Source organism: Nicotiana tomentosiformis, chromosome 7 (assembly GCF_000390325.3).
Source record: "Nicotiana tomentosiformis chromosome 7, ASM39032v3, whole genome shotgun sequence".
NCBI lineage: Eukaryota > Viridiplantae > Streptophyta > Magnoliopsida > Solanales > Solanaceae > Nicotiana > Nicotiana tomentosiformis.
Genome location: NC_090818.1, coordinates 24,934,713 through 25,006,801, shown reverse-complemented (window position 1 = coordinate 25,006,801; position 72,089 = coordinate 24,934,713). Strand labels below are relative to the sequence as shown.

Genomic DNA, 72,089 nt, shown 5'->3' with positions numbered 1-72,089 from the left:
GCATTATATTGTTGGTTGAGTTCATAGATTCTTCGAAGTAATCGAAAGAGGCTAGTTGAATCATTGATTAAATCTAGTTAGGAGAATAACCGAAAGCGATTTGAATACAATGTTTGACTGATAAAAACCATTGTCTGAAAGTATAAAACAATACAATAACTGAAGGAAAGAAAGACAAGGTCAGCGGATACCAGGCAGCTACCCTGATAGTCTCCAACTAGTAACACACTAAGGTCTAACAGCCGCTGTGTCCGGAAGCATCTGGATCTGCACACAAGGTGCATAATATAGTATGAATACAACTAACTCAATAAGTAACAAGACTAACCTCCGGGATGAAAGTAGTGACGAGCTCCGCAGGTATAGTCCAGTATAAATAATGATACAAAAATATAGGCATACTTTCAAGTTCAACAATTAAACTCAGTACATGTGAAATAGATCAATACTGCATGATATGAGGAATATGACATCCCAGTAGAAAGACCTCACGTAAATACTGGTCGCAAATTATTTGGTCACTCGATACAGTTTATGTCCAATCCAGCCCAGGAGTGTCCCAGCCTGTGTATATATATATATATATATATATATATATATATATATATATATACACACACACACACACACACACACACACACACGCACACACATCGATTGACAGTCAGTCACTCAACACCGTATAAGGACAATCCAGCCCTGGGTAATTTATTCCCAAATGTAAATGATACGGACAAGATCCATGTCCACGTAAATTCATAACAATATAAATAAGTAAGGCACCATCCCGAATATATATATATATATATAATCATCGTAAGTAAGGCAAGTCCATGCCCTGGGAAGTCCATCCCGAATATATATAATCATCTACACTCACTGGGGGTGTGTACAGACTCCGGAGGGGCTCCTTCAGTCCAAGCGTGATATAAAGCCTATAAGGCTTGCTGCAGGCGGGTATCCCCGATCCATAAAATAGTGAAGCATATAAGGCCTGTTGCAGGCGGGCAGCCCCGATCCAAATGATAGTAAAGTCTAAAGGCCTGCTATAGGCGGGTAGCCCCGATCCACAAAATAATAATGTATAAAGCCATTATGGCCTGTTGGAGGCGTGCAACCCCGATCCAAAACAATAACAATATATATAAAGCCAATATGGCCTTCTGCGGTACTCAGCTCGATCCTATAAATATCCTCACAATGGATGAATATGATTGAGTGTGAAATGTATATTTTTTTTAAAACAATTATTTTAACAGTAACACGATCCCATGGGTCCAAAAATATCGGCACATAGCCTAAACATGATCTTTAATAAGAGTCTCAGCTCAATTTCCTAACACGAGGAGAATATTGAGATAATAACATGATTCTTTATATTTTACAACTCCACAGAATTTATTAAGTCACAATTTTTATGGTGCATGCTCGTCACCTAGCATGTGTGTCACCTTCAACAATTGATATAACACCAAATTCGGGGATTCATACCCTCAGAACCAAGTTTAGAAGTGTTACTTACCTCAAATCGTGAAATTATTTACTCCGCTAGGCCCTTGCCTCGTCAATTGGTCTCCAAACGTCTCGAATCTAGCCAAAAATAATTCGATTTAATCAGTAAAAATTATAGGAATTAATTCCATAAGAAAATATAAATTTTCTATCAAAATCCAAAATTTCACACAAAAATCGTCCGTGGGGCCCACATCTCGGAACCTGAAAAAGTTATAAAATCCGACAACCGGTCCAATTACAAGTTCAACCATACTAATTTCACTCAATTCCGACTCCAAATCGATGGTCAAAACTCAAAAATTCGTTTTATGAACTTTAGGCCAACACCCCCAATTTCCTCTTTAAATTCATCAACCAATTGCTAAAAATGAAGATAGATTCATGAAATATAATCACAAGGTAGTCAAGAACACTTACCCCAAGTTGTGTGAAAAAATTTCTCTCCAAAGTCGCCCAAACCGAGCTCCAAAATGTCCAGAATGAGAAAAATCTCGGAAACCCTCGTTTTTTACACTGCCCAGGTATTTCCGCACCTGCGGTGCCTGGGCTCGCACCTATGCATCCGCTTTTGCGGAAAAATTGCGCGCCTGCGGACACAGCCAGCCTTTCAAATCCTCGCATCTGCGGCGCCCTTCTTGCATCTGCGGGTTCGCAGATGCGCATTACCCTTCGCACCTGTGTTCGCCCAAGCCAACCATAGTCCCGCATCTGCGCCAACCACGCCGCACCTGCGACCAAGACCCTCGCAGGTGCGATCACACCAGAGGTAGCAGTTTCAGCATTTTTCTTAAGTCCGAATTTGATTCGTTAACCATCCGAAACTCACCCAAGGCCCCCGGGACCTCAACCAAATGCACCAACAAGTCCCATAACATAACAAGGACCTACTCGCGGTCTCAAATCACATCAAACAATATCAAAACGACGAATCGCACCTCAGATCAAAATCTATGAACTTTGAAACTTCAACTTCCACAACCGATGTTGAAACATATCAAATCACATCCGATTGACCTCAAATTTTGCACACAAGTCACATTTCGCATTACGGGCCTATTCTAACTTTCAGAATCAGATTCCGACCCCGATATCAAAAAGTCATCCCCCCTCTCTCCGGGCAAACTTCCCAAAAATTTAACTTTCGTCATTTCAAGCCTAATTCCACTACGGACCTCCAAAATATTTTTTCGGACACGCTCCTAAGTCTAAAATCACCATACATAGTTATTGGAATCATCAAAATTAAATTCCGAGGTTGTTTATACATAAGTCAATATCCGGTCAACTTTTCCAACTTAAGATTTCAATTAAGAGGCTAAGTGTCTCATTTCACTCCGAAATCCTTTCGGACCCGAACCAACTAACTCGGTAAGTCATAAAATAACTGTAAGGCATAAATTGAGCAGTAAATGGGGGAAACGATGTTGTAATACTCAAAACGACCGGCCGGATCGTTACACATATCCTCTTCCACTGATAACCTTAATTGCTTATTCCTTGTTTCGATAGTCACTAGTCAATAGCTGTAGATTTTAGATTCTTAGTTAAATTTTATTATTAATCATATAAATCTCAACTGTTGATCCTCATGGATAGCAATCAAGCTAGAAACTACGAGAATACTATTTAAATCCAATCCATGTGGACATGATATTATACTATACTATCTTTAACTAGGAAGCACAATTTAAGTGTGTGTTTTGCGCTCGTCAAATTCTCCACGGTTTTGGGTGGAGAGATGCGATAGAGAATATGGATACAAATTAAAATTGATTTTTTGATAACTGGATGATTCAACGTATTTGATAACTTAAAACTGATACAAATTAAAATTGTTTTTTTGAGCAATAATACTTCAAAATTTTCATAACGAAGAATAATAAATCTGAACAAACGAAGTCAAGAGCTTCCATCGGAGCTTGAAATTGCAAACACTGAGGTTCACGAGGCAAAAGCGAATTGGCCAGGAGCTAAAGTAATTTGTTGGGTGAATAACGTGAATTGACCAGGAATGAATCTGCTATTCAAAACCTAGAAGTTTTCAATCTCTCTCATATTTGTATATACGGTTATTGTTTTTATGGTCAACATTTTACACTTACAGAAAGAGGAGACGAGAGAAAATAGAAAAAATGATATAATTAAATCCTTTAATTTAAAGTATTAATAATGGATTGTATATATTTTGTAAATAATTCTTATTTAGAACGGATAATATATAAAATTAGGATAATTTTGATAAATAAATTTCAAATATTGTATAGGAAAGAAAAAATCTCATTCATTTTTCTTGTTGTTTTCTTTTTTAAGTTAATTGAAGAAAGGATATTTAACTTCTCATGTAGGAGATTATTGTGTTGTGTTCATGTTGTTGGTAGATGCACTATCTGTTTGGCCATATAAGCAGAGGCAGATATAAAAATTTAAACTCTATGAATTAGTTTTTAAGTTTCTTATCATTAAATTTATTGTATTTTTAAAATTATGTGTTTATATTTACTATTTGTTATAATTTTAATAAATTTTTACATATAAAATTATGCTCTACGTCGAAAATTATAAATTCAGTTGAATACGATATCGAAAACTAGATCCGTCTCCGCATACAAGAAGCTCTTAACGAGGATGGCAAGGAGAAAGTGGGAGTTTGAGTAGAATAAGGAGTTAAAATGAAACTAACCAATCCAACACAAGATCACGAGCATGACAAAAAATCAAGAGTTATAGTGTGTAGTCACTTACGTTATTTTAAAATCGAGATAAGAGTAAAATACTATTGAATATCACTAGTCTAGAGCTCACTCTATATACAAGCAATTTGTCAGTATATAATTACACAAACACTATCTTAAGCAATTTCTTTCTATTCAGCAATGTCCAAGTCTGGCATCTTTGTCTCTTTCTTGTTTAGGGTCATCTAGAACCATAAAATAGTTCAAGTTGATTAGGTCCAGTAGTCACTAATATATAGATGTTCAAAGGTGACCAATCAGAAACAACATATTTAAAACAAAGGAAATATATAAATATAGACATACTTATAACAAAGGAAGACATATTTAAGTGAAATTTAACTCCCAAATACCTTTTTAACCTTCAACAAAACACTTTTTTTTTTCAACTTTCAACAGGGTATTAACTATTATTTCAGAACTAATTTCAAACATTTCTAATTATTTTCCACGATCACAGGTAGGAGTACCAACTTCTGAAAACCAATTCTTAAACCAAATCCGAGCCGAGCGACGGCGATGACGACGGCGCGAGGCTTTGCTTTCTTCTTAACTCTTTAAGAGCTACAAGAAGAGCAATTATATATATACCCACCAAAAATCTTTTCCTCTTCCAATATGGGATAATGTCTCATTGTCAAGAGGGGAAAACTTAAAATTTTACTCAAAAATTTCATTTTCCCTCTATTTCCCATTCACCCTTATTTTAAGACTATTTCATCTTAAAAACGAAAAACCTCAACAATGGATTCATACACAATTAGTAATCAGAAGCACATATTGCACGTTTTCACATTTCTGCCATTTCTTAGCATTTTTTTGAAAGAATCTCTTTTTAGTTATCTTTACTATCTTGAGTTTGATTGTTAAGTTCAACAATTTGATTATAAGGGTTTTAGTTCCCCCACCATATTCTAGTATGCAGATCCAAGTGGGTGAACCATTTTTCTATTGTTCCGGTAAGTGTCAAGCAAAATTCCTTTAAAACTTACGTATAAATGTATAAATTTGGATATCGAGCGGTTAGGATATCTAGCTTTCACCCAGGAGACCCCAAAACAAACGCACACGCAAGTATACGCGATTATCAAGTAATAAAATAATAAGAGAGTGTCAAACCCACGAGCACTTGTTATCAACTATTAACTAGATAAGACTATCATAATTATCTGAACAAAGATTAAACCCAAAAGTAGTGATGCTAAAATAATTAAACTAAAAAAAAAAATAATGAACTCTGAACAAAGGAAGAATAGATTTTTATGTATCAATGTAATGAAAACAATTAGGGTTACGGGCTATCTAACATTCCTATATATTGTATTCTTCAATTGAGTTGACTAACTAATTCATCTAGTTTATTGGTTGACAGAGTTAATATTGCTCGGAAGCATCCGTCGAGTTCTTACTCGCCTATTCAAGCTAACCTAACGCCTATATGTCTATGGAATTAGAACTAACAAGGACGCATTTATAATTCCTGTACATCAACCAAGCAAGACAATTAGGTATATGTCTATCTTAACCGCGAATATATTTTCTAATGCCCGGATTCAAGAACTTACTCTACTCAATCCTATATGCAACCTAGAATTTCCACTTCTGAGTTTAACTCTAGATTCTGTGATGACCCAAAAGGTCATCTTATGTTTTAGAACTCGAATATGCGCTCTTAAGCCTTAAAAATCTCGTTTTTACCCTATTTGCGTGCGCAGTTCGGGCATGTTTCCGGAAAGCTTTTATGTTGAAAATTGGTGAACATAAGAGTTTATGCCTTAAAAGTTGATTTTAGTTTACTTTGGTCAATATTTTTGGTAAACGGGCCCAGATCGGTATTTTGACGGTCCCGGTGAGTCTGTATCGAATTATGGGACCTGGGCGTATACCCAGAATCGAATTCGGAGGTCCCAGCTCGAGTTATGAATTTTTGATAAAAATTAAAAATCTAAAAATTAATTATTTTTAAGAATTGATTGATGTTGGAAATTGTTAGTACCGGGTTTGTATTTTGATTTCGGAGCCCGATACAGATTCATTATGATATTTAAGACTAGTCTGTGAAATTTGTTGAGAAACGAAGTTGATTAGACGTGATTCGGACGTCCAGTTGAGAAGATAGAAATTTTAAAGTGTTCTTGAGAATTTCATTTGATTTGGTGCTAAATTCGTAGTTCTAGGTGTTATTTTGACGATTTGATTGCGCGAGCAAGTTCGTATGATATTTTTAAACTTGTGTGCATGTTTGGTTTGGAGCCCCGAGGGCTCGGGTGAGTTTCGGATAGGCCACGGGATGTTTTGGACTTTGAAAAATATGGTTTTCTGCAGATTCTGGTGTTCTCGCATGTCCTTCTTCGCGTTCGCGAAGGTCCTCTCGTGAACGCGAAGAGTAAATTGGTGAGGCTGAAATCTCTTCTTCGCGAACGCGAAGTGATGGGGGATTTACCCTTCGCGAACGCGACCGGCTCATCGCGAACGCGAAGCACTTGGGGACCTGGGGGAGGGCTGGTCGTTCCTTCATCGCGAACGCGAGTAATGTCTCGCGAACGCGAAGGCCAGGGGGTAGCCTACGCGAACGCGAAGGCTTGGCAGCCAATACTCTTCGCGAACGCGATGCACACTGTCGCCTAGCACTTAAAACATAATCAAAACGGAATTTTCCATTTATTTTATTTTCTCAAAAACCAAACGGACTAAAGGCGATTTTCAAGAGTTGTTTTCTTCCCCAAAGTGTTGGTAAGTGATTCTAAACCATTTTCTTTCGATTACCCATTACATTTTATGAATTATCAACCTAAAATCTAGAGTTTTCATGGTAGAATTAGGGGTTTGGGTAGAAACTAGGGATTTCAGAAATTTGGGGATTTAGACCTCAATTTGAGGTCGGATTCCAAAACCAATTATATATCCGGGCTCGGGGGTGAATAGGTAAATGAATTTTGGTCCGAACCTCGGATTTTGATCAAGCGAGCCCGGGGTCGATTTTTTGACTTTTTGGAGGAAAATTTGGGAAATTTAATTTATTAAATATAATTGATTCCTTTAGCAATATTTGATATTATTGAGTCATTTTTGAATAGATACGAGTGGTTTGGAGGTGAATTCTAGAGGAAAAGCTGTGATTGAGAATTAAGTGACTTTCGGAGCGAGGTAAATATTGTGTCTAACCCTGACTTGAGGGAATTAGGAACCTCAGATTATTTGCTATGTGAAATTCATGTGAGCGGCATATATGTGAGGTGACGAGTATTTATGCGCCGTCAATTTACCTGTTTTTCCTGTTTTCTCCAGTTTTTCTTATATTGTCTCTTTCCTATGCCTAATTGCTACGTGTTTATACTAGTATTGTTAAATTAATCGTTCTTACCATGTTTACGGATTTTCTTATGATAATTGAGTATTTATTTCAAAGTTGAGATTGATATTGTGGAACCAAATGTTGAAGTAAGGTTTGTACTTGTTATTCTATCTCCCTGTTATTATTTATTCATTTCATTATGGTAAGGGAGAGTGTTAATGCACGAAGGGTGATGTCGTGCCATATTGTGAGTGCTAATACACGAAGGGTGATGTCGTGCCATATTGTAAGTGTAAAAGCACGAAAGGTGATGCCGTGCAATATTGTGAGTGTTAATGCACGAAGGATGATGCCGTGCCATAATATGAGAGTTAATGCACGAAGGGTGATGTTGTGCCATTTTTATTGATTTTATGGTGATATTGAGAGTAAAAGCACGATGGGTGACTCCGTGTATTTTTCCTTTGATGTATTCGCCGTTCTTGTTGATTCACAGTATATTGGTTGTTCCAGCTATCATTCTGTTGTAGTTTCTTTATCTCGTATTTTTCCCAGCATGTTTCCCCCTCCTGATAATTCTTGTCTAGCTCTTCATTACTGTTATTTGTATATACATTGTTAAATTGTACAGGTTGATTTGTAGGTGTCTTGCCTTAGCCTCGTCACCACTTCATCGAGGTTAGGCTCGACACTTACCAGTACATGGGGTCAGTTGTACTTGATACTGCACTCTGCACTTTCTGTGCAGATTTTGGTACTGACTCGGGTTGATCGAGATTTTGCTATTGGACCGCTATCCGGAGACTCGAGGTAGATTTGTCGGCATTCACAGACCTTGAAGTCCTCGTCTATCTTTTATGTTCTACTGTTTCTTTCATTCAGACAGTTATATTTCTTTCAGACTATTACTTATAGTGAATTTTAGAATGCTCGTGAATTTTGACCCCAGATCTGGGTAGCAGTAATTAATGCAGTCTTTATATTATTCACTCATTATATTTCACCTTAGCTAAATTGTTGTTATTTACTGAATGGAATAAGAATTGGTTTAATGATTCTCTAACATTGGCTTGCCTAGCAAGTGAAATGTTAGGCGCCATCACGATCCCGACGGTGGAAATTCCGGGTCATGACAGATTCGTAGATAGTATTTAATTGGATATCAAGCAATCAAATAATTAAGCGCAAGATTGAATAAATAAACCAATATGATAAATAAAAAATCAAAATCAATATTCAAATAACAACAGTCATGAAAGAACCACAACCCTAGAACGTGAAGTTTAGCTCCACCTAGACATGGTAGTCAAATAACAAATCATACAAAAAAACATAAAAATAACAAAGTTTGGTAAAAGAAAGATGAAATCCAACTTCCATAACAGCTCTGTGCTCTCCCTTTGTCAAAAAGTTCTATATAAATTGTGTTTAATAATTATTTATAAGTGTAAATAAAAGCCTAAACGAAATAAGTAAATCCAAGTAAAATATGGACAAATATCTTCGTCCAAGACTTGGGCGCGTTTTGGAGTGCCTAGCAACAATTAATGCGGCCAATTTAGTTCGCGCCACTGGCCCTTCCTTTCTACGTTGGGACTTGCTTTGGCTGCCTAACTTTGTTGCTTAATATCTCTCAGGTAAGCTTTCCTTCTTTCTCTTTTCTTGGTTTCTTTTATTAATTTAATCATCACCCATCATTATGTCTTCGTGAGCCTATTATTTTTGTATAAAATACACATAAAATTTTTACTATTCTTTTAATTTTATCTTCAAAATACTTACACATAAAATAAATTTTATTAAACATGAATATAATATAATTTAGCATTAAAATACCAAAATATAAAATAAACAATGCACTAAAAATATGAAATTATAACCAAATATCACTACCCCATACCTAAACGTTGCTCGTCCTCGAGTCAACCAACAGTTTACACTATCTTTGAGCACTTAACATATTTAACACTTTTGAAGCACACTATACCAATGACTATGGTTGATAGCAGTAATTAAACCTTAGCATATGTAATCACACACACTTCCTTTTACTCATGCCATAATTCAAAAATATTCAGAGCAAAGATAACATACTCACAACAATTCTAGTCTCAAAAACCAACTCAATGTCATAATGCACTCATGGCGTGAATACTCATAATAGAGAAGTATAATAACATTATCTATCCCTCGTGAAACCATGTGCCCTCACAACAACAATAAAAGAGTAAGTTGAATCCATGAATAAAATGCTCAAATATATTTTAAGAACTCACATCTATTAAAGAAAATCGCTCACTCTCACAAAAGAAGTCACATGCATGCAACTGGTACCATATGCTTGCCCTTAATGTAAATCTCTACTAATGTAGGCTAGCTCGATCTAAAATCAATTAGGACTTTAAGTTTTTGTGGTTATAATGTGGGCTAAGGGACGGGTAAGATATATTTAGGAATAGTGGTTCACCCTCCTAAGCACTTTAACATATCACAAAATCAACTTTAAACGCATATTTCCTCAATCCAACTTCAACTTCACAAACAATATCATCCCAAAAAATATTTTCTTTTTCTTTAAGCACTATCTTAATTTGTACTCCACTAGCAAAAATAAGATATTTATTCATCTATATTTTTTTTCTCTTTTTTTTTCCAGATTTTTCTTTTTTTTTTCTTTTTTAATTTCCGGTAGTGGTATATTATTTTACAAAACAACTGTGCTATTCTTTCTTTATTTGGTTCCACTCAAAAGCCACCACACGCTTAGTCCCTTTTTACTTTTTTTAGCGCTCATTACACAATTAAAGTGCTTTAACAGGTAAAAGGATCAAAACAATGTCAATTAAGAACAAAAGGGTATAGGCTCGTAATGTGGGTTCCAAATAAAAGTCTATAGGCTCAAAATGGGTAACTAGGGTTAAATTTTATTTATGGTAAGCAATAAGCTCAAAAAGATCAAAGAAAGCCTAAAATTATTTCTCAAACCGAACATCACTTAAAATTTCGCTTCAACTCACATACCAGATAAGTTCTAGACACAAATACATAGACTACACAAAAATCTTACCACACATGGAACATGACTCACTAAGGGACGGTCCCATTCCGACTCTCAACTAATACAAGTATTCACAAATCCACGAGATATTAAGCATTAAGTACAAAGTAAACATAAGTTAAGTAAACGAGACATAGGCGCTACAAAACATGTTATCCAATTAATAAATGCATCATGATCAAATTTAAAATATAGAGAAGGTACTACACATGCTAAAGGCTAATTATGCTACTATCAAATAAGTCAAGAGCGCGTGGGAATCTCATACTTCTTCCTCCATTTATTTCCTAAATTCTAATCTACTTTAAAAATTGAAAAACTACTACCCGGTTCAAACTACATCCCATGAAAAAGAACCGAGGTAGAAAGAAAACCACGGGGGATTATTACTACCTAAAAACAAAAAAACATACTTTTGTATTTTTTCTTTTTAATTTTTTTGCTAGACTTTAATCCCTCAAGAAAACTGTCTAGGAGATTCATCGTCAGGAAAAATCTAATTTTTTTTTTTTTAATTTTAAAATTAATCACCTAAAATACTACACTACTATAAAAAACAAAAAGACGAAACTGAAAAAAATAAGAAATTAACATACTAATATAATACTACTAATAATCTAAAGGAATTCTCTCACCCCACACTTAAAAGAGTGTAGTGTCCCCAATGCACAAATAAAGCAAAAAAAATAACGAGGGTGGACAAGAAACTCCCTGAAATGCCAAAGGCCGAAACACTAGCAGCTCACGGGGTACTCAGACTTCTCTCAAGGATGGTCCTTTGTGCGAGTACCTCACACTAATTCCAACCATCTGGCTCGCTTTTGCACACTTTCAGCGACTTTTCTTCCTATGCTCATAATCCTACAAAATAAAAATAAATACTACAAAAATAATATAATAAAAATAAAATCAACAAAAATAAAAGAAAGCAGTAAAGTTGCCTCCCAACAAGCGCTTAATTTAACGTCGCGGCACGACGTGACCACTTTTTCCTCCACCTTGAACTTATGAATTGTACCCCTAACATGGCATTCAGTATGCGGTTATGCTCCAGTGGCGGGGCTACAAAGATAACCATGTCAAGTAATAAATTTTTCATTCTGCACTTCTCGGCCTTTAGATGAAGAATATAATTTTTGCTTTTTGGCATGACAAATTCAAGAATATAGGCACTCTCATACTCACTCTTTGACTCCTGCATAGGTTCAGATGGCTCGATTACTATCTAAACACAATGTGACAAAATGATTGGAATGGGGTCTAATGCGCCTTAACTCATGAATTGTACTACTATGTACATCCCCGTATATACACACACTCAATTCTTCAAAAGTAATGTTATTTACTCTCTCATATGACTCTAGAGCACTCTTCTCAATATTGACATCATCAAGAAAAACATGGTCTAATGATTGATATTCTTGTATTAGCTCCTCAATTTGGTCTAGAAGATTTTTTTTTAAATTCACACAACTCATCATTATATTGTTGGGCGTTACACGCATCAACCCTTGCACTCAAATCTGCATCCAAGTTATGTACAACCAAGCCAAATTGTCAGTTTTATGTGCAAGCTCAACTCTATCCTTAGACCAATCATTCACCAATGTTGTTAGAAGACAACGTTATTTCGTATATTCCCTTAATCGATAATATTCGTCCCAATACCAACCCTTACTCCCTGATCACGCTCAACTATACCTTATAAAAAGGACTAAGCGATCGTTGCAAATATAATCCGGTTACAAGTTCGGAGTCGAATCCCACAGGGAATTAACGTATTAATCACAATTGCTAGTTTCACTAGAATTCAAGTAATCAACTTCCAAAAATATTGAATAATGAGTGGAATGTTTACCAACTAACAACAAGATAATTAAAAAGCTAAAATTTTATTACTAACAAAGTAAATGTTGTAGACAAGATTGGAAAGGCCTAGGGTTATGATTTCCCCTCTTATTGGAATCCTCTCTGCTACATCTCCTATAAATTCGCCTAAATACTCTGTACCGATCATGAACACTTTAGGTGTCGTAATTCTCTTCCGAGCAAATACAACAATTTACTACACGTATTCTTCCAAACTACGCTAGCTAGCACTAGTTTACCGCTTACTAAGATTGCACCAAGGTTATGTTATTCCTAATCCTACCTTTAAACCCTCCATATTAATTCCTCAAATACGTTAGGAGTGATGTTGTTCAACAACTACCTAAATATGTACCCTTTTCCAAGTAATACAGACTAAATAGTCATAACCGATTGAGGGCCCTTCAATCAGCTATAATATTCACGTAGTTGGACAAATAGATAAAATCCAATGGCAAATTTATATTAAACACAACAAAAATTCATCCTTCAAGAGGTTCCATCAAACCCTAGAATACGGAGTTTAGCTACTCATAATTGTTTTCACAACCACAATATAAGAATTCATCACCAATACTAGAAAAAAAGGGAAGAAGAAAGATAAAAAGTCGTTTCTGAATCTTCCGTCTTGCTCCTTGCCAGTTCTTGCCTTCAAAGTTCTTCTAAAAATCAAGATACCCTCTTTTTAGACGAGCTAGGCTTCATATAGGTCAAGGGAAGTCGCCTCCGGAATTACAATTTTAGCCCTAAAATATTTTTTCTCGGAAGGACGTGCGCGGTCGCACACCTGCGCAGGTGACTGCGCACTTTGGCCAGTTTCTGCTTGACTTGCGCGGTCAGTGCGCGGCCGCGCACCTGGGAAATTGTCTGCACTCTTCCTTGTTCTTCTTTTTAAGTGCGCTAACCTCCTTTGATCTTCGAACGAATTCCCAATTTATTCCATAAGCTTTTGCTTGGCCTTCAACGCTCCATATCAGCTCAAAAAAGGTCCTCAAGCTTATTGTAGCCCGAAATTGCTCCTGTTAAGCATAAAGTACTCAGTCAGAGCAATTTACTACCTTTTAACGCTCAAACATAAGTAAAGTGCAACAGTTTAGAGTGCAAATAGTGGCCAAAATACATAATTATAGCCTACCATCAATACCCATATTCAAATTAAAACCTCCCAGAGTTTAGGTCATGACAAGTCCAAAAAGACAGGCCATAAAAGTCTTCTGTCAACCAAACGTCTTCCCTTGACCTATATAAACCGCGGGTTAGCAATTTTGGAAAAGGGTGATCTTTTTCAAGCAATTTACACAGCGGGTTAGCAATTTTGGAAAACTCTTTTATAAACCGCCTGTAGAAACCGGCGTGGCCAAGGAAACTTCTTATTGCCTTGACAGAAGTGGGTGGTGTCAACTTTTCTATTATATCAACCTTTGCGCGATCCACTTCAATGCCCTTACTCGACACTAGGTTCCCCAAGACTATACCTTCTTGTACCATGAACTGGCATTTTTCCTAGTTTAATACCGGATTAGTATCCATACACCTCTTCAATACTCTTTTCAAGTTCATATGGCAATCATCGAAAGAGTTCCCCACCACTGAGAAATCATCCATGAAAACCTCTATTATTTCATCTACCATACCTGAAAAGATGGCCATCATGCACCTTTGTAATGTGGCGGGTGCATTGCATAGGCCAAACGGCATTCTCCGAATGGCATAGATGCCATATAGACAGGTGAACGACGTTTTCTCTCTATCTTCTGGGGCAATAGAGATCTGATTATACCCCGATTATACATCCAAAAAGCAAAAGTGGGACCTCCCTGCCAATCTATCTAGTATCTAATCAATGAACGGCAGTGGGAAATGGTCTTTCCGGGTGGCCTTGTTCAACCTTCTGTAATCTATGCAGATTCGCCATCCTGTGACTGTTCTTGTTGAGATCAACTCATTGTTATCATTTTGCACTACAGTCATTCCACCTTTCTTTGGCACACACTGAACTGGGCTAACCCAGTTACTGTCAGAGATGGGGAAGATGATTCTCACATCTAACCACTTGATCACTTCTTTATTCACCACTTCTTTCATGTTGGGGTACAGTCTTCTTTTATGTTCTCTAGACAGTTTGTGCCCATCTCCCAGTAGAATCTTATGCATACAAAATGCCGGGTTGATACCCTTAATATCTACAATGGTCCAACCAATTGCAGTCTTGCACTCCATCAACACCTGTAAAAGTTGTTTTACACGTACATCTACCAAACTAGATGAGATAATAACAGGTAAAGTTGAATTAGGTCCCAAGAAAGCATACCTGAGGTGAGACGGTAACGATTTTAGCTCCAACTGTGGTGGCTCTTCAATTGATGGCTTAGCTGGAGAGATCTTTCTTTCTTCTAAGTGTAAAGGCTCGAATTCGATCTCTCTTTTCCAGTACCCTTGACCTTCAAGAGCCAAAACCCACTCAGCCAAGTCCTCACCATCTACTTCTTCTAAGTTCATGAGGCAGGCTGCTAGAGGGTTTTTTGACGTTCAGAGCCTCATCTTCCTCCTCCAAAATCACATCAACAGATTCTATCAGAGAGCAGTTAGCAAACTCACTGGGTCGCCGCATAGACTTCTGCACATTGAACATTATCTCTTCATCGTTCAGTCTCATCTTTAGCTCCATGTTTCACAATCAATTAGAGCTCTCCCAGTAGCCAGGAATGGCCTTCCCAAAATTATGGGAATCTCCTCGTCAACTCGGCAGTCCAGAATGACAAAATCTGCCGGAAACACAAACTTTCCAACCTGCACCAATACATCATCAAGTATACCTGATGGCCTCTTCACCGTTCAGTCACCTAGATGTAGTAACATGGATGTGGGTCTTGCTCTTCCAATGCCTAACCTTTTATAGATAGACAAGGGCATCAAGTTTATGCTCGCCCCCAAATCACACAATGCTTTAGCAAAAGTATAGTTGCCTATTGTCCATGGGATTGTGAAACTTCCTGGGTCGGACAACTTCTTAGCTATGGGTCTCGTCACGACAGCACTACATGTCTGAGTTAGTGTAACAGTGGCCAAGTCTTGAAAGTCGAACTTACGAGACATCAAGTCCTTCATCATTTTTGCATAACCGGGTATCTCCTTCATCATTTGCTTCAACATCTCCATGAATTTCTTATACTACTCATCCTTCTGATATTTGGCCAATCTCTATTGGAAGGGTGCTGGAGGTCGCTTCTTTACTGTGATTTGAGTTTGATCCTGCTCGGGCACTGTTTCGAAAGCCTTCTCTTGCACTAACTGAGTCTCCTTCGCAAATTTTTTTTCTTTGCTTGTTTCCGCTGGTGCATGTTGTACCGTCACCTCTATTAACCCTGTTGAATCTTCTACCTCAATTGATACTAGCACAAGTATCTCAGTTGGTCGACTTTCGCGAGCAATTTCGTGCTCTAGATCAAGATCTTTACCATTTCTTAGACTCACCGCCATAAGTTGCTTCGGGCCTTGCTCTTTTGGATTGACATGCATGTCTGTAGGTAACGTCCCTTGGGGACGATTATTCAGAGCCATGGATAACTGCCCTAATTGAATCTCGGTGCCTTTTATCACTGAGTCATGTGCTTCGACTTTCTCTTGCACTTTTCCTTGGACCCAATCAGTTGTTGCAGCATTCCTTTAATTTCAGACAACCCATCATCTTGTCTCACTATCTGTTGTTGTTGAGGTTGTTGATAAGCTAGCTGCTGATTTTGCTGATTGTATCCATGTTACCTTGGTAAGGCATAACTTGACCCTGTTGTTGCATAGCTCCAGGATTGTTGCTATTATTGTACTGCTGTTGTGCTGGTCTATACTGTTGATTCTGCTGCCCCCAATTCTGACCACCTTGCCTCTATCCTCCATAGTTGCCCAAGTAGTTCATATTCTCTTGATAGTTCTGGTTGTCACTTTCGTCATTCCACGAGCATACATATGGTTAGTTAATACATGGTGTACATAAGCCTCCATTAGTCGTGTCAGCTATGTGTACCTGCTTCTGGCCTGATTCGTCAATATTCTTGGTGAGGATACTTATTTGCATCATCAGAGTGGCCATATTCTCGGCTATGGAATTGTTTGGGTCCAAAGCCACTGAGTGAACTACATGAGTGATTGTAGAGTCTCTTGTCATTCATCTTGAGTTTTGAGCCATTTTATCTAGCAGGACTTTACACTCTCTAAATGATTTTCTCAAAAATGCTCCACCTGCTGAAGTGTCAACGTTGGCCGTCAAGCTATCTACCAATCACATGTAAAATCTTTGTTCCAACATCTGATCTGGAATGCCACGATGTGGACACTTAACCAATATCCCTTTGAACCTCTTTCGCGTTTTTTGTAGTGTTTCAGCTGGTTTCTGCCTGAAGCTCAATATCTCATCAACTTGTTTGGCAGTCTTATTAGGTGGGTAGAACTTGTTCAAGAACTGCTTGACTAACTCCTCCCAAGTGGTGATGGAGTTTATGGGGAGCGAATTAAGCCAAGTTTGAGCTTCTCCAGTCACTGAGAATGGAAATAATAACAATCTAATTGCTTCTGGTGTCACATTTGGTTGCCTTTGCGTGACACAATTTGACAAAAAGTTTTTCAAATGCTGCTATGGATCTTCAATGTAAGACCCCGAGAACAGTCCCTTGTTCTGTAGCAGATGTAAAATGTTATTTGTGATTTGAAATGACTCCTATTGTATCTGAGGGACTGCAATTGCGGTTTTCATATTTTCAGCAGTCGGTTGTGCCCAATCATACAAGGCTGCTTCTGGCACAAGAGGTTCCACACCCCGATTGTTCGGGTCATTTCCATTGTTTCTGTTGTTTTGGTTGTCTATTATGTCACCCATGTCTAGTTCGATTCGTTCTATTGAGTTCTGTTGTCGTTTGTTCTTCTTGTTTGCACGATTTAATGCCTTGAAAACTTTCTCAGGATCTGACAATGCTTCAAACAATTTACCTGTTCTTGAGGAGTTTCTAGGCATGCACCTCTAACACCCAAGACTACAAACGTTAGAATTTCAATATAATGAATTTCAAGTCTAGAAAGCTGACTAAACTATGAATTCTAGTTGTAATTAATAACACCGTTAAATTCCCCGACAACGACGCCAAAATTTGATCCTCCAAGAGGTTCCATCAAACCCTATAATACAGAGTTTAGCTACTCATAATTGTTTTCACAACCATAATATAAGAATTCATCACCAATACTAGAAAAAAGGGAAGAAGAAAGATAAAAACTCGTTTTCGAATCTTCTGTCTTGCTCCTTGCCTGTTCTTACCTTCAAAGTTCTTCTAAAAACCAAGATACCCTCTTTTTGGACGAGCTGGGCTTCATATAGGTCAAGGGAAGTCACCTCCAGAATTACAATTTTAGCCCTGAAATATTTTTTCTCCGAAGGACGCCTGCGCATCTGGCCGCACACTTTGCTAGTTTCTACTTACCTTGCGCGGTCCAGTGCGCGGTCCAGTGCGCGGCCGCGCACCTGGGCAATTTTCTGCACTCTTCTTCATTCTGTTTTTAAGTGCACTAACCTCCTTTGATCCTCGAACGAATTTCCAATTTATTCCATATGATTTTACTTGGCCTTTAACGCTCCATATCAGCTCAAAAAATGGTCCCTAACCTCATTGTAGCCCGGAATTTCTCATGTTAAGAATAAAGTACTCAGTCAGAGCAATTTACTACCTTTTAACGGTCAAACATCAGTAAAGTATAATAAATTAGAGTGCAGATAGTGGTCAAAATACATAGTTATAGCCTACCATCACTCCCATATTCAAATTAAGACCTCCCAGGGTTTAGGTCATGACAAGTCCAAAAAGACAGGCCATAAAAGTCTTCTGTCAACCAAGCGTCTTCATCAATAACCTTACCTCCGGATATTTCATCCCTAGATATCATGTTGAGAGAACTAGAAACACACTAAGAGAAAGATCAAATTATTATAAAAAAAATATTTACAAAAAGGAAAAAAAACTTGTAAAGATAAAAGTAAAAGTCTAATCTAGAAAATAAGCTAATTCTAAGTCCTCGGGAACGGCGGCAAAAACTTGTTGCGGCCAAACGCACACGTAAGTATACGCGGTCGTCAAGTAATAAAGTGATAAGAGAGTGTCGAACCCACGAAGATTAACTAGATCAGACTATCCTAATTATCTGAACAAGGATTAAACCCAAAAGTAGTGATGCTAAAATAATTAAACTAAAAAGAAAATAAATAATGAACTCTGAATAAAGGAAAAATTGATTTTTATGTATTAATGTAATGAAAACGATCTAGGGTTATGGGCTATCTAACATTCCTATTGTATTTTTCAATTGAGTTGACTAACTAATTCATCGAGTTTATTGGTTGACAGGGTTAATATTGCTCGGAAGAATCTGTCGAGGTCTTACTCGATTATGCAAGCTAACCTAACGCCTATATGTCTATGAAATTAGAACTAACAAGAACGCATTTATAATTCTTGTACATCAACCAGGCAAGGCAATTAGGTATATGTCTATCATAACAACGAATCCGTTTCCTAATGCTCGGGCTGAAGAACTTACTATACTCAATCCTATATGCAACCTAGAATTCTCACTTTTGAGTTCAACTATAGATTCGTAGATAGTATTTAATTGAAGATCAGGCAATTAAAGAATTAAGCGCAAGATTAAATAAATAAATATTTATGATAAATAAGAAAACAAAATCAATATTCAAATAACAGCAGTCATGAAAGAACCACAACCCTAGAACGTGAAGTTTAGCTCCACATAGACATGGTAGTCAAACAACAAATCATACAAAGAAACATAAAAATGACAAAGTTTGGTAGAAGAAAGATGAAACTCGGCCTCCACATCATCTATGTGCTCTCCCTTTGTCAAAATATTCTATAAAAATTGTGTTTAATGACTATTTATAAGTGTAGGGAAAAACCTAATGAAATAACTAAGTCCAAGTAAAATATGGACAAAAATCTTCGTCCAAGACTTGTCATTGCGTCGCGGTTAGTAACGAAACTGACTTGGGCACGTTTTAGAGTGTATTTACCCTAAAAATTGAATAACAATTAAACTTATAATGTGGATTTAAGGATACATGATTTCATTTAATATCAATTGATAAATATGAAGATTAAATACATAATTGAACTATAAGGCAAATCAAACAAGTGTTTGAATAGAACTCAGCCCTTAAGTTGGAGTACCCTCGAACTGGTTGATGTAAGGACAATAAAAATACGATAAGATGAAGAACAAGAGCGTGAGCGAGAAAGAAAATTATATGTCTTTTTTATCATGCGTCCCTACAAATAGTTAGAACCCCCTTTTAAATAGTAGAGGAATTCTATATATGGTACAATTCTAATTACAGAAGGAAATCCCATGATTAACTAAACAATCATTCTTGATTCGATCCGTTTCGAAATTTTTGCCATGATCTTCGACCAGTCGCGAATATCTCGCTTTTCCATTATTACGCTCTCTTTGGTATTGCTCAATGCCTCTCTCGTTTGGTCTCGATTGTTGTCGGCCTCGATCTTGGCAGGTGCCTCGAATCTCAGTACCTTGTCTTCGTGCCTCGATCTGATCCACTTAGGAGTCATCCTTCGATGCAAACTCCTGATCTCGGTCAAACAGTAAAATCGGATTGGCCCGGTTTTAACCGTATACAGATAGTTCCCTCATTTGTTTTGGAGTGTAATGACAAGAAATGAATTGAGCCTTCGATTTTCTACCTAGACCTGTCATGACGTCATCCTTGTGACGTAAGCAACGGGAATGACTGAAATGTCCCGTCTGTACAAGTTCCTAGGCATTAAATGCGCGTCAATGGTCGGCCACTGCCAATATTGAACCGTCATTGTGAAATTTTTAAATAGCCCCTCTATCCACCATTTCAAACTTTTACTTTCAGATTCTTAATCTCCAAAGCTTTTTATATCTTCTAACTTCTTCATCTGCAAATTCACGATTTTCACTAATACCATCTTCTCAAAACACCAAATATTATCATCTTCATCTATTTTTAACTTCAAATCCATACAAAAATGGCAAAAACATCAAATACTGTTCCTCAAAAGGAAAACGCTTCTTCATCGCGGCCGGCCGGCGATGAAACATCGGTGGAGCCACGACCTGAAGAGTGTGTTCCCGGGGGGTGTGTTATCACTTCTGACTTCAAAACTGATAAAGCCTCGTCGATTCCTAGTCGATGCGAGCCAGTGTTGAGGTACATATGCTCGATAACTGAAAGGTACCTTAAGCAAGTAAGGAAAGACTGCAACTGGAAAGGAAAATAAGTGGTGATCCTAACCCCGAAAGAAGACATTACCACCCATGTGGAAGGGTTTTTAAGTGTTTACACTTACCCTTTCACGCTGGGTCCCCTCGACCCGTCGTCGTTGATTTTTGTCGTCAGTACCAAATAACACTAGGCCAAATCCATCCTTCTTTTTGGCGAATTGTTATTCTGCTCCGATTCTTCGTGAGCAAAGTCGAGGGGATGCCTTTCACCCTCGACCACCTCATCAGGTTATACAGCCCCCGCCTCTATCGAGGCGGGTTAATAAAACTCCAATGCCGGGCCACCAAAGTGTTGTTCTCGAGCATAGACGAGGACAAGGACCAAGGCTGGATGGGCTGGTTCGTTCGAGTGAGGACTTACGACCTAATCCCGGCCAAGAAGATGTAATTTCCTGAGAAATGGAATATGAAGCGTAAGTATAATCCCACTGTTAGTTCTTATTTATTTTTTTCCCCTTTGCTTCTTCTTATCGGTATCCTTTTCCGTGATGTAGCGATCTCTTGGATGCCCGGTGAAATTCCTAACCTCAAGAGCTGGGTTCTGGACCTGACCTCGACCTCTACGTACGTTGAGCGCTCATGGAGTGATTTATCAAAGGGTCGATGGGAGGCCAAAACTCATGGTAAGCCCATTTCCCATGTCTTTGATTATTCGATCAAAATGTCTTACTTATACTTAACCAATCTTCTTGTGTGTAGGCCTAGGCAAAGATGTGGTCATGAGGCCCCGTCTGGTGAGGAAGAGACTTCGGCCCCGGTTTCGAAACCGGCGAAGGACAACAAGAGAAAAAGGGCCTCGACTTCCAAGGACCTAGAACTTAAGACAAGGACAGCTCGTAAGCCGAGGAAGAACACCATCCCTCTAACCAAAGAATTTGTTCGGCGTCTAAGGGATGAAGACGAAGAAGAAGAAAACGACGGCTCCATATTGGTGGCCCGAGTGAAGAAAACCATCGATGCCCCAAAGACAACTGGATCGATGGTGGTTGATGAGGCTCCGCCTCGAATTGAGGGGGTATAGAAGAAGGACTCGAGCAAAGTCCCAGAGTTGCTGGAGATCAAGTATGCCTCCCACTGAAGTGAACAAACGGTGGGTATATCTGAAGGGACTGACCCAGAAGCTCTTCGAACTGAGGAGAACGCCCCAAGTGACTCACTTAGGGCGATAGTAATCGGAGACTCGCCCACTCTCCCTGCTTTTTCCGAAGGGGCGATTCAGGAAGCCCGAGCTTCGGAGACCCTCGAGGTAGATAGAGCTCATCATGGAGAGGACCCCTTCTGTGATTTGTTTACAGATATCGAGGATGCTGCCGACCCGAGTGATGCATCGGGTCTTTTCTTCGAGGGTCAACGAGCCCTGAATCGGGTAAGTCTCGATTCCCTTTGTTGATATCATATTCTTCTATTTTCTGCCTAACTTTTTCTCTTTTTCATATAGGCTTTAGCTCTTCATCAAGAGGCATTTTTCAAGTCTCGGGCAGAGCTAAGCCGATGTGAGGCTAACTTCCGAGGGCTTTCGGAGGAGAGAAATGCCCTCAAACTTCTTAGTGTGCAGAAAGAGGAAGAGATCAAAGATCTTCAAGCCGAGTTGGCCAAGGCGCACCAAGATCAGACAGACCTGATCGAGAAGGTAATGAAAATATTAAAAGCTCATGGGATCGATTCGGGAACGATGGCTAACATTTCAATCTCATAGTTGCAGCAGAAGATCGAGAGGATCGAGCAGTTCCGTAAGGAGGTCGACACGAAAAAAGCAGAGTCCTTGGGATGGAAAGAAGGTATGGACCGCTTTACTGCAGAAAAAGAGACTGTTCGAGCCCAATTATCATCGGTCGAAAGTCAACTTCAAGGCATGAAGGAGAAGAGTTCATCTCAAGCAAGGAAAATAGAGGAGCTCGAGGCTCGGTTGGCTTCTGAACTTGCCAAGGCCAAATCTGAAGCCGAAAATGCAAAGGCTGAGGCGGATGCGATCGTGGTCGTCTATTAGGCCGATGCTGAAGCCGCTCAAGTAGAAGTGAGAGAGGCAACCGAGACCGCTCAAACTCGAGCATATTGGATTGCTGAACTCGCCAAATGCCAATCTCGGAGGGAAACTGTCGAGGAGATTCACGCTCAAGGTTTCGATCTTACCAACGAGATAGCAAAGGCTAGAGAGCATGAAGCCGAAGCTGGAGCGTTGGCCACTTCCGATGATGATGATGATGGCAGCAAGAGCGGGTCCGAGAATGGGGAGGACCTCGATGTAGAAGAAGCCGCCCCCATATGAGATCAAGAACCTTAGGATTTTTCAATTTTGATCTTTTGTATAGGATCCTGATTGGACCTTGTAAATATTCATATATATAAAGATCTCTTTCCTTTCCGACTTGTCTTTATTTCTTTTACGCCTTGTGAAAGTTTTGTTCATAAGTTCGAGGCTTAGGCATTTTGATCGAAACCGAACTGGTGTAGTTTTTATAATCGAGTGAGTACTTGCTCGAACTCGGAATAGGGTGACCCTTAGGTTTTAATTGAGTGATGATGAATTCTTCGAACACAAAAATAAACTGGCCCTTTAGGCTCTTGAATTAGGCCGATATGGCCATGGCAAAAAGAATGGCTTTCTCCCTTTTTCGGCTTGAAAAGTTTATCGTTTAATCATATAAATTATGACGTGCCTTATGTCATGGGCGGCTTTCCAGCCATGCCCCATGATCCCTTGGACGCGCCCCGTGGCGTCCTGGCCAGCCTCCCAACGCCCGTCGCCACGGTCGGCCCCGTGGTCTCGGCAGCTCCAAGTGACAAGCGCGCATGTGCCTCTGTCGCCCCACCGATAGCCATCGCCAGCGCCCAGCCACAGGCAAAAGCCGACAGCGCCGCGCGCGCAGACAATGCCGCGCGCGCAGACCCTGATGCTAAAGACAAAGTTGCTGCCAACGGACTTGCTGCTGCTTTGTAGAAGACTAAGTCCTTTTCATTGTAAATATAGAGTAGTTTTGCTGCATTTTCTTTAAGTGTGATTTTCCAGCTTTCATAGGTCTAGTCATGTAACTTTGGTTTATTTTTTTTAAGCATTATTAAGGGGGACCAAGCAATCAAAACTTTCAAGCAAGCAAACAATTCTCTGTACTGGTGTCTCTCCCCCCCGACACCGTCTTGTTTTCTGTAATAGCTTTCATTCAATGCAATCAAGCTTTCTTTCATTCTCAATTCTCTTTTCTGCTCTCTTTCAATTGCTCATGACATTGGTTTTCCCGTACGGCACTGACAATCTAGTCTAGCGTACGGAGGGGACCTCAGTTGGCGGACAGCAACCGTACTGACATCGGTTGCCTAGCCTTACGTCGCCCTTCCAAGGAACTTCAGGAAGGCGCCGCGTAACAGTTGGTATCAGAGCCTAGGCTCGACATCGGACGAGGGATCACATTGCAATTACCACCATTTCTGACCATGGTGAATTATGGGGATCGCATCGCGACCCTTGAGGGAACGGTTGACGCATTACGGCCCATCGTGGAAATGGTGCCCGATCTAAAAACCAGCCTAGTGCAAAGGTTGGACGACCTGGACCGCAGACTCATCCAGGCCGAAGTTGACATAGAAAACATCAGCCGCGACTCTGAAGGAGACCGGCAAACAGCAGCCACAGAGGCAGCTGAAATTTTTGGTAAATTTGAGGTCCTCCAGCAGGAGCGTGCCGAGGATTTAGCCAACAGGGAACAAGAGGCAGACAGGGTGACTGCCATGCAACAAACCATTGACAACTTGACAGGCCAGCTCAATGTTGTCAATGCTGCTTTACAAGGCCTACTTCGAGGAGGCGGAAACCAATTTGGGGGTGGTGTGAACCTCGCCCCCATGGCACAAAAGCTGAAAATTCCTGAGCCAAAGCCATACAGTGGAGCTCGAAATGCCAAAGAAGTGGAAAATTTCATTTTCGACATCGAGCAATACTTCGATGCCGTGGGAAGCCTGGAAGAAGCTAAGAAGGTAGCAACTGCTGCCATGTATCTTCAGGGTGATGCCAAACTCTGGTGGCGGGTGAAGTACGAAGCCATCAAGGCAGGTGAAGATGCCCTCGACACATGGGCGGAACTGAAGGCAGCCATACGCCTACAGTTCTTCCCCGAAAATGTTGAGTACAATGCCAGGAGAAAGTTGCGGGAGCTCCGCCAGACCAAATCAGTGCGAGATTACGTGCGGGAATTCTCCGCGCTCATGCTGAACATCCGGGACATGGGGGACAAAGACAAACTCTTCACCTTCCTGGAAGGGTTGAAACCTTATGCCCGGATGGAGTTGCAGAGACAAAGGGTAGACACGTTGCCTAAGGCAATCCAAGCAGCAGAGTGCCTTGGGGATTACCAAGTGGAAGCCCGGAAGGATAGGCCTCAACAGCCTGTCCGAGGAGGATACAAAGGGGGCCAACCAAACACTAGTGGCCCTAGCAGAAGTGGAGGAGACCGGAGTGCACCCAAATCCAAGACTCCCTCTTCCGGCAGTACTAGTGCTGCATCTAACAACAATGATCGGGGGAGGAAGCCCCCCTCAGGATGTCGCCATTGCGGCGGACCACATTGGAATAATGAATGTCCACATGCACAGATGAATGCCCATCAAGCTTTTGAGGATGGGACGGATGACGACGCCGATGATGCGGACCAGACCGAGCCAGTAGGTGCATTCAATGCAATTGTTGGCTCCATTTCTGAGCCCTTAGCGGGTACCAGTGCCGGTATCCGCAAGAAGAAGGGCCCCTGTCCAATTGCCAGGAAAGGAAATAAGAAGGCGAATTTGAGGACTCCTCCTCATCAAGAGAGGACCCTAATGTTCGTTGACATGAAGGTAAATGGCAAGCCCATTCGGGCAATGATAGACACAGGTGCCACCCACAACTACTTAGCCTCGACTCAGGTGGAGCGTCTTGGACTAGTCGTAGGAAAGGGCAAAGGTCGTGTGAAGGCTATCAACTCACCACCTCAACCAGTGGGTGGAATAGCCAAAGAAGTACCAGTGAAGCTTGGCCCTTATGAAGGAAAGTTCAACCTGCGCGTAGTGATCATAGATGACTTTGAGTTAATCGTGGGGTTGGAATTCCTGAGACAGACCAATACCATGCCCGCACCGTATGCAGACATGCTGCTGATGATGGGGGCAAATGGGGCCAAGCCCTGCATTATTCCGTGCATTCCCATGAAGATGGCAGCCGAGAACATCTCGGCCTTGCAGTTGAAGAAGGGGGTAAAAAGACATGAACCCACGTTCCTGGCTACCCTCTGCATGGAAGATATAGAACGCTCCTCGGGTCCCATTCCTGCACCCGTGAAGGAGTTACTTCTGGAATTTGAAGACATCATGCCACAAGACATGCCAAAGCGTCTTCCGCCTAGGCGAACTGTGGACCATGAGATTGAGTTGGTGCCGGGTGCGAAGCCACCTGCCCGGGCGCCATACAGAATGTCACAACCCGAACTCGCCGAGCTTCGGAGACAATTGACGGAAATGCTAGACACAGGGATCATTGTGCCCTCTAAGTCCCCATACGGGTCCCCTGTGCTATTCCAAAAGAAACATGATGGTAGTTTGCGACTCTGCGTGGATTACCGGGCTCTAAACAAAATCACCGTGAAAAACAAGTACCCTATTCCGCTAATGGCAGACTTGTTTGATAGACTGGGTGGTGCGACGGTATTCACCAAAATAGACCTGAGGACAGGTTATTGGCAAGTTCGGATTGCCGATGGTGATGAGCACAAGACGACCTGTGTGACAAGATATGGGTCGTACGACTTCCTGGTTATGCCCTTTGGCCTGACTAACGCGCCAGCCACATTTTGCACCTTGATGAACCAAGTCTTCCGAGAATACATTGACGAATTCGTCGTGGTTTATTTGGATGACATTGTGGTATATAGCCAGACACTAGAAGAACACCTGGAGCATTTGCGGAAGGTCCTAGCCCGATTGCGGGAGCACGAACTATATGCGAAGCTATCCAAGTGCTCCTTTGCTCAGAAACAAATTGACTTCCTCGGACATGTCATCGAGGAAGGGAGGATCAAGATGGACCAGCAGAAGATTCAGGCCATTACAGAATGGCCGCCTCCTAAGGATATACATGCCTTGAGGTCGTTCCTTGGCCTATGCAACTTCTATCGGCGGTTTGTGAAAAGTTACTCCCTCATTGCAGTGCCGCTGACAGAACTTCTCAAGAAGGCCACCCCGTGGGATTGGGGCCCCAAGCGGGCAAAGGCCTTCGACGCATTGAAGATGGCTATGTCCAGTAGCCCAGTCTTGGCCCTCCCTGACTTGGCCAAGCCATTCGAAGTGCAAACGGATGCCTCCGACTATGCACTTGGTGGAGTATTGCTACAAGAAGGGCATCCCGTAGCGTACGAGAGCCGGAAACTGAAGGATGCAGAGCGACGCTATGCCGCCCATGAGAAAGAATTATTGGCTGTCGTTCATTGCTTACGCCTTTGGAGGCATTATCTACTGGGAGCCCCATTCGTGGTCAAGACAGACAATACAGCCGTTAGCCATTTCATGACCCAGCCAAAGCTGAATGGACGACAGGCTAGGTGGCAGGAACTCCTAGCGGAATTTCACTTCAACCTGGAGTACCGAAGTGGAAAGACCAATCATGTTGCTGATGCACTCAGTCGGAGAGCTGATCTAGCATCGATGTGTGTTCTCGCCGCCCTAAAGGGAAGCGAAGTAACCACCACCATAAAAGACCAGATACAGGATCTACTCATCAAGGATCCTGCTGCACAGTATTTGGTTGATTTGGTAGGACAGGGCAAGACTCGCCAGTTCTACACCGAAGATGGGTTCCTGAAGGTGAAAGGGAACCGACTTTATGTTCCTAAAGGAGGAGATCTGCGACGGACTCTTCTTGCAGAATGCCACGATACTTTGTGGGCCGGTCATCCCGGCGAGGAACGCACCATGGCATTACTTCGCCGTGCATATTATTGGCCTCAAATGGTCGATGACGTCGCTCAGTATGTGAAGACTTGTCTAGTATGCCAAAAAGATAAGTCAGACCGCTTGACGCAGGCAGGGCTCTTGGAACCACTAGCTGTACCAAAAAGACCTTGGGAAAGCGTTTCCCTGGACTTCATCACCGGATTGCCCAAGGTCGGAGATCTCACAACTATCTTGGTTGTGGTGGATCGGTTTTCCAAGTATGCTACCTTTATAGCAGCCCCACAATATATATCAGCAGAAGATACAGCTCGACTATTCTTCTCTCATGTCGTCAAGTATTGGGGCTTACCTAAAGACATTGTTAGTGATCGCGACTCACGCTTCACTAGCAATTTTTGGACCCAACTCTTTAAGTGCCTCGGGTCAAAATTGAGTCATAGCTCAAGTTTTCATCCGCAATCTGATGGCCAGACGGAGCGATTCAATGGCATGCTAGAGGAATATCTCCGGCACTTTGTGACCGGATCGCAGAAGAATTGGGTGAAGCTTCTGGATGCTGCTCAACTGTGTTTCAATTCACAAAAGAGCTCAAGTACCAACAAAAGCGCTTTTGAAATTGTTACCGGACAGCAACCGCTACTCCCACACACAGTGAACGCACCAAACATGTCAAAATCTCCTCGGGCTGCCAGCTTCTCAAAAGAATGGAAGCAAAATTTGGAGATAGTGCGGAGCTATCTTGTCAAAGCCCAAAAGCGGATGAAGAGGCATGCTGATCAGAATCGCCGCTTTGTGGAATACCAGGTGGGAGACAAAGTGATGGTCAAAATCCCAAAGCGGTACTTGTTTGCAGGGGTCCATGACCCTCGCCTATTGCAAAAATATATTGGACCCTTGTCCATTGAAAGGCGCATTGGGAAAGTTGCATACCGGGTGGATACCCCAGCTTGGTGGAAAATCCATCCTGTTTTCCATGTCAGTCTCCTGAAACCTTTTCGGGAAGATGTGGAGGATCCTTCACGAAGCCAACTCACAATACCAAGTATTCGAGGCCCCAATTCAACCGGAAAAAGGCGTGCTGAAGCTATTCTTGATGATCGAGTGATTCACGCCTCAAGAAAAGATCACCAGGAGTTCTTGGTGAAATGGCAGGGATGTGATGCAGAGGAGAATACTTGGGAGAGGGGAACAAACCTCAAAGCCTACAAGAGCCTGATTGATGATTACCTTGCAAGGAAGGCGCCGAGGACGTCGCCAACTCAGGTGGGGGAGAATGTCATGGGCGGCTTTCCAGCCATGCCCCATGATCCCTTGGACGCGCCCCGTGGCGTCCTGGCCAGCCTCCCAACGCCCGTCGCCACGGTCGGCCCCGTGGTCTCGGCAGCTCCAAGTGACAAGCGCGCATGTGCCTCTGTCGCCCCACCGATAGCCATCGCCAGCGCCCAGCCACAGGCAAAAGCCGACAGCGCCGCGCGCGCAGACAATGCCGCGCGCGCAGACCCTGATGCTAAAGACAAAGTTGCTGCCAACGGACTTGCTGCTGCTTTGTAGAAGACTAAGTCCTTTTCATTGTAAATATAGAGTAGTTTTGCTGCATTTTCTTTAAGTGTGATTTTCCAGCTTTCATAGGTCTAGTCATGTAACTTTGGTTTATTTTTTTTAAGCATTATTAAGGGGGACCAAGCAATCAAAACTTTCAAGCAAGCAAACAATTCTCTGTACTGGTGTCTCTCCCCCCCGACACCGTCTTGTTTTCTGTAATAGCTTTCATTCAATGCAATCAAGCTTTCTTTCATTCTCAATTCTCTTTTCTGCTCTCTTTCAATTGCTCATGACATTGGTTTTCCCGTACGGCACTGACAATCTAGTCTAGCGTACGGAGGGGACCTCAGTTGGCGGACAGCAACCGTACTGACATCGGTTGCCTAGCCTTACGTCGCCCTTCCAAGGAACTTCAGGAAGGCGCCGCGTAACACTTAACACGAAATAAAGGATTTGCTCGAGAATTCGAACGGTTCCGTACCCTTTAGGATTTTCAAGAGTTGATATTATCGAGACCCTTTATTTCGTAATGCCTTAGCATAAAATAAAAGATTTGTTCGAGAGTTCGAACGCCTTTGTATCCATTAAGGTTTTCGAGGGTCAATATTATCGATACCCTTAGAAATTTAGCCGAGGATTGCCTTTTTAACCGGTTTGTGAAAATATTTGAAGGACTGTTTAATAACGAAAATCGGACGTCTCTGAACCGTGTTGATTCGGCCTTAGCCTTTAACTTGGGATTCACCTTATGGACTTATTCCCCTGTTATACTTCAAACTTGTTAGAAGTATCAGTCCCCAAGTGGGGTGGCCGTGGCCTATAAAATTGAGGATTGCCTTTTTAAGGTCTTACGATCTTGTGGTTTAGGGAATTGATCGTGTTAATTTTTTGGGCGACAGTCCCCGAGTATCGGGTAAATTGTTTGAACTTCAGTTGTGATCGGCCCTTGAGCCAGTTTCCACCATAGATCATGTATGAAATTGTAAAGTATAAAGTTTTCTAAAGCATGGAGCATCTAGTAAGAAAAAAATACTTCTTCCAATAGATTATACATGCGTACATGTTTTGCCATTAAGGGCTCGAGTAATCTATATGGACACGGTTCATTTGACCGTTTGGTCCTCTACAAAATTTACATATCGAGACCCTATCGACACGAAATATTTTCCTTGTAACTATCCGAGGGTGATGCCCCCCAGTATTCGAGGTTGATTGTAAAGGAGCCTCGGATACTGTTGAATTGCTCTAAGTTAGCACAAACAATGGTTGCCTTGTTAAAAACGTTACCGGAAAAACCCATTTGGGACAAAAACCGATCGAAGGGAAAAAGAGTCCAACGTATGCTTTCAGACCTAAGGGCTTCATGTTGAAGGATGCTCCGATGTCTCTGATAGAACGCCTGTAATTGGTTAGCATAAAATTTTAATGAAAATAGAGAATGTCATAATAATATCGTTTGAGGAGTGACACGTTCCAATTATTTGATAATTGTTCGTCATTCATCGTGCCGAGTTAGTAAGATCCTTTTTCGAAGATATCGAGGATCTGATACGGTCCCTCCCAATTTGGGTCGAGTTTTCCTTCGTTTGGGTCTTGAGTATTGAGGGTGACTTTTCTCAGTACTAAGTCCCCGGTTCTAAAATGTCAAAAATTGGCTCTTCGGTTGTAGTACCTTTTGATCCATTGCTTCTGTGCCGCTATTCGAACGAGGGCGGTTTCCCGTTTTTCATCTAGCAATTCGAGACTTGTATTCATAGCCTAGTGATTCGACTCTTCCGTTGCATATCGAAACCTAATGCTAGATTCCTTAACTTCGACCGAGATTAGAGCTTCGACGCCATGTACTAAAGAGAACGGTGTTGACCCCGTACCGGATTTTGATGTTGTTCGATACGCCCAAAGAACCTCGGGCAACATTTCTCTCCATTTCCCTTAGCGTCGTTCAACTTTTCTTTAGATTTTGAATGATGGTTTTGTTCGTTGATTCTCCCTGTCCGTTTCTACTGGGGCGATATGGCGTTGACAAGATCTTTTTGATTTTGTGGTCTTCAAGAAACTTTGTTACTTTGTTGCCGATGAATTGCTTTCCATTGTCGTATACGATCTCGGTAGGCATTCCGAATCGACATATAATGTGGTCCCAGATGAAGTCGATAACTTCTTTTTCCCTGACTTTTTCGAAGGCCTATGCTTTAACCCATTTAGAGAAATAGTCAGTCATAAATAAAATAAATTTAGCTTTACCTGGGGCCGATGGTAGAAGGCCGACGATATCCATTCCCCATTTCATGAACAACCATGTGGATAGGACCGAATGGAGTTGCTCCCCGGGTTGGTGAATCATCAGCGCATATCTTTGACACTTGTCGCACTATCGAACGAATTCTTTAGTATCTTTTTTCATATTGGCCCAGTAGTATCCTGCTCTGATAACTTTGTGAACCAATGATTCGGCACCGGAATGATTTCGGTAAGTTTCCTCGTGAATTTCCCATAGGACGTAGTCGATATCTCCGGGACCCAAACATATTGCCAATGGTCCATTGAACATCCTTCTATATAGTGTTCCACCTTCGGCAAATGTGAATCATGCGACCTTCATATGTAGAGTCCTCGATTCCTTAGGATCCGACGGAAGCTTTCCGTTCTTTAGGTGCTCGATATATTTATTCCTCCAATCCCAGGTCAGACTTGTGGATTTTATTTCGGCATGGCCTTCTTCGATCACTGACCTCGATAGTTGCACGATAGTCCCCGTGCTAATTTCGTCGTCTTCGACCGACAACCCCAAATTTACAAGGGCATCGGCTTCGCTGTTTTGCTCTCGAGGTACATGCCGTAAGGTTCATTCTTAAAACCAATGTAGTGTCGCCTGTAATTTATCCAAGTATCTCTGCATTCGATCATCTTGAACCTCGAAGGTTCCGTTGACTTGGTTTACCACAAGTAAGGAGTTACATTTGGCTTCGATGACCTCTGCTCCCAAACTCTTAGCTAGCTCGAGACCTACAATCATGGCCTCATAATCGGCCTCATTGTTAGTTAACTTGGAAGTTTTGATAGACTGGCTAATTGTATTACCTGTGGGTGACTTCAAAACGATGCCTAGCTCGGACCCCTTCACGTTCGAAGCACCGTCTGTGAATAGGGTCCACACCCCCGATGTTGTACCCGATTTTAATAATAGTTCTTTTTCGACCTCAGGTACGAGGGCTGGCGTAAAGTCGGCCACGAAGTCTGCTAAGATTTGAGACTTGATGGTCGTTCGGGGTTGATACTCAATATCGTACCCGCTGATTTCGACGGCCCATTTGTCCAATCGGCCCGAGAGTTCGGGCTTATGCAAAATATTGCGAAGAGGATAAATGGTCACCACACAAATTGAGTGACATTGAAAATATGGTTTTAATTTCCTAGAGGCGCTTATTAGGGCAAGCGCCAATTTTTCTAAGTGTGGGTAACGGGTCTCGGCCTTGCCTAGAGTTCGACTAACATAGTAAACAGGAAATTGCGTACCTTGTTTTTCTCAAACTAGGACTCCACTTACCGCGATTTCCGAGACTGCTAAGTACAAGTAAAGTTGCTCGTCTGCTTTCGGAGTATGAAGCAGTGGCGGGCTCGAGAGGTACCACTTTAACTCTTCCAATGCCCGTTGTCATTCCGGGGTCCATGCAAAAATGTTCTTTTTTTTTAGCAGCGAGAAGAACTTGTGACTTCTATCTGAAGACTTTGAGATGAATCGGCCTACGGCGGTTATGCGCCCTGTTAATCTTTGTACGGCCTTAACATAATCCATGAATGTGATGTCTTCGATCGCCTTGATCTTATCGGGGTTGATTTTGATACCCCGATTTGATACCATAAAGCCGAGGAACTTGCCCGAGCCGACCCCGAATGCACACTTCTCCGGATTGAGTTTCATGTTGTATTTCCTTAGTATATCGAAGGTCTCCTGCAAATGTGTCAAATGGTCATCTACTCGCAGGGACTTAACTAGCATATCATCAATATAAACTTCCATTGACTTACCTATTTATTTTTCGAACATTCAATTTACTAAGCGTTGATAAGTGGCACCAGCATTTTTTAGTCCAAACGACATTACATTATAATAATAGGTGTCGTACTTAGTAATGAACGAAGTATTTTCCTGATCCTCCGGGTTCATTTGTATTTGATTGTACTTAGAGTAGGCATCGAGAAAACTAAGGATCTCGTGGCCGGCCATGGCATCGATCATGCGATCGATATTCGGCAGAGGAAAAGAGTCTTTAAGACATGCTTTGTTTAAATCTTTATAATCTACACACATCCTAAGTTTATTTCCCTTTTTAGGGACTATGACTACGTTTGCTAACCATTCGGGATATTTTACCTCCTGAATGGATCCTATTTTGAGAAGTTTGGTTACCACGTCCTTGATGAATGCATGTTTTACCTCGGATTGGGGTCCTCTCTTTTGTTTTACCGGGCGGAACTTCTTCCAAGCTCAGTCAATGTGTAGCGATTTCCAGCGAGATCCTTGTCATATCTAAATGGGACCGAGCAAAACAATCCATATTATTGATAAGAAATTTAATGAGTTTTTCCCTGAGCTCGGGGTTTAACCCCGTTCCCATGTATACCTTTCAATCGAGTAGATGCCCAATTAGTACGACCTCCTCTAGCTCCTCACCGTCGATTTGGTGGCGTCGGAATCCTCGGGGAATATGAAGGATCGAGGAATCCAATAGTCATCGTCCTTGTCCGTTCCCTGCTTCTCCGATTGAGTCGAGGTTGGCAGTTGTGGTTGCTATTTAGCTTCCTATTTTCCTTTGGACTCCGATCCTTTTGTTGATGACAGTTCCGATATCGGTATCACTTCGTCGACCGCGAACATCTCTTTGACAGCGTGTTGTTCCCCATACACTATTTTTACTCCATCCGGTGTTGAGAACTTCAGCATTTGGTGAAGTGTTGAAGGGACTTCCCTCATATTGTGAATCCAGGGTCTTCCGAACATGGCATTGTATCTCATATCGCCTTCGATCATATGGAACTTGGTTTCTTGAATAGTCCCAGCTATATTTACTGGTAAAATGATTTATCCTTTAGTCGTTTCACTTGCCATGTTGAAACCATTGAGAACTCGAGCTGCGGGCACGATCTGATCTTGTAGGCCGAGCTGCTCCACAACCCTCGATCGAATAATATTGGCCGAGCTTCCTGGATCAATTAAAACACGTTTAACCTGAATTTTATTCACAAGGATAAAGATTACCAATTCATCATTGTGGGGTTGTGAGATCCCTTCTACTTCCTCATCGTTGAATGATAAAGTGCCTTCTGGTACATAGTCTCGAGTTTGTTTTTCCCTGTGATCAATACCTTAGTGCATTTGAAAATGGGCCCTTGTGTAATATCGATCCCACCAACGATCATGTGAATCACGTGTTGTGGTTCTTCCTACTCATTTTTCCTATTTGCATCATTGTCTCTAAAATGATTTTTAGCTCGGTCGCTCAAGAACTCTCGAAGGTGACCCTCGTTGAATAGACGGACCACTTCCTCCCTTAGTTGTCTACAGTCTTCGGTTCTGTGACCATGCGTACCATGGTATTTACATATTTGATTGGGGTTCCTTTGGGATGGATCGGTCTGTATGGGGCTGGGCCATCTAGTATCTTTGATTCTCCCAATGGCTGACAAAATACCTGATGCGTCGATGCTGAAGTTGTATTCTGATAATCATGGTGCCTCTGTGGGATTGGCACATTTATCGAAACCATTTTTTTCTCATGAGCCCTCGAGAGCTTTGTCCTCGATCGTTCCTTCGATCATTTCGGATGGGATTGCGTCCTGGGCCACTGTTTCTACGATCTGCATTGTATGGTTGATATCGGTCTCTGTTCGATCGAGGTTTTCTGTTGATATCTCTCTGAGTTCTTCCAACGGGCCTGATCGGAAGCGGAACCGGAAGGGGTCCCTAATTGATCATCCTCGACCCTGATCTTCGACTGGTATCGATTATGTACATCGACCCAGGTTACCACTGGATATTCAATTAAATTCTGCTTTAGCTGTCGTGAGGCCACCGAACTCCGATCGTTCAAACCTTGAGTAAAAGCTTGAACAACCCAATCACCTGTGACTGGTGGTAGTTCCATGCATTCTATCTGGAACCGAGATACGAACTCCCTCAACATTTTGTTATCTTTCTGTTTTACCTTGAAGAGGTCTGAATTCCTAGTCGTAACCTTTATTGCTCCGGCGTGTGCCTTTACGAAAGAGTCTGCAAGAATGGCGAAGGAATCGATGGAATTAGGTGGCATATTGTGATACCATATCATTACCCCATTAGATAGAGTTTCTCCAAATTTCTTTAGTAGAACCGATTCGATCTCATCATCTTCTAAATCATTTCCTTTTATCACACATGTATAGGAGGTGACATGCTCATTTGGATTCGGTGGTCCCATTGTACTTGGGGATTTCCGGCATGCGAAATTTCTTCGGAATGGGCTTCGGAGCCGCACTTGGGGGGGAACGACTTCTGCACAAACTTCTTCGAGTCCATACCTTTTAAAATTGGTGGTGCCCCCGGTATTTGGTCAACCTGGGAGTTATATGTCTCTACTTTCTTGTCATTTGCCTCGATTTTCTTTTCTCCCGTTTCAATTCGTTTAGTGAGCTCCTCGAGCATTTTCATAATGACGGGGTCAGTCCCCAATTCATTGGCATTCGACCTTTCCGGCACTGGCTCTGTCCTGTAGACGACTTCTGGTTATACCCCACTCGGTTCTCGATGTTGATTTTGTAGTTACGCTATAGCGGCTTGGTGAGCCTGTAACATTTCAAATATCAATTGGAGGCTGACTCCGCCATCTCCTCCGCCCTGCGTACCTCGACCACCAGATCGACCTTCCCTGCGTACGCTACCTTCGGGATCAGCGCCCAAATTTGTATTTAGGGTGATATGTGAACTGATGTCGATGGGGTTTGCAATTGGTACTCCCTCGAGATCAGCTGAGGCACCTCGATTCCTGGTGCGGCTATATTGTTGTTCTCCCCGTGAAATTCGAAACCGTTGTCACCATGTGCGGGTGTTGTTTGTGAGTTTGACATATTTTTTCCTGAAAACAAAAATACTTACAAGAACAAACGTAAAGTAGTGTGTGTTATCGGAATCAGTATTAAGCAATCACTATTATCCTTAGCCCCATGGTGGGCGTCAAACTATTTACCCTCAAAATTGGATAACAATTAAATTTATAATGTGGATTTAAGGATACGTGATTTTACTTAATACCAATTGATAAATATGAAGATTAAAGACATAATTGAACTATAAGGCAAATCAAACCAGTATTTGAATAGAACTCAGCCCTTGAGTTGGAGTACCCTCGAACTGGTTGATACATTGACAATAAAAATACGATAAGTTGAAGAACAAGAGCGGGAGCGATAAAGAAAATTATATGTCTTTTTTATCAGTCATCCCTACAAATGGTTAGAACCCCCTTTATATAGTAGAGAAATTCTATATATGGTACAATTCTAATTACAGAAGGAAATCTCATGATTAACTAAGCAACCGTTCTTGATTCGATTCGTTTCGAGATTTTTGCCATGATTTTCGACCAGTCGCGGATATCTCGCTTTTCCGTTATTACGTTATCTTCGGTATTGCTCGATGCCTTTCTCGTTTGGTCTCGATTGCTGTCGGCCTCGATCTTGGCAGGTGTCTCGAATCTCGATCTCGGTACCTTGTCTTCGTGCCTCGATCCGATCCACTTCGGAGTCGTCCTTCGATGCAAACTCCTGATCTCGGTCAAACAATAAAATAGGATTTTAACCTTATACATTGTGCCACGCGACAATTAACGCGGCCAATTTAGTTCTGTCGCTGTCCTTTCCTTTCTACGTTGGGACTTGCTTTGGCTGCCTAACTTTGTTGCTTCATATCTCTCAGGTAAGCTTTCCTTCTTTCTCTTTTCTTGGTTTCTTTTCTTAATTTAATCATCACACATCATTATGTCTTCATGAGCCTATCATTTTAACGTATAAAATACACATAAAATCTTTACTTTTCTCTTAATTTCATTTTTAAATTACTTACACATAAAATAAACTCCATTAAACACAAATAGAGTACAATTTAGTATTAAAGCACTAAAATATAAAATAAACAATACGCTAAAAATATAAAATTATAACCAAACACCAATAACTTATAGTAATTCATAGTTGGCGTTTTAGGTGAATGTACCTCTGATTAATAGATTTTATTTTCTGGTTCAATAGGTAAAAATGAGAAAGATAAGAGTACTTCTGATTTTCTGAAATCTTGTATAACGGTTGATCGCTTATTAGTTATTACCAAGATCATTTTTATAAAGTGAGAGATGCTATTGAAATCATAGATCATTTATATGTTATCTAGAAATTACTCCTATGTTATTTATCATTGCTTAAGTGATCTACGGTTGTAATACAGGCGCTCAAATATTCATTAATACGAGTAATTTTATTACTTTATTTTAGTTTAATAAATATTTATTTATTTCATATACATAACTTAATTATAAAATGTTAAAACAGCAAAATAATTATTCATAATATTTTATATTACAAGAATTGGATGAACTCGATAGACATTCCAAATACTAGTAACTATGGGTGATTTCATATATATTTAGGCGATTTCAAACATAACACTTGCAATCTTGAAATTTTAACTTGGGTTGATCAATGTCCTCGTCGGCTCCGTCCTCAACTCTTCAAAGTTTCTATATGTTTACTATTTTTTTTTCTTCACCAGAAGGCCTTAACATCGGGAAAAAAAATTAAAATACCTAAAAGAAAATATAAAATCTCTTCAATAAAAGAATAAAATAATGCAATAACTGATATTATTGGAGCTAAAACAAAATAAAAAAATTAAAACTCATTATAAGAAACCCACTCACCTTAATTTCATTGTTATTATCCGTCATTAGTATATCTTCGGTTTTTCGACGCTGCAAAAATCTTCATAAACGATGTTGGATTACTTCTTTGGGTTCCGTCATTTCAACAAAGAATAAAGAGGAAAAATCCTTTCAATATACTGTCTAACCCTCTCTGTAACAACTTTTGTTCTAATACTTTTTGATTTTAACAGTGAATGACTACTATATACTTATAACAACATTTGAGGTTTAAATATTTTTTGTCTGTTATAGATATAAAAAAAATTAATATTACATATAAAAGATAAAAATATTATTCAAATTTAAAATCTCAAAAGATATGCATATTCCACTAGTTAAATATTGAAGAAAGATGATACATTATTAATAAATTCATAACTAAACGTATAAAGATTTAAACTCTAAGACAAACATTTTAAAGCTACCTAGACAAATAATTTCTTATTGTAGTTTATTTTGTAGATTTCTTTCTCTGACTAGCGATATAACGCTTGAATTGGCGAAGATTCGTATCCAAATTTTCTGCAAAAAGGTCTCCAATAGCTTTTCCTTGAAGACAATCTAAGAACTTAACAATTAAATTTTCTATCTAAATATTTTTTTTGAATTTATCCATTGGAAAAGATATCATGTGCAAATCTTCAAATCTTATATCTTATGCAAGATAGAAACTTTGTTTAATGGAAAAGGTTGCGTGCATATTTTTTAAATTATTATTAGTAATCTTAGTGATTCTATATGGTTGTTATAGAGGGGTAATTTTACAAAAATATTCTGTTATAAATATGGATGTTGTTGTTATAGGTAAAAAACTGTTATAAAGAGGTAAAATATAACTTAAAAAATTAGTTCTCAAGAAAACTTGGCTTTTGTAGTAAATGTCTGTTATATATAGGGATGTTGTTATAAAGATGTATGCTTGTTGTTTACCCGTAAAACGGTACAGTTGAATTTGTTTGTGATTTTTAGACAAGTGAATTAATTTGATCAAAAAAGTAACGAAATAACTGATGAAATATAAAATACTTAGCCTTAGAATGTAGATGGAACGACAAAGCTGATGATTTCGGGAACAGGATTTCCGGGCACAACAATGATGAGATCAAAAGCGAAAAAATAAAATTGTATTAAAATGCTGTATAGAATGTAGTGTAAGTTAGCCAGAAAATTCGTGTCATTTTTATAGCTATATCTAGGGAAGGAAGTCTTAGGATCATGCCCTTCTTTAATGTCAAATATGAGGATCATTGATGAAGATGTAACATTAGACATAAATGCCAAATTCCTTGTAACGGGCCATCATCCTTAAGGCTGCAAAATATTCTGTATTCAATGTTACCGAACGCAAAATATTTAATACTCCTTTTATGATTGTTTTTTCTTCCGGTGACAAGCGTAATAGCTATGTTCGGTGGCCATTCTCATCTTATGTTTCACATTTCCTTCCTTTAAGCGGCCACATGTCATGTCGTATTTTTCCTATATAACTGTATCATTTAAAAAGGCAATTATCAAATTATAACTTAGGTGATCACCAAATGTACATGGATGATTACCCAAATGTATCATAGGCAATTTTATTAAAAATCAGAATTCTAAATTGTAACCAACCATATTATGAGAAAACAAAATAATCGAAAACATCAAGAGAAGAAGAGGGATAAAATGGTGAGTTTGTGCGTAGGACTGGTTTTTTACAGTGTAACATATTTTTTTTTTTAAAAGTATGGTATGAAGATGATTAGCCATTTGAATTTCTTATTAGCCATGCCCAACTATAGGAGGAACTTTGTGATACTATATGCAATCTGACAGCAGTTAACACATTCACATGGCACATGTAATATAACTTCCTTTATTCACGTAGAGGTTTGCTAGTATTGAATTGATTTCATAAAATAGGAACATATTTTTTTTGTAATAGATTAAGTATTCTTCAAATTGGAGGAATCACAATTGCAAAAAATAAGTACCAAAAGAAAATCTTAAACTTTTGATCATAGTTAAAAATGAGTGAAGAAAAAGAAGACTTATGAAGTTCTTACCCAAAAAGACAAAATAACACATGCTAGTCAGTTTTCGCACTAGTAATTTAAAAATAGTTAGCGTTTGCAAAGTCATTGAAAAATAGTCACCATTTTTCTGCAACACGGACTGGTCCAGCATAATATACTGGAAATTGGCGCACATGTGTATGAACTTCCAGCATATTATGCTGGAACTCCAACACGCAGAAAGTTCCAGCATAATATACTGGAGATTGGAGCACCTGTGTATGAACTTCCAGCATATTATTCTTGACCGGTATATTATACTGGAACTCCAGTATATTATGCTGGAGTTCCAGTATATTACCGGTATATTATACTGGAATTCTAGCATATTATGCTGGAGTTCCAGTACAATATGCTGGAATTCCAGTATAATATGCTGGAGTTCCAGTATAATATATTGGAATATAGTGGAGTTCCAGTATATTATACTGGAACTCCAGTATATTATGCTGGAATATTTTTCGGATTTTGAATAGTTTTTTCGTTCAAATTTATCTTTACATGAAAAGTTGCTATATTTCGATTACTTTTGAAACATTGACTATTTTTCAATTACCACTTATAAATCTGGCTATTTTTAAATTTCTCCCCAAAAAGACTGAGCAATCAATTGCAGAATATTGCTACAGAATGAAGAAGATAAAAAGAAAAATGAAAGAGCGTGATATTAGTATGGGACAAAAGGCATTTCATTTGGGCGAAATATATTTTAATTTTAAGTGTTTTTTTTTTAATTATTTGTAATATAGTCCATAACTATTGTCAACTAAGATAAGTTAATATTGTCACTAAGGCTGGCAAGTGGGCCGGTTCAGGCCCGGGACTGCGGGCCAAACGGGCCAAACGGTCCGGGACCGGCCCGGTCCCTTAGCGGGCCTAGCGGGCCCAACGGTTATTTTTTTTATTTATTATTATTTATATATATATATATAAAATAGCCGTTGGGCTGTCAAAAATAGCCGTTGGCTATTTATGAAATAGCCATTTAATCCCCCAACTTTGTTTTAATCCCAAACTTTTTATAATTACACTTTTTCCCTATTTTCAACTATAAATACCCCATCATTATTTCATTTTTTCTTACAAAATCATCAATCTATCACAATCTCTCTCTAATTTACTTCTATAATTGCTACTATTGCTTACTTTATTATTACAATTTGTGAAACAATTGTGAAGTTGGTGAATTGAAATCTTCAACGATGATCAATTTCCAACAAGTTATTCGTCAATTCGGTAAACTCGTTCCAACTCTTAAGTTTTAATATTATAATTTTGTTTGTTTTATTTACTTTGCTTGATTAATTAAGATGGCTTATTCCTTAAAAAATATGTTTAGTAAAAATAAGGGAAAATCGAAGAGTGGTAAATCTAGTGGCCAATATATTCCTCATCCACTTCCCCCGGCTCCCCGACCCAAACATGTTACCCGTCCTACACTCTTATAGTTTTCCTTCTAACCCCCACTTTGTGCATTATATTAGAAAAATTTATAATCCTACTTATAAAGGTTTTCCTCGCACAACCGTAAAGAGTGATATTTATAAATATAAACATGAATATGAACAATATTTGCGCTATTTATTTACTCATATAAATTGTCGTCTTGCTATTACAACTGATATTGGTAGAAGTGGTAATGACTGTGATTACCTTACTGTTACCAGTCATTGGATTGATGAGCATTGGATAATGCAAAAGCGCATTATTGCTTATAGAATAATTAATTCACGTCACACAGGGCAGTTTATTTCTAGCACGATTGTGGATATTTGTAGATATTTTTGCATTAGTGATAAAATAATGTCAGTTTCAATGGATAATGCTACTAGTAACACAAATGCTGTAGCCTTGCTTACTTCTATACTAAGTCCTGTATCTAGTAACATTTTTCATGTTAGATGTATTTGTCATATTTACCATTTAATTGTGGGTGATGGTATGCGAATTTTAAATGTTGAAATTGAAAAGGTTAAAATGGCTCTTAATTGGCTTTTTTATTCAAATCGTAGAAGTAGACTTAGAGAATATTTTAAAAGATGCGATGAATTTGCGGAGGATGATGCTTCGCCTGGAAGCGGTGATGACCAAGCTTCATTTTCGCCACCACTAACAAAAATTCCTCCGGACCTTGAAGGATTTATGAAATTTGTAAGAGATACCATGTAAATTAATATGTAACTTGTATTTTGGCACATCTTGATTAGTTTCTTTTTCTTCTCAATGGTGGTATTAGCACCTTGTTATGCTCATTCCATAGAGGGGAGGAAGACTAAGAAAGATATTGCCATGATTTTTAATGCTATAATAAAAATATAACGCATTGATTTGAATATCTCCTTACAATATTTTTGTCTTTTTATATATCTTAAGCTATACATATAGTATAATACAGTATAGTATAGTATATATATATATAGTATATAATATACTATATATACAACTTAAGATATATAAGCTATATTCGATATACATATACATATATATATATAAGCTTATATTTATACTATACTATAGTCTATACTATATATACATCTCATAAGATATATAAGCTATATTCGATATACATATATATATATAAGCCTATATATATACTATCGAATACGGCTTATATACTATAGTATAGTATAGTATAGTATATATATACTATATATACAACTTAAGATATATAAACTATATTCGATATACTATATACATCTTAAGATATACCATATATACTATACTATATATACATCTTAAGATATACTATATATACTATACTATATACATCTTAAGATATACTATATATACATCTTAAGATATACTATATATACATGTATATCTACTATATATATATCTAGTATATCTAGATATATCTTAAGATGTATATATAGTATATAAATCGAATATAGCTTATATATAGTAAGAGGTATAATATATTATATTATAGTATAGTATATATATAAGCTTATAGTATAGTATATATATAAGCTTATATATATATATATATATATATATATATGTATATCGAATATATCGAATATAGCTTATATATCTTAAGTTGTATATATAGTATATACTATACTATACTATAATATATATACATCTTACTATATATATTATATATATCTTAAGATGTATACTATCGAATATGACTTATATACTATGTATATATAGTATAGTGTGTGTATATATAAGATGTATATATAGTATAGTGTGTGTGTATATATATATATATATATCTTAAGATGTATATATAATATATCTTAAGATGTATACTATCGAATATGACTTATATACTATGTATATATATTATAGTGTGTGTGTGTGTGTATATATATATATATATATCTTAAGATGTATATATAGTATATAAATCGAATATAGCTTATATATCTTAAGATGTATATATAGTATAGTATAGTATATATATATAAGCTTATATATATGTATATCGAGTATATCGAATATACTATGTATATATAGTATAGTGTGTGTGTGTGTATATATATATATATATCTTAAGATGTATATATATACTATAATATATTATATATATACTATAATATATATACATAGTTTATAAGTCATATTCGATAGTATACATCTTAAGATATACTATATATACATCTTACTATATATATATATATAGCTTATATATCTTAAGATGTATATATATCTTAAGATCTACTATACTATACTATATATATATAGTATATCTTAAGATGTATATATAATATATTTTAAGATGCATACTATGTATATATAATATAGTATATATATATATATATATATATATATATATATATATATATATATTTTAAGATGTATATATAGTATATAAATCGAATATAGCTTATATATCTTTATTACTATTTTTTTCTCTAACTTCTATAAAAAAAAAAATTAAAAATACAAAGTTTCTGTTGGGCCCATTTAGGCCCGTTTGAGCCCGGGACCGGCACACTTAACCCGAGACCGTTAGTTCGTGGTCCCGGTCCCGAGCCGGTTCCATCAATAAGCCCGCGAAATCCGGGACCGTTTAGGACCGGACCGCATAGGACCGGCCCATTTAGGATCGGGCCCGGCCCACTTGACACACCTAATTGTCACTCGTACCAACTAAGAAAATATAGAAAAAATTAATTCAAAAAGAATAGGACGTCATGGATTTTTATTTGTTCTGTACAAATCCTCTACTATTAATAATAGTCACGTGGCAACAAAATTCAATATCTATTTTCGCGCCCGTTTCCTACTAGTGTCAATTATTCATTTTCCGACGACACTACAGAGTACAGAGTCGAGTGCGATCGAACCAGAAGAGGATGGCAGTCATTTCCAAAAACCCAAACAACACAACTAGTTCCTCCTCCTCCGTCGACGACTATCTATTGCCTTGGCTCCGGTACCTTTTTCCCCGAAATATGCATCTGTAACTCACATCACATGTTCAAATTGTTTATTCTATGCCCTAATTTGTAGGTCAATTGAGAAAGCTTTGAAAGAGCGAACTTTGACTGACTCGAACGATGGTAGAGATCTGCACGAGCTTTGCTCGAACTGCATCAGTACTTTCAAGGACAACCCTCGGTACCAAAACGACGTCAGATTTCTCAAGATTTGGTTTCTATATGTAATAAACCATCATTCCCTTTTTGTTCTTCCTGTTTGATATCTACTAGTTTATTATATATAAATGATACGAAATGTTTGGGCAAAGGAGGATTTGGGATTTTAAGTGAATAGGTGTAGCGACGGAGCCATGAATTCAAACAAGGGAATTCATTCAATAACTTATTTATAAGAAAAAAGAAAAAAAAAATTATTTTTGCCCTATTTACATTGTATAATTTCCCAATTACGGGGATTCAATTGAACCCCCTTGCGCCTCCTTGATTCCGCCCCTTAATAGGTGCAAGGTATACACTACTTTGTTATAATGGATGCACTTAGTATACACACACACACACATATAATGTGTGCGCCTGCATTTGCTGCCAAAAAGCATAGGCGGATCAATGATTTAAAGTTTATGGGTTCCTACGATTACCTCATGTTAATATACAATAATGACTGGTTCACAGTCAAGTATTTATAGATATTTAGTAGACTTCTTAATACATGTATAGGGTCTGGACAAAAGCTATTAGGTTCACGTGAACCCATATGTTACAAGCTAGCTCCACCATGTTGAAGAGGTTGATCTACTCCTGTGTGTGGGCGTTATTGCATTATCTGATATATCGGTTGCTTGTATTTCAGATGGATAGCAGTTTGGACCACGAAAGTGTATATAGAGAAATTGAGCAGAATAAGATTTGCTTGTTCAATTCTATGCTCTACGAGACATATGCGTTGTTCCTAGAGGCGAAAGGGATGTTAACAGATGCATTTCGCATTTACCATTTGGGAATTTCAAGGTTGCTCTCTTTCTCAGAGGACAGATGCTATTTTATAGGCTCATAGTTCTTTAAGCACATGCTTCCAGTTGTATTTTATGACATTATGTTCATGAACTTAGGACTATGTTTTCAGGAATGCTGAGCCACTTGGTAGGTTGAAGAAGGCGCAAGTGTTGTTTCTCGAGAGAATGTCTGAGAAAGTAACAGCTGGTTCATTACAGAAGGTATTTTTGGTTCTGCTTTCATAATCTGCACCAACTGGGGCAAGTATAACGATGTTATTAGCATAGCGTCAGGTCTTTGGAAGTAGCAATGCTGGATTCAATAAGTAAACTTTGACCAGCAGGGAACTGCTAAACTTTAATGAGATGAAATGGTATATATCTGGATAAAACAGAAAAGGCTACACGGTCTACACATCTGTCATCCATCTTGACCAACAAATGACTTTCTAGCTTCATGCTTGAACTTCATTGTTGTGTGGATTAAGGGACAAATCTCTGACATCTACTTGCTGATCAGCATTTTTCTGCTTTTAAAGTTCTTGTTCAATCCATACTGTACATATGGAACTTAGGGAGTGACGTGAATCTCATGTTTTTCTTTCTGCTAAAAATGATGATAAATCTGAATATTTCTGGCAAGTAGATCTGGCTGGTCATGGCGTGTTCCATTTACTTGATAGATCAACTGATCTATGAATGCGATACAAGTAACATGTCATAGCTTTGAGCTAGAATAACATAGGGTATGACTTTCTTTGTTGACCTATCAATATCATGTAGTCTCAATAAAGTGCATCAGCACTAAGCCATCTGATTAAGAAGGTAGCTTCTGGACCATTTGATAAATTGAAAACTCAGCATCTAGAAATTTAGAAAGTTTTAAGGCTTATGATTGTGTGATTGGACACCCTAAAGTTATTTTCAAAGAATTTAGATATAAGGTCATCTTGTTGGAATCTTACTGGTAAAGATAAATTGAGTTATTTGTTCGGAATAAATTTGATAGTTAAAGTCTGTTTATTATTAACCATGTAATGTGATTTCTGATTACTTTATGTATGTGCTTACTTTCTCATCTGCAATGTTAACATATGTTAGAATAAGATCATTACTACAGAGGCAACAAGTGCTGGTGAAGCAAGTCAAGCATGTCGAGTTTTGAGGCGAGGAACATTTAGCATCCATTTTATGATTCTTGTTCTCTTAAATGATAAGTTTATTTGACAAAGCATTTCTATACATGCTATCAGACAACCTATTACAGTCATACTACACATCCTAATTTCAGTGCCAGAGCATATGCTATTAGTCGTGTTTAGTCTATTTTTTACCAAAAGTTAAACCCTCTTTAGACCTGTCAAGTTTGTAACATCCAAGATAAGCTGTCTTGAAACCCTCAAATTGAATTTTAAGTGGTAAGCTTGTAGAATAGTCACTATGCTTCATTCCTCAGGTAAGCCTTCATGTTCATTTGTCCAGTTTGTTGATTCTATAATCCTGCACAACTAATTTCCATCTTGCCTCTAGGCTACTTTGTTGCTTATCTCACTCTTTCTTTAAAACAGTGAAAATCTGGATCTATCATACTTTCTATGATCCCTTCCGATTTCTCTTGTTTTTGAATATTTATGGAGCTAGTGTTTGTGTTGTCTATCATGTTCTTTCTTACTTTTTTATCCACGTGTTTAGCTGTTAGTGAGGATTATATTATTGATTTCCTTTCACACCATCATGTAGATGGACATTGTGTCAGAGAATGGTGGAGCTTGTATCAATCCATGGTTGGTCTCGACGATTAAAAATCTGTTGCAGAAGAAGAATCCTGAGATATTAAAATATGATGTGAGATAGATCAGAAGCATTTTTTATGAAACTGGTTTTACATGTTAGCAGCAATTCATGACACTACACATGTACTTTCATCAGGGATACCACCCAAGCAAAAAGGCTTATCCAGGAAAGGTGTCATTGTCAACTTTGCAGAAATCTGCCAGGAATAAAACTATTGACATAGGTAACTTATTGTCTTTTTATCTATAATAGCTGCAGAGTATTGGATCTTCATTGACCATTGAAAAGATTCAGACCAAGGTAAAGTTGACACTCAAATTGGACTCGCCTTGTGGTGAGGCAGCTGCTAAACGTCCTGAAGTGACAATGGGGGGCTAATGTCTCATGGGACTAATACCTAGATACGTGGGGCTTTCATCCCATGCACACACTAGTGTTTTATGCCTTGGTTTGTCTTCCCATACGCCCTAATAACAGCTTGTTCACATTCTGCATTGGATTGTTTTCCTTACATGCTCCAGGATATTTCAAACTTTCAAACATCGCCACCTAAATCAGACAAATCATAACTTTGTACTGGATGTGCTGGACATTTCTCCATATTTTTCTTCTGTTGTTTTTTCCTTCACAAATTTTGGTGTGAGTAAGGGTATGACCATTATTATGCTCTTTTAAGTGAGATGCTTTCCAGTATCTCCTAGTAAATAAAAAGAGAGCTGGAGGAGTGTTGTTGTCTCCTAGGAAAGACAAACTTATCACAAAAGGTAGCTCATTCATTCGTTAGGCTTACAAATCTGCTGTGGTTTGGTAGATGATGCAATTCTAGTTGTGGGAGGTGGCAGAGGCCTAAATCCCAACAATGGACTTAGGAATTTCCTGCAAATGCATTTCGTCTTCTCATACCTTATCTTGGGTGATTCTAATTGCACTTTCTACCATAAATCTTAGAAATGAATATTCTCATAGAGAAAATACTTAGGAACTCGTGTCCAGGTGCATGAACTTGTTGTGCTCTCATCGGAATGTTTGTTGATCATGGAATCATGATTATACAGGTGGATACAGCTATCAGATCAAGGGCTGTGCAGGTAAGGGAGGATTTGCTCAGGTATTCAAAGCGTGTCTCGATGGTAATCCGGATGAGGTTGTCGCACTTAAGGTGAAATAGTAGTTTATCCTTCCTTCCCTTCTTGATAAAACCTGACACTGGAAGTCTGCTCACTGTTTTTTTTTTCATGTTATTGATATCTGCAGATTCAAAAGCCAGCTTTCCCGTGGGAATTCTATGTTTACCGTCAACTGGACACGCGGATTCCAGAAAGAGAAGTATGCAGTATGGAGATTAAGTCATTACACTATTTGTTGAACTTTATAAAGTCATAAAACTATCTTTTGACATATTAAAGTAACTAAAATTTGTCTACTCTAATAACAGTAAAGGCACAAAACTATTTTTTGTCTGATTACCAAATTTAACAGTAAAGTCACTGAACTTTACCGATTTTCACGACAAAACCTACCCATCAAAGTAACTTTACTGTTATGGCGGATAACGTTCAATTGCCTTATTGTGACAACAGATAGTTTTTGACTTTACTGTTATGGTGGGTAGATAATTTTGTGACTTTATTGTTATAGTGGGTAAATGTTTAATTACTCAAATGTGACAAAAGCAGTTTTGTCACTTCGTGATTTTAATGAGAAATTCAGTGATCAGATGTGAAATTAACCCACTACATATTGGTGTTTGCTGGCTTAGAAAATGGTGCTGATTTAGTTCATTCTTATTCACCAGAGATTGAGCTTTGGCTATGCCCACAGGTTACATCTTTATTCTGACTACAGCATACTCGTTTCTGACTTCCTAGCTAATGGCACACTTCAGGTAGGTGCCTGTTGATTTTTCAACTGCTATTTCTTTGTTTCCAAAATTTGAATGATATGATGAATGTTTATGCTTTCTAGCAACTTGAGTAACTTGCAGGATGCAATTAACTCCAATGCTGTGATTGGTGGGTCCATGGAAGAAGTATTGTGTATTTATTACACCATTGAGATGCTCTGCATTTTACAAACGTTGCATCATGCCCAAATTATTCATGGCGACTTCAAACCCGATAATCTTCTGATTCGTTATGCGAGGTATCTAAAGCCTTTATCTCACTTAATACAAACTTGAAATGCATCTACTTCTAAGCTGAGGTCTTACATGTTGATCAAAAGGGTACAGTTGGCCAGAGAGTGTCTGCATTGTACAACTTCTACGGTTTTGTGTCTCTTTTTGGTTCTCTTTAGCTTTTAATAAAGGTAATTGGCAAAGACTAGTACTTTTCGAATTTCATTTGGACATGACAACTTGAGGTTGCAGAATCTGTACTTGTAGGTTGCTTTAAAATTTCTTTCTAATATTTTAGCCTTATATACGAGGTTCCTTTTCTCAAAGGAAGAAAAATAAATCCAGTGTGGTTTGTCTTTGAAGTTACCCTCCAATTTCAGTTTTTCTCTTGGTTTCATGTTATGAAATTTATGAATGAGTTGTGGCTATGAGTCGGTGCTTTTAATTCGACAAATGCTTTCTTCCACATGAGTTCTTACCTTTTCTTTATAATTTTGTAAACACCAGGTTAAAGCATTGTCTGAATATAATTCCCTCTGTCCTAATTAAGGTTGACTTAATTGGACCTATGCAGTAATCAAGAATAAAATATTTGAAATTAAATTTTACTTTTGTAGAACATCCTAGTAATATTATTTTATATATCTTTCACAGAGCTCAGAAAATAAAATTTATTTAACTATTCAAATTTGAATTTTTTTGACATGATATTGTTTTATAAAACTAACATTTCAATAATTATTGCAAGTGCTCTCTAACTACTAAAATTACATAGAAAATGTCAAATTAACATCTAAAACTCTATATTCAGTTAAACAATATCGCATAAGATGGGCCAAAAGGTGTATCAGTTCATGTTAGTTTCAATTATTGAACAAGGATTATGTATTTAAGGAAACAAGTTTGTTTTTGGGCTGTACCATACTATGTTGCTTGGATCCTCCAGAGATCCGTCACACCTGTGTCAGATCATAATTTTTTGAGAATCATACATGGTGGCTTATTTGGAGAATTTGAGCAGCATAGGTATAAAAAAGGAAAGCATGTAAATTATATTGTGACAGGGGAACTATTCTTGCATCTTAAGGTTAAATGGGGAAAATTCTTGACATATTACCAATGAGCTCCCTGGAAACTTTCTGTGGACCTCAGATGAAAATTTCACCCGACCCAATTTAAGAGTCCTAATTTGGAATGAATTTAAGGTGAGATTGAAATTTATTGTATTTAAATAGTGCAGAAGATATTGAATATATATACATTAGACTTCCAATTATTTAGGATAAAGGCATAGTAGCACATTGTTAAATACGGAAATATATACTTTCCGTTAGGAAATTGGACCCAATTTTAGGACAAAAAAGTAAAATTTGGACTGTTAGACTGAAAAAAGAGTATCTATGGGTATCTCTCTAGTGAAGGATTTTGCTGGTGTGACTTTTCAGGGACGATCTGACAGATGATGTAGAAACTTTTCGTCAGCGTACTGGTCAATGGAGGGATCAGGTAATTTCTTGGCCTTCTGTATTTGTAATGTTTATGAACATTAGCAAACTATCACGGTTTTATCTTCCAGGGAGTTTGCCTTGTCGACTGGGGAAGGGGCATAGACCTGAGCCTCTTCCCTGAGCAGACGGAGTTTATAGGAGACAGTAGAACTTCTGGCTTCCGCTGCATCGAAATGCAAGAAAAAAAGCCATGGAAGTTTCAGGCAAGAGCCTTCCAAAGTTTAAGAACTTAATAATTCAGATAATTAGACTGGTGTTGAGTGGAAACTAAATTTTGACATCTAAATGGATACCAGGTGGATGCATATGGCCTCTGCGTTATTGTACACATGATGCTTTTCAATTCATATATGGAAATTGAGAGAAGACCTTCTCCCGGTGGTGGCTATAGTTATCAACCCAAGTTGCCTTTTAAGCGGTATGCCTTTGCTCCTCGTCTTATTTGCTGGCATATTTTGTGTCCGTATTCTCTTTAAAATGCAAATGATCTTATTAACACTTGCATCTTTTTTAAGTTTGAATCTTTCCAATGGTTTAGCATATAGTATGAAGTCGTTATGGTCTGTAACAAACGGCAGAGTTCCAGTTGTTTATTATTGGTATGTGATATGTTCCTCAATCTCCACTCTGCTTGGTTATCTTTCAGGTACTGGAAAGTTGAACTTTGGAGGAACCTATTCACCAAGTTACTAAACATAGACCGTGCTGAAGATCACAAGAACATGTTGAAGAGCCTGAGGGAGTCATTCCAGGATTATTTGTGCTCAAATCCTCAGCTCATCAAAAAGCTTAGGCAGTTGCTGATAAAGCAGAAAGCTTCCTTATGTTCTTCATAGGGACGGTGTATAGAAGAATGAGTCCGAAAGCAGTTCAATGTATCAAATCCTCTTTGATGTACGAAACTATATACATTCATGTTCATATATCAAGAAAGTATGGGAATTGCCCTATAGAGCATAATGACATGCATGTATCTGTAGAACTGTAGGTGCTGCTGCTTTTTTCTTCACTCTTTGGTGTCCTTTCCTAAATTATTTGTCAGGAAAGATAGGCTTGTATGTGTAATTCGTATCCAAAAACAGCATATAGTCGGTGTTCTGAACATTTGAATTCCTTTGCCACTTTGCACTTCTCTCAAATATTTGAGTGGGAAACAACTTATACAGATCAAGTATTGTAACTATATTCGTCGCAATGTCAAATATTGTGACATTTGTTATTATGTTTTCTACTTCGTTGTTCTATCACGACTATGGAGTAGTATTCTTTATCAAATACCAATACTCACAGAAGTACTTTCTCCAATTCAATTTATAAAACGTTTTCTCTTTTGGGGATGTATATGGTATAAAATTAATCTTTTAACTAGTACTAGTATGCTAATATCTTCTTCCACTATCATTAATATAATATATAAATCTAATTACTACTAACATTTTTAATTGTGTGTCTAGAAGGATAGTCTTGCGTAACAGTTAAAGTTGCTGTCGTGTGACTAAGAGATTACGGGTTTGAGTTGTAGAAACAACCTCTTGCAAAAATACAGGGTAAGGCTGCGTACAATAGACCCTTGCGGTCCGGCCCTTTTCTGGACTCTGCACATAGCGGGAGTTTAGTGCACTGGGCTGTGTCTAGTAGCATTAACAGTAGCATTAATAGTCAGATATGGTTATATAAAATAGGAAAATAATAGCAGCATTAATAGTTATCCCTTTTCCATTTTGTGGAAATAGACTGGGCTCCCTACTTTTTAATTTTATAGCCCATATTTCAATTTACAACCAACTAGCCCAAAAATAATAGGCTAAGATTCAACATTCAACTCAATAGGTTCTCGAAATTACTATTTAATTTTTAAAAAAGATTGCTCAACCTTTTAAGTTAATTTTCAAATTAGTAATTGTGACTCAAATATTGTTCAACAAACCAAATCCATTTGGGTGGTGAAAATTAGATTTTTAACAAGCTTAAATATATGGGTTTAAATTTCAAATTTGATTTTGTGAGAAATTTGGAGTGAGTGTTATTTAAACTTGTTAAAAATAGTATAAGGAGATTGTATATACAATTTGAAGTCATTTAATGGAGATTTGGACTGGTTTTGAACAAGAATTACAACTAAAAAATGTGGAAGAAGTTCGTCTACAGACGCTTGTATAAAGGTATATAAAAGTGTATAATAGGCTAAGATTCAACATTCAACTCCAATAGGTTCTCGAAATTACTATTTAATTTTTAAAAAAGATTGCTCAAGCTTTTAAGTTAATTTTCAAATTAGTAATTGTGACTCAAATATTAGTTCAACAAACCAAATCCATTTGGGTGGTAAAAATTAGATTTTTAACAAGTTTAAATATGTGGGTTTAAATTTCGAATTTGATTTTGTGAGAAATTTGAAGTGGGTGTTATTTAGACTTGTTAAAAATAGTATAAGGAGATTGTATATAAAATTTGAAGTCATTTAATGGAGATTTGGACTGATTTTGAACAAGAATTGCAACTAAAAATCGTGGAAGAAGTTCGTCTACAGACGCTTGTATAAAGGTATATACAACAACAACAACAACAATAATAACAACAACTCAGTATAATCCCATTAGTGGGGTCTGGGGAGTGTAGTGTGTACACAGACCTTACCCCTACTATGAGGTAGAGAGGCCGTTTCCAATAGACCCTCGGCATCCTTCCCTCCAAGAACTCCCCACCTTACTCTTGGGGTGACTCGAACTCACAACCTCTTGGTTGGAAGTGGAGGTTGTTTACCATAAGAGCAACCCCTCTTGTCTTGTATAAAGGTATATAAAAGTGTATAGTAGTGTATAAGATGTGTTTATACGCTCTTATACACTATTATACAAGATTATACATAATTATACAAAAAACTAACTTGTCTTCTTCCTTGTGTTTTTTCTGAAATTTAACTCAAATCTTGCTCAAATCTACTCCAAATTTAAATTTTGAACTACCTTTTGATATTTTCAATCAATTGGAACAACACTCAATCCAAACAACTAACAAACTCAAAAAATCATATTTTCGAAAGCAAAGCTTTGAATGGCCTTCAATTGTGGATTTCTACTCTTCAATTTTCTTACATTGCAACTAGGCGATACACAGAGGCGGATCCATGATTTAAATTTTATGGGTTCAATTTTTAAGATTTCTAACATTGAACCCGTTATATATTTAAAGTTATGAGTTCAAATCTATTATTTTTGCAATTTTAATAAATTTTTACACATAAATTTCTACTCCTCGTCGAAAGTTATGTGTTCAATTGAATCCGTAACTCTCACACTAGATCCGCCTCTGACGATACATGGGGGAGAAGCAGCTATGGCGAACGGCCCCTTAAAGTATATGTAGAAGATGTCAGAAGAAGAGAGAGTGAAAGCAATGGTTGTGAGAACACATATTTAAAGAACACAAATTTTGAATTTGCTAGTGCTTTCAAAATATGTACAATATGGAATAAGTCTGGTAAAACTTAAAAATATGGTCCATTTTTTGTTTCTTCTAATTCTTTCAAAAAACAAAGACCATATGGGACTAAAGAGTCACGGAGGACTGTTGGATGAAGCGCGAAAATGGCAGTGAGGATAATTTTGGCGGAAAAATAGGGTCAGATGAGTCAATAATTGTAAAACCCTAGTCTTCCGTAGCTTCTAGAAACTCGAAGCTCCCGATTTGCTAAGACGCTCTGCTTCTTTGAAAAATATTACTTTGTGCCTTCCTCAGAGGTGGGAACGAGACTTGTCGACCATCTCAGGGTATGTGTTTTCACTCTCTCTTCACGTAGAAACGCCCATACTGTGTGTAATATTGCTATATGGACTGTTATCACTTGTTTATTTTTAGTTAGGGATAATTTTGTTTACTTGTCAGCTTCATTTCATATTCATCGGATCATAAGATCACTGATTGTGAAGTTCATCTTACCTAATAATTGTGTTATAAAACGTTTATTTGAGCTTTAGTTTCATTTTCATATTGATATACTCCATGTGTTACTGGTTGTGTTGTATAATTGGTTACTTATTACACTGAATAATAGTTTGGTCGAGAATAGTTGAGATCATTGCTTATTTCCTTTTTCTGTGCCTAGTTTTGATGTTTTATACTTCTGATTTGAGTTTGAACTTTGAAAAATATTACTCTCTTTTGATAATATTGATAAATATATTAGTAATTATATATAATTTACATGTTTAGCGTCTACTTGTCTTGGAATAGTGCTTTACTTTTCTGATCCAAAACATTTTTCTTTCATTGCCTAATTTATTTGTTGTTTCCTGTCAATAAAGAGTAATTGTCAAATAGTTATTTCTAACTTTGCTCGTATTGAATTGTTTGGTGAGTATTCTATTATGTTTGCTTAGATTTCCTACTTTATCTCATGTTCGTGCGGATGTGCTTTTATTGGTAGGGTTTGACTGCTTAGTCATTAAATTTCTGTGTTCCAATTTTTGAACTATTTTCGCTCTTGAACTGAAATTTAGACATTGTTGCTTAATTATTGTGCTTGATCCTTGTTGGAAGCTTCCGTTCTCCACTTGCTTGTACTTTAGGGAAATGCTTCAGTTATTATTGCTTTCTGTGCAGGTCATAGTATTGACTTACAAACATGGGGGACGGGTCACCGCGCCCATCTGTAATTCAGAAAATACATGGGCATTCACACCTCTTCTCTCTAATATCTCCCCACACACATTCCAAGCATGCTGGTTCATACAACATGGCTGGTGGGTATGTCAATGAAGTTCTACGGGGTGCTTTCATGACGAGTTGCCATGCCAATATCCTGGAAATCCAGTCATTGCGCAATCCTATTCTCATACAGGCCCCATCTGAAGAGAAGAAGGCTAACAGTTTTATAGTGGATTTTCTCATGGGAGGGGTTTCTGCTGCAGTGTCTAAAACAGCTGCAGCTCCGATAGAGAGAGTCAAGCTTTTGATTCAGAACCAGGATGAGATGATAAAAGCTGGTAGACTTTCTGAACCTTACAAAGGCATTACGGACTGCTTTGGCAGAACTATTAAAGATGAAGGCGTCATTGCTCTTTGGAGAGGCAATACTGCAAATGTCATCAGATACTTCCCGACTCAGGTTGGCAGTTCTAACTTTCTGTTGGTTGATCCCTATTCGTTCTGTCTACAATTTCAATAGCTACTTAAACTTTTTCATTACACTTAGCTGAGGCACTCTTCTGCTTTTTGATCGCTTTTTAGTCCAAAGATTGTTGTTACTTACCTACGAGACAGTTACAAAGGTATACTACAGCAGAATATAGAACATATGAATTAGTTTTGCCGTCATTACTTTGAAGTTTTTACTGTTATTGTTGTGTTGACTTTGAGACATCATGATCTCTCTAAGGATGTGCGTTATCTCGGCCGTAGTGTCTGTACATTTGTGTATCTTAACTATTTTTGTGGTCGCTGGTACATCATTATGTGTCCTCCCGGATAAGTCCTGGATTTGAATACATTTGCCATCATTATTAAAATGCATTGATTTTTTTATTATAATGATTGTGAAACTTTATGAATCTTTTTACTGTTATAAAATTGTCAAAAAAGCTAAGAAGAGGAGGACTTGAGAGTATCATTGGTACATTTGAGTTGTTTAAACAATTTCGTGGCCATCACTACATCAGTTTGTGTTCTTAGGATCACTAATTCCTGAATTTTTTGAATAGGTACATTTTGCTTTATTGTAATACTGTAAAAATTCATAAATCTCTCCAGTGAAGTGCATTACCAAATAAGGAAAAAAGAAGAGGACTTGAAAGAGGCATAGGTACATTTAAGTAGTAAATTTGTGGCCACTACTGCAGCACCTTTTGTCCTTCAGAATTATTAATTCCTAATTTTGTCTTTTGCAGGCCTTGAATTTTGCTTTTAAAGATTACTTTAAGAGACTGTTTAATTTCAAAAAAGACAGGGATGGCTATTGGAAGTGGTTTGCGGGAAACTTGGCATCTGGTGGTGCTGCTGGTGCCTCATCCCTTTTGTTTGTGTATTCCTTGGATTATGCGAGAACACGCCTTGCTAATGATAATAAGGCTGCGAAAAAGGGTGGTGAGAGGCAGTTTAATGGTCTGGTTGATGTTTATAGGAAAACTCTCAAATCAGATGGTATTGGGGGGCTTTATCGTGGATTCACCATCTCATGTGTGGGAATCATTGTTTACCGTGGTCTGTACTTTGGGATGTATGATTCACTTAAACCAGTTGTTCTAGTTGGTGACTTGCAGGTATCAGAAATCTGAATTCTGGTTCAGCGTCCCCTTTATTTTATAAAGTCATCTTTTAAGCACTCTTATCCATATGCTGGATTCTTTTGTCCTTTTGATGCACTCGCTGGTTCTTCTCCTCACCCCCCCCCCCCCCCCCACACACACACACACACAGCACTCCATTTTGTCAATGATTTATTATCCATATGCAAAAGTTATCGTTTGAGTTATGGTTACATATCTGTCAAATTTTGGAGATTGGACTCGGGTTATGCATGAATTAACCATTTGACTTGCATGTGTATGAATTATGTGATATCAGTCCTCCTCTGTTGGGTCACACCATCAACATTTAGAACTGAAGGATGGATTTGCCATCTCATTGCTATTACCTTTAGTTTCTGTTTCCACAAAGTGGCCGGTATTAACACTACATTTTTTCGTGTTTACAGGATAGCTTTTTCGCGAGTTTCTTGTTGGGGTGGGGTATCACTATTGGTGCTGGTTTGGCTTCTTATCCAATTGATACAGTGCGTAGAAGAATGATGATGACTTCTGGAGAAGCAGTGAAGTACAAGGGCTCAATGGATGCGTTTACGCAGATTGTTAAGAATGAAGGCACTAAATCACTTTTCAAAGGTGCTGGAGCAAATATTCTACGTGCTGTTGCTGGTGCAGGTGTTCTAGCCGGATACGATAAGCTGCAGCTGATTATGTTCGGAAAGAAATATGGATCTGGTGGCGGTGGTTGATTAAATATGGTGATGATGACGAAATGATTGTCCTTTGGTTGTGTATATTTCCTTGGTTGTCTCTGTGCTTTCAAATAATTTCCTCGAACAGTGTCACATTGGTTTGGATTCTCTTGAAAGTTTATGCAGGAACTGTAATTTCCCTGTAGTTGTTATCCTTGTTGCTATGAAACTCTTGAAACTGCTGTATGCTTATAGTTGTCTATTATGCAGAAATTGATGTACGGTTTTACTTTCTGCTACTTCATAGCAAGAGCTCATATTGTCAACAAATTCGCCAAGAGAAGGAAGTGAGGTATTGGGATATTTTACTGCTATTAGCTGTAGTCATAAGACTCGATCGCCACCTCAAGTGCATACGTAGCCTAAATAAGATATGGAAACGTGCTTGTTAAACGACAGCGCATACTGAAATTAGTTTCGTTAATCTTGTTGAATTCATTAAAATTATGACGGAGATCACAAGGGCGAAGCAAGGAAAACGCAGACGATTTGCCGAGTTTGATTGTAGTTGGCATGCAAATGAAGCTTCATCTCTTTAGCAAGTTTTGACAAGATAAGGAGAACAATTGTTGTTTCTCTATTCTTTCTCTCTGGTGTTGTTTCAAGTTTCAACACAAATATCACAACTTGGTAATCTTTTTGTTTTCGTCGAAAACTTTTATAAGCATTGTACGGGAATTGAGCCATAAGATCTTGGCTATCCTAGGAGTGATATTATCCATTATCCATCTTATATACGATATTTTTCTTATTTCCTTACTGAACTTCTGTGTGTAGCAATAATAAGCCTATAACCATCATTCAACAAGATAATATAAACATCGTTGTCCCGGTTATGCCTTGGCAAAAGCTCATTTGTTCATCTAAAAACCTTGTTAGAAACATAAAGTTCATCTCTTCAAATTCAAGTTAAGATCCTGTCTGCCCTTAACTCTACTGTGTTTCTATCGAATCCCACTTCAAACAACTGAGAAAGCTACCTGTAAGGAGGGAAGTCTATATCGTTCACATCTTCTAACTCCACTTTGTCTACAAATAGCATGATCATTCAACACATTGAATCTTCATGTCTTATTGTAGAGTCTGCTGGATCTAGAATCCAAGAAATTTCGTATAAACCATCTGATAAGGGTGTGAAAACATGATACATCATAAAAACATAATTATGTTGGCAGCTATTTCTGACAGTTGTTAGGTTGCTGTTATTTCGGTTGTTGTGAAATGCAGTAATCCTAACAGAAGGTAGTGACTATATCATTAACCAGAGGACTTAAAACAGAAAAAGAAAGGATATCACACCTTACAAAAACCAAGAGAGGCTGTTGTTTACATCCATTGCCAGTCCTTAACAAAAGATGGCTTCGTTTTCCTTTCCCATTACTACTACTGCCTTTGTTCTCTTTCTTCTAAGTCTCACCTCCAATATGTTCAACAACTCAGCAGCCAAACATGGTCATAAGACTGCCCTTTACCACCACCAAAACAGCTATTCCTCCTCCATTAATAAGGCCATAACAAACACCAGGCTGCAAAAAGCCTACATTGCCCTCCAAGCTTGGAAACGCGTTATCTATTCTGATCCAAACAACATGACCGCCAATTGGATTGGCCATTCAGTCTGCAACTACACTGGCATTTATTGCGCGCCATTCCCAAATGACACTAAAATTCAAGTTGTTGCTGGTATTGATCTGAACCATGCTGATATAGCTAGTTTCTTACCTGATGAAATCGGCCTTCTCAATGACTTAGCATTGCTGCACCTAAACAGCAATCGCTTTTGTGGAATCCTCCCTCTCTCTTTATCCCATCTTACTCTCTTGCATGAGCTTGATCTCAGTAACAACAGATTCGTAGGACCTTTCCCAACTCTCGTGCTCTCTCTTCCTTCCTTAAAATATCTTGATCTTCGCTTCAATGAGTTTGAAGGGCCCTTGCCTTCTCAACTCTTTAGCAAGGATCTCGATGCTATTTTCGTTAACAATAATCGTTTAACTTCCATGATCCCTTCAAATCTAGGATCAAGCACAGCTTCTGTTGTTGTTTTTGCCAATAATTATTTTGGAGGATGCTTACCACCTAGCATAGCCAACTTTGCAAACACTTTGGAAGAATTGCTCCTTATTAATACTAGCTTATCAGGGTGTTTGCCTCCTGAAGTGGGATTCTTGTACAAGTTAAAAGTGCTAGATGTGAGTAATAATAAGTTGGTAGGGCCAATACCTTATAGTATTGCTGGATTAGCTCACTTGGAGCTACTAAATTTAGCACATAACATGATGAATGGAATTGTGCCAGAAGGAATATGTGTCTTGCCTAAACTATCAAACTTCACTTTCTCTTATAACTACTTTTGTGAGGAGCAGGGAATTTGCAGCAATTTGACATCAAAGGGTATAGTGTACGATGATCGTCGGAACTGTTTGCCAGAAAAACCTCTTCAAAGAAGCAAGAAGGAATGTGACCCTGTGGCTGAGCATCCCATAGACTGTTTTGCACTTCATTGTGGCACTTGATTTTTGCTATTGAGTTGCTTCTGCTGATAATGTGACTTAATATTAGCTTTCGAGTTTTCTTTTATTTTATTTTCAAATTTAGTAGCTAATGTGAAAAAAAGGAAAACAAGTGTTATGATCTAATTTAAGGAATAATGTCAATAGTAAATCTGTAAATATGGTGTGATGAAGTTTCCTATATGTTGGTAGTTTAACTGTGATGCTACTTATTTGTATTGTCCCAAAGAATGATTCTCAGACTTGGAAATCTTGATCATAATCTCAGACAAGTCAAAATTTGAAAACCAGTATAACAATGGTTCCAATTTCATCTCTTATTAGACAATTAAATCAAATTCTGTACGAGAAACCATAGTATTGAGTACAACAAAATCTGCAGACTATACACATCTAGTTCCTATAAAAATCATGATTCCTATCTACCTGTAATTCACCTATTGAAAGGTGCTGATCAAAGGCTACATTTCCCAACTTGGAATTTACAACTTGTTTTCCCAACCTATATCACAAACAAAAGCTGGTGTAATGGGATACAAGAAAAGAATCTAGAAATGTTATCACCTTGAACAAGAACTACATTGACCATAATATACATTACAAGAACTGCACAAGGCAATCTGGTGAATCTGTGTTAAATTTTTAAAATCTACTGAAGACTTCTCAAGAATGCTCCGATGCAATCCTCCACCAACCTGAAAGAAAGCACAAAAGCTCAGTCACATTACACATTTCCTTCAGGATCACGGGGAAGAAGGAACGTTTCTATCTTTTGAGGGAAATAATCACAACATCATGCGTTAAGGCAGACAATTTATTTTAATTTTTTTAGAACTCATTGCCACACTGAATTTCCGCACATTTTGTAAGGTAATATCGCCTGAAGAGTTCCAGAGGAAAGAATGTTACCGACGGTTTAAACATATATACATGCATAGCCATTTTACCTCATTTGACAGGTTGGTGATATCAGTTGTTCCAAATCAATAGGAATTCAAAAATAAATCTATTCAGGCAGGAGGAAGAGGACGTCGGCATGTTGGGCACTCCATCTTTATGTCCATCCATCTTTGTAAACAACCGGAATGAAAGAAATGATCACAAGGCGTCACCTGCAAATCAATTGGCGCATTATAACCATATGGATTTTCTTTACCATATTTGACAGGAATCCTAAATTATAGCGAGAAAAGTTCAATACAAGTTGCATTACCATCCAATGATTTGCACGTTGAGTAAGATCAATAGCAGTCATGCAAATGACACAGTCAGAGACACGAGCTGCATCCTGGTTAAACCTTCTATAATAGCTATACTTCTCCGGTAAAATCTGCAAGACCTCAACAAAGCTTACGTAAGATAGGTCACTGCAAAACTCAATAGATGATTGATGCTTTATCCTAAGAATCATTTTTTTGTCTAGAGCATCTACTTTTGTATACTTCATCAAAAAAGATCGGTTATTGCAAAACTTATTCTTCTCAGTTGTTTTCTTACTTCTAATAGCATAATCGTTTCATCGAAAATCAACAAGTAGAGCAGCATAATACCTGACGAGGAATGAACCACCGAGATCCAAGATAGTGCTGCAAAAGAAGAACTGATGCTTGGAATGCCATGAAAATTCCCAAGCAGATGCACCAATTTTCGTCGGGCTCTATCCGCATAAAATTGTGAGGACAACCAAAGACATATAGTGGGATTGCTAACCGAGTTATAGTCATTCCCAAGATGTAATGAGGATGCAATGGTTTTCTCAAGTCACGAATAACATTAGTTACAACTTGAGGTATCCAAAAAGAGTGTAAAAGGAGAAGAAGAGGCCGCAGAAACTTATGGAACTCGTACATGACCAAAATGCCACCTAAAAGGATCCCATCTGCAAAACAATTTTGGAAAATAAAGATAGAGAAATGATATCCTTTTATTCATAAATTGCTATTACTACCTAGAGTTTAACTTCTTTCTTGGCTTCGGTCTTATTTTTATCTTGTTGTTATTCCTACTTGTTGCCATTACTTTTTTCATCCGTTCTCTGGCCGAGGGTCTATTGGAAACAACCTCTCTGCCCTTCCAGGGTAGGGGTAAGGTTGCGTACATCTTACCCTCCCCAGACCCCACTTATGGGAAATCACTGGGTTTGTTGTTGTTGTTGTTGTAAACATAGAGAAATGAGTGTGTTGTCCATGACAGTTGAAGCATATCAAGCTGAGAGACGGGGGGCGGGGTGGAGAAAAGGCCTAATGAAATTGCTTTAGTGTTTCTCTACCAAATTTGCATGACTACTTTCTTTTGAGATTTTTGGATGACAAAACGACATAAAGCTTCTGCCTAAGAGAGATTTCAATTTTTTTGCTGGACAAAATCTCAATTCGTTAGGCCCATGGCACACATCTGAAGCAAACCATGAACCATGTTGAACGGTGAAGTTCATTCATTGCTTATATTTTCACCCTAGACACTGATTCATTTTCTTAAAACGTTATGTCAGATTCACAAGTCACCAAATTTTGAAGCCTAGTGTGTATTGGATAAATTATTGCAAATCAGAGGATAAATCCTTCTTCATTAGGTAGAGAAATGGAATAGAACCGGGAATAGTTCCTGAATTGAGCTATACGAAAGCAGGTAGGATTATGTGAAAGAAAGATTTCCCAGATAAACCCAAATGTGTTATTTACTCTTCAACATCTAATTTCCCCTATCAGTAGAATTCATACCTTGCAGCTTGACAAATTAAAGATACAGGCATATATAGTTGGTGACTCAGTTTATTATTTATGCACATGTCCACATTTCAGCAAGGGATACTTACAGAAACGGCTGTATAGAACTGATAGCTCACGCCTCATTGCTTCCCAACCCTCTCCACTACTCATAGGTCTATTTGCCTTCCATATAGCGAGAAGATATCTCATCTCAAATATTGAGAACACAACAAACTTGAAAAATGCAGCAGTTGCAAAAGCATTGAACAGGGATTCTGTTAAAGAGCGAAAGATTAGCAGAGTGCAGAATTGCAGCTAAAACAACATGAGTTTCTCAGAGAAAATCTTCAACAAGAGTCTATAAGAAGTAATGAACACATTAGGAACGTAAAATTCACTTTAAGTAGCCATACAAACTTCTAAGAGTAGGTAACAGGAAGGCAAAAGCATGACATAGTAATGACTTGTTAACAAGTTACTAACTAGGAAGTGTTTATCTTAAGAGGGTTACGTCATTGTTACCACCACTCTGCAATTTTTAGATAATAAAACCAGATAAACGTGCTGGTTACAGTGACCTAGATATCAGCTACCCATCTAACTTACCAACAAGTATGCCTGCAGTCAGATGCAGAAGACAAAGATAAGAATCAATTATTCCCTGTTGTCCGATCATCAGAATTGAAACTTTGGAAGCTCCCTAGAAAAGGAAAATTAGACATTATTCACTTGATTTAATACATTGAAATAGCAAAAAAAATATGTGAAGACTTGTATCATTGAATGTAACACAAAGTGGTAGTCTTACTGATTGGGTGTTGCTATATTCCATTTGCCGAATGAGAAGGAGCACTTGAAGAAAAGATACCTAGGGTTTTCATAAGTTAAGGAATCCACAAAAATGCAGTTTACAGAAAAAATAATATCAATGAAATAACAACTCTTGTAGGATACAAAGGTGACCATCAACGTATAGTTAACTGCTTTGTTGTAGTAAACCTCTATATTGACAGAAGTAGCATTTAATAGCATGGGTGAGAAACAGTTTCCATCGTCATCCACTGAAGGGCTTTCCATCAATCCTTCTAGATGATAATGATCACGATCTACATCTGGAAATGACAAGTAACTCGAGATAAATCACTTGCTTCCTGGTACTTGGTCAAACTACAGGGAGAAATTGGGTAAAGAGGAAGGTAAATAAGATAAATCAAGTACCAGTAGTGGAAGATGTGACACGAGAAACTTGTGCTGCAATTTCAACATTACAATGTTTCTCCATTTCATAAATAGGTGCTGCACAAACAGAGATATAAATAGTTATAGACAGGAATATAAAAAATTAAATTGGATCAAGGAGGAGTAAGCATTATTACAATGTTTCCTTTTCCAAATCTTATCTCGTGGAGACTCCTGGAAGACCTGAGATGAGAAAAGTCCAAGCTGTCCAGGAAAGGTAAGACAGAGAAAGAAATTGTCATTTCATATATTTTTGCTGACACTTAATATTTGATTAGAATTCACTTGGATGGATGTAATCAATTTTTTTATATAATTCCTGAGCGAAAAAAGAACAACATATAGAGGGGTAAAGGTAACCTATTTGGGAGGGGATATGTGAATAATACAAGAAGCTCCCTCTATGAACCACCACTTTGAGAAGGAAAATTTTCATAAAATGAGTAGTTTCATTTTTAAAAAATAAATAAATGAGAAAAGGTTTCATAAACAAGTACACACCATAAAATTTTTGAATTTGCATCGCATTGCCTCAATATTATATTCAAGCAAAGCATGTCATTCATGGCTGCTAACCATCAAATTGTCAGGTGCCAAAGCATTACAACTTACAAGCTTCAAATATAAAGGAAAATACATAATGATAATGGAGAAATTTAAAGTAAAATAATTGATTAGCATGGATAAAACTCACAAGTGCAGATGTCATAAGTTGTCTGTCAAAGCTACTATTTAAAATTACATCTCAAAGACATAAAATATGGTCATGATTAATACCAAATGATATGGATTTGATAACAGATAATCGTCTTCCTGCCCAAGCTCACCCTCTTTGCTGCTACAAAAGAAACATAAATGTCAGTTAATGAAGCATTCTAAATAGTATCTCCACGCTTGTTATGCGAATTAAGAAGACTGAAGCAATTAGGTTTACTTTGTAAAGAAACAATTATAAAGAAAATAAGAGAAAAATTATATTCCTTTTTCCTTTACTTCTCTTAATAGCAATTTTCCTAAGAGATACAATTTATAGCATCTTTCTTGACAATACTTCATAAAGCTTACTTGAGGCATAAATCCTTCACCTTGCTTAAAACCTACTAAGAGGACCTTTTATCTTTTATGCATATCCGTAACCGCATATACCAAACTCAACCATGACAAATCCAAGTTGTAATCACTAATCATCTATTGTCCTATGTGAGATAAACTGTCATGAGTATAAATACATTTTTCAGATTGTTATCTTTCAATAAGAAAGTGACTATAGCTTTAAGTTAATTATATTAGTTAAGTGCAACGCCAATTTATACAGCTATCTCTTTGAACAAAGAAAAAAAATTTATACTTCTATCTCTGGGTTTTCTACTATAAATATTAGGACCTTCCTACGTAAATTTGTTCCATGGACTAAGATAGGTGGTTGAACATATTTAGAGAGTTTCCTTGCGCCAAGCAACAAAAATCAGTACCTGTAAGCTACCATCCGAAGTTGTCTGAATGGCCATACATATACACCTTCTACTCTAATTTGAGCACCCCCATGTTCATTGTCAAAAACATCATGGAAAATTATTACACCCTGTCGTCGGCAACATTAAATTGTAGGAAGATAATGTCATTGAAATAAGTAATGTCATCATAAAAAGTATATTCAGCTCAGGCCTGATTTTTCAAGCACTATAACAAAGATTCTTGAAGGCTCGTCAAAGGAAACATAATACATCCCAAAAAATAGCAACGAGACATAAGCACATCAGACTATTCACTATCAGGTTCTGATTGTCGAGCTTACAACATAAGCAATCTTCTATAAAGGGAATTTTCAGTTATTTCCAAAACCCATACATGGAGTAGACACTTCAAAAGTTACAGGCTTACAGCATCAATGACAGATTATGCTTGGATGCCCCATTCTTTGTCAGACAAGAAAATATGCAACATAAACAATCATGTCATGCAATTCTTCGTACATACAAGACTTTCTTTTCTGAGATAAAAAGACAAATGAAGGTGCTGTACTTCATCCAATTCAGTCAAGTAACCTTTTTTTCCCTTTCAGTGACAAGTTATAGTCCAGTAACCATCATCTGATTGTAACTACAGAGATAAAACATAATTTTCATTTTTCTTTCTTTTTGATACAGGAGACAAGCAATTTTGTGAAAAATGACACCAAGTTAACACAATATTTTGTAAAGAGACTGGTATTTAAGATGGCAGGACTACCTGAACATAATGTACACCAGTTATTTTTGTTGGAGCACTAATCAATTCCAGGACAGAGTTTCCATTGGACTTCTGAAAATCAGGAAAACGAGAAGAGCTATTCGTTGAATCTAGGAACCTCCAAGATCCTGAAGCTCAAATTTCAGAAGAAAATATCGTTAGATTCAAAACAGTAGTAGCAAGGGAAGTTCATTTACTGAAGGAAGAATGGTTATCTTCCTTCATTTTCTTTGAAATGAGTTCTGCTCAATTGATAACATCACTTTTAACTTCTTAGCCTAGTCTGTTTGACAAGACAAATTAGGTACTTTCACTATCTTCACAAGACACTACTCATCAGGATATGTAAAGGAAGAACATAGGGAGAATATTCTCCCAACAAATGCAACATGAGCATGCACCAGAAAGCAAGTTTACATTTTACAAACCTCTGTATGTTCCTGTTATATTCCAAGCAGAAAATGGCCCCAATTCATTGTCATCCTTCTTTGCAAATAGCCACTGCTACCAAAAACAAGAAGAATTTGATTAAAGACTAGGCAGGAAAAACAAGCAGAAAGACTAGGCAGGAAAAACAAGCAGCCATACTATGGCCATAGTCACTTGTTTTTTCTTTGTTTATTATTTTGATGACCGAGAAATCCGTTGATTCAGCTTCAGAACTCAATGGATAATAGGCCCACCCCTTTACCCTTCTCCATTTAAAAACTAAATTTGGTTCAGCATCCAGGTTTTGAACTAGTGGCGTGCACCTATACACATCCTGTGTTATACAATCTTTGTCGTTGAATAGAAAACCTGGAGCACTACGGTCCTAGTCAGTTTTAGTAGTAATGTCATGAACCCTCATGTTACCTATGCATGAGTAGACATTCTCTCCACTCTCCAGGATTCGATATGCATAATTTGTAAATGAGCTCCAATGATCCTATATTGAGAACAGAATTTTCACATTGATCCTGTATCGTAAAGGAAGCTAAATATACCCCGCTAAAAATGTCAATTTGTACTTTTCCACTATATTTGACATCCTATCTTATCAAAAGAGTTACTTACTTTATAACTCGTTAACAAAAGAGATCAGGTCATTCCATCCTACAGTGAGAGGCCTAGACATTCCTTTATTTTAGCTAGTAGGGGTGATTCACTCTTAAATATATACTAAGAGCAGAGTGTGTTTATTGTTTAGCTCGCACAACTTGTCTCCTCGAATCTCGTCATAGTCTTAACATGGATACCATGTCGATTACTTGGTTTCGACAAGGGTTGGACAAACTGGGCTTAGTGGAGGGTATATGGTACATAAATCAACACAAACATCTCCAACTATTATTTGCAAGAGCTTTAAAGTTGACAGTAAATAGTAACGGGTGTTTTGGACATTTGACAAGTAAATGGCAAGAGTCCTAGGAAGATCTCCAACAAGCAGTTGTTGCTTCTAGGAGAGCCTTTTCTTATGAAAGTGGTGTCCGGGCCAACATCAACTATTCCACTAGGTACCTGCTACCTCCCACTAGCACAGATACTGGGTAACTCTTCCCACTAATCTGCTAGGTATAGCTTAAAAAAGGGCCTTGGCAAAAATTCATGGTATTCAATGCAGGAAAATCACTACGGCTTCAAAGTAAATCTGTACTTGTGAAATTCTTCAAACATTAACCTAACATGGTGCAAGTTTTCCAGATTGTGTTCCTCTCACCAGCCAATTTTTGAGGCACCTTCGCTGCATCTAGACATGTTATATCCTTAGGTCCATAGCCCCTTCTTTGTGACACGCACTAAAGAAGTGACAACTGTTATATTCTTTGAAAATTAACAACCCTTAAATATATGCATTGGTGCTATTATCAGATGTTTCTCAACTAAACTAAAGTAACTATCAGACAGGAGATCTTTATTATGTGGTTTCCAAGAATGTTCGAGTCCAACTCCTATTGCTATATTACTCCTGGGTCTAATACTGTGATACAGATTCAAGAGTCTTAACTTTCCACCTATAGATCATGGATTTCTGCAAATGGTGCCACCCTATAACTTATAAGTCCAAAAGTCTGGTAAAATTAGACTTGTCCGTAAAAAAAGAGTAAAATTAGCTCCAAATGATCATTTAAAAGATAGATAACCCATGACAATATTTATTTTGACCTCCAATACACCGAAATGAACTTCTATTAAGATGACAAGATGTAGCACCACCTTCTCTTTCCTTTTTAATTTTCATCATACTTTTATACTTAATTTTCCCATCATTTTCAATCCATATCGTGGCTGCAGAAATGCCATGACCCGTGATGCCTGCTGAGCTTGGATAAAAGCAGATCAACTGTAAATATCCTTTACTTTCATTAGTTACCCCAATAAATGGAAACTTTGAGCTTCAACCAGATTATATCAGTTAGATCCCGGGTATATGCAGACCATTGTGATACTATGCAAACAAAAACAAACACTGCATGCCGGTAAAACTTGATCAGAGTCTCTTATTCTTTCACTGCATGCCGGTAAAACTTGACCAGAGTCTCTTATTCTTTCTTTCCCTATCAATCAGCTCTCCAGGAACCCTTTTGACTTCAAGCTAAGCTAGGATCTAAACATGTGACTAGATCACATTTATCATAAACCGACTGCTATCACCAAAAATTAAAACTTTTTTCTCAAATTCAATTGAAATTTCCTAATTGCAAAAGTAAATGCATCAAACACCACAAGAATGCTCTCATTTCAGGCAAATACACATGAAAGCTAAAATCCCTTTTTTTTCCTTTTATACAACAGAGCTGAGAACATCAATTTCCACAGTTATATACATATTTGAAGGAGGAATCTGATAAAATACATACATGGGGAAAGAGGAACAATCATATAACTTAAGAATTTCATAGTACAATAATGGGGGTTAAAAATTCTTTCATTTTTAAGCAAACACCAAGCTTTTGACTTCATAACTTAAGCACCACTTAATTGAGAAAAGTTTCCATTTTTATTGAAGTTGCCTTAACAGGGAACAAAAAAAAACAACAGATATGAAACAACTGCAAGTTACTAACCTCATCACTCCACGAACGAGACCTTTCTCTAAGAGGCCTGAGTCCCTTTACTGAGCAAAACCCTCCAAAGAAGAACCATAAATAGAACAGAATTCTTAAAAAGATCAATTTTTTTGTGGCACCCATTTCAAGATCAATTACAATTATTGTCCTTTAAGCAATTCTTGATAAACCCAGATGAAAAAATGAAGCCCATTACAGTTTGAAAGAAGAGATATGTAAGAAGAGGTGGATTGCTTCAAGTGAAGTCAAAACAATCAAGAAAACTAACGACCCAACAACAAGCACCAAGATACCGAGCAATTTTTCAGAAGAAAAGGAGAGCTCAACGGCTAATCTACAGCCTAAATAGAATCATTTGTTTGTTGATTATTTTGGTTACAACAAAAAGGACCTTCACTGGTCAATTCACGAACAAGAAAATAGAATACCCCAACATAGTACTGTGTTTTCTTCAATTAAAAAAAATCAACTAACAGTTATAGGTACAACATTAATTATAATATTCTGTTTGTTAAGTAGGTTCTAAACAGCTATAGCCTATACAGATACAACATATACAGAATATATTGAAGAGTGATGAAGAGGTGGGGTGAGTGTTTTTCTCTATTAGCTAACAAGTTTTGCTTCAAACTCAATTATTTTGAAATAGAATTTTAAAAAAAAAAATTATTTTTGAAATTTGAAGTTTAAAATAAATAATAAATATTTGTATGATTATAAATTTATTTAATAAAAATAAATAAAAATCCTAAAATTAAATTTCTTTTACATAAAAAGGTTACATTTTTTAAGAATTGATTAAAGAAAAAAATACATCACGCTAAAATGGAACAAAAAAAATACTATTTGAAAATAGTGTTTGCCTTATTTGAAAATAGTTTTTGTCTTACTTTTCTAGGTAAAATGGAAGTCTTATTAGGAGGGCATTCAAGAAAATAACATGGCAATGGACTTTGCTACTAAATTTATCTACTCCTATGCCTATATAGCTGTAGATTATATTAATCTCAGTTAGCCATAATATTTAGTAGTTGTAAACTTCAATACATGTAAATACTGGTGAAATATTGAAAAATTTTCAAAATATTTCAAATAAGACGATGAATTTTATCCACAAAATTTAAATTTTCTTTTTGTTCAAATAAAGTTCATGTACAATACAACTTAAACTTGCAAATACTCTCTTTTTACTTAAATATAAATATTATTTTTTCAACTTTAACATTTTTAAACTTGTAAAGTTGTCTCCGTGTGACCTATAGATACGAGTTCGAACCGTAAATACAATCACTAATGCTTGCGTTTGAATAAGTTATCTATATCGTACTCCTTGTGGTGCGGTACTTTTCCGACGCATGAATATATGATACTTGGTGCACCGGCTGTCTTTTTTTAAAAAAAAAATTTTCCAACGTAAATCAAATATTACCCAAACACCTAAGTTTTAATCTAGTAAGATGCAAACATTGGTGTAATTAAATTTAATTTGCCATTGACAATAGATAACGTTGACTTTAGATGAATTATAATTGAGCTGTCGTATAAGGAATATGATTAAAGTCTGTCTCTATATCTCTTTTTGTACTTCTGGACAGGTTGACAGTTCTACCTTTCGAATGAACCTAGTTGTATATTTAGGCCTTTTATTTGGACTGCCTCAAACTACTACTGCTAATAAGCCACGTCGATGGTCATAAATTATTTTTTATTTTTCCTTCTTACATTTTCCTCTCGTGCTATTTGTACATCATGTCCCTTTTATAATTTTGAATTTAAAAAATAACCTTTTTAGATCTCTTATGTGTAAAAGACAGATCTCTTACGTATAAAAATAAATCTTCCATTTGTAAAAAAAAGAGAGGTAAGGTCATAAAACTAAAAACAAGTTTGTAAAGAACCAAAAAATTAATTGACCTCATTTTCCCCTGTGACCTGTTTATTTATTTATAAAAAGGCAGTATGATATGAGAACCTTTCTGTGGGAGCAGAACGTGCAGAGCAGAATAATAGATTGTTTGATTATAACTTATTTTTTTGCCAAAAAAAATAATATTTTTTTGACTAAAAGTGTTTCTCCCTAAAAATAAGGCGTTTGGCCAAGTTTTAAAAGAAAAAATATATATATTTTGAGATGAAGTAGAAACCGTTTTTGAAAACTACTTTTGAAAAAATAAATTTAGAATACTTTTTAAAAGTTTGGCTAAATATTAATTGATGTTTAGAAATACTTTTCAAAATAACTAGTATCTATAAACGTGCGTTGCACGTTAATAATAACACATGATGATTTAAACATTTA

General features: G+C 37.8%; 4 protein-coding genes across 7 annotated transcripts; 3 read left to right on the top strand and 1 right to left on the bottom strand.

The window, feature by feature from the left end:
• Positions 1-44,470: 44,470 nt before the first annotated feature.
• Positions 44,471-52,240, top strand: LOC104101182 (mitotic checkpoint serine/threonine-protein kinase BUB1). The gene is made up of 14 exons (XM_009608619.4): positions 44,471-44,640; positions 44,718-44,868; positions 45,498-45,655; positions 45,771-45,861; positions 47,380-47,484; positions 47,569-47,656; positions 48,489-48,592; positions 48,688-48,759; positions 49,229-49,318; positions 49,418-49,575; positions 50,995-51,055; positions 51,126-51,260; positions 51,354-51,475; positions 51,704-52,240. The coding sequence occupies exons 1-14, from the start codon at positions 44,561-44,563 to the stop codon at positions 51,891-51,893; spliced, it is 1,605 nt and encodes a 534-aa protein (XP_009606914.1). The 5' UTR covers positions 44,471-44,560; the 3' UTR covers positions 51,894-52,240.
• Positions 52,241-54,664: 2,424 nt separating this feature from the next.
• LOC104101184 (ADP,ATP carrier protein 1, mitochondrial-like) lies at positions 54,665-58,290 on the top strand. Of its 2 annotated transcripts, none has more exons than XM_009608621.4 (4): positions 54,665-54,827; positions 55,660-56,164; positions 56,943-57,314; positions 57,749-58,290. In XM_009608621.4, exons 2-4 carry the CDS (start codon positions 55,682-55,684, stop codon positions 58,046-58,048), a joined length of 1,155 nt encoding a protein of 384 aa, XP_009606916.1. In that variant the 5' UTR covers positions 54,665-54,827; positions 55,660-55,681; the 3' UTR covers positions 58,049-58,290. The 2 variants fall into 2 exon arrangements, with proteins under 2 accessions (XP_009606916.1, XP_070037503.1); XM_070181402.1 differs by having other exon boundaries at positions 54,705-54,833; positions 55,667-56,164.
• Positions 58,291-59,321: 1,031 nt separating this feature from the next.
• On the top strand, positions 59,322-60,687 carry LOC104101185 (leucine-rich repeat extensin-like protein 4). Its single transcript, XM_009608622.4, has one exon. The coding sequence runs from the start codon at positions 59,407-59,409 to the stop codon at positions 60,565-60,567; it is 1,161 nt and encodes a 386-aa protein (XP_009606917.1). The 5' UTR covers positions 59,322-59,406; the 3' UTR covers positions 60,568-60,687.
• A 170-nt stretch (positions 60,688-60,857) lies between these two features.
• On the bottom strand, positions 60,858-70,060 carry LOC104101186 (transmembrane E3 ubiquitin-protein ligase FLY1). Of its 3 annotated transcripts, none has more exons than XM_009608623.4 (15): positions 69,788-70,060; positions 67,169-67,244; positions 66,741-66,868; positions 65,984-66,093; positions 65,289-65,349; positions 64,649-64,715; positions 64,491-64,568; positions 64,227-64,384; positions 64,081-64,140; positions 63,879-63,972; positions 63,380-63,547; positions 62,115-62,443; positions 61,778-61,894; positions 61,512-61,676; positions 60,858-61,259 (listed from the first exon to the last, which is right to left on the bottom strand). In XM_009608623.4, the coding sequence occupies exons 1-14, from the start codon at positions 69,911-69,913 to the stop codon at positions 61,575-61,577; spliced, it is 1,674 nt and encodes a 557-aa protein (XP_009606918.1). In that variant the 5' UTR covers positions 69,914-70,060; the 3' UTR covers positions 60,858-61,259; positions 61,512-61,574. The 3 variants fall into 3 exon arrangements, with proteins under 3 accessions (XP_009606918.1, XP_009606920.1, XP_009606919.1); XM_009608625.4 differs by having other exon boundaries at positions 65,289-65,346; XM_009608624.4 differs by having other exon boundaries at positions 67,169-67,241.
• Positions 70,061-72,089: the final 2,029 nt, after the last annotated feature.

Bases quoted from the DNA above. Each gene is read 5' to 3' on its own strand.
- LOC104101182 (XM_009608619.4), top strand. From the start codon at position 44,561: ATGGCAGTCATTTCCAAAAACCCAAACAACACAACTAGTTCCTCCTCC. The intron at 45,656-45,770 runs GTTGCTCTCTTT...CTATGTTTTCAG, and splicing joins TACCATTTGGGAATTTCAAG to GAATGCTGAGCCACTTGGTA. The intron at 49,576-50,994 runs GTATCTAAAGCC...GTGACTTTTCAG, and splicing joins CTTCTGATTCGTTATGCGAG to GGACGATCTGACAGATGATG.
- LOC104101184 (XM_009608621.4), top strand. From the start codon at position 55,682: ATGGGGGACGGGTCACCGCGCCCATCTGTAATTCAGAAAATACATGGG. The intron at 56,165-56,942 runs GTTGGCAGTTCT...TGTCTTTTGCAG, and splicing joins TCAGATACTTCCCGACTCAG to GCCTTGAATTTTGCTTTTAA. The intron at 57,315-57,748 runs GTATCAGAAATC...TCGTGTTTACAG, and splicing joins TTCTAGTTGGTGACTTGCAG to GATAGCTTTTTCGCGAGTTT.
- LOC104101185 (XM_009608622.4), top strand. From the start codon at position 59,407: ATGGCTTCGTTTTCCTTTCCCATTACTACTACTGCCTTTGTTCTCTTT.
- LOC104101186 (XM_009608623.4), bottom strand. From the start codon at position 69,913: ATGGGTGCCACAAAAAAATTGATCTTTTTAAGAATTCTGTTCTATTTA. The intron at 67,245-69,787 runs GTTAGTAACTTG...TGTTTTTGGTAG, and splicing joins CTCGTTCGTGGAGTGATGAG to CAGTGGCTATTTGCAAAGAA. The intron at 66,094-66,740 runs GTAGTCCTGCCA...TGCCGACGACAG, and splicing joins CTGGTGTACATTATGTTCAG to GGTGTAATAATTTTCCATGA.